Source organism: Teleopsis dalmanni, chromosome 1 (assembly GCF_002237135.1).
Source record: "Teleopsis dalmanni isolate 2A chromosome 1, ASM223713v2, whole genome shotgun sequence".
NCBI lineage: Eukaryota > Metazoa > Arthropoda > Insecta > Diptera > Diopsidae > Teleopsis > Teleopsis dalmanni.
The window spans coordinates 42,602,908-42,667,922 of NC_051846.1; the positions used below are offsets into that span (position 1 = coordinate 42,602,908).

Genomic DNA, 65,015 nt, shown 5'->3' on the forward strand with positions numbered 1-65,015 from the left:
GTAATTTTAAAAAAACTGTAGTACTTTTTGACCAAATATTTTGAAGTTTTGACAGCACTTTTGATAGTTCTTTAACAAATTCTCTTATATATCTTTAAAAAGGTAAAAATCATTGACATTGATTCTTAGCTTCAGCCTTATATAGTCTTAAATATATTAGCAGTAATATCTGAGTATATCTAATTGAAATATATAAACTATTAAATAGAAAATATGGTTGAACATATAAGCAACTCTTCATGAGAGATGTATGGATAGTGAATTATTATATATTTGGCGATTTTTTACAAGCAATGTACCCGTAATCATATCATTAGCATTGATCTGAAATGCTTTTATATAAAAGGGATAAATTAAATATATAACTTTTGTTAATTCTACAATAACTATTATTTTGTTAAATGCAGCAAACATCACAGTAGTGCATAATAGTAATCATTAAGACCAAAAGTTGGCCTCAACATCAGTATTGACAAAACGTTGAAATCCCTGTGCAAGACGTCACACAGTTTGTATACCCTGAAAGTATTTTAACTACCGACAGTGGTGCTAATCGAATTCGTAAAGCGAGATGTACGTTTGTCAGCTTAAACAAAGTTTGGAGCGTTCTAAAAACAAAAATAAAAATATTTAATGTTAGGTTAAAACCGTACTGCCGGTTTGTAACAGTCGTCATCACAAACAGTCGACAACTGTCGGAAACATGGTTTGTAAAAGTCGTTATCACAAGCAATCTAAAAAATTTTGTCAATGGATGCTTGAGACAAATTTTAAAAATATGATAGTCTAGAACGATTAGCAACGAGTAACTGTGGGCTATAATAGAAGAAAAGCCAATTGATAAACAAATCTTTATACGAAAGTATGGGTGATTGGACCACACTTCAGGCATACCGCTCTGGAATGGAATTTACAAGGAAAAAGAAATCGCAGTTGACCAAAGACTACATGGTCAACTAAGACTAAAAGAAAAACTAAGAGCTATAGTGCGCAATAGAAATATAATTGTAAATCTTGTGATTAGACTAGGTTTTTGAATTTATATTTTGGCACATATTAATAATAATGTAAAAACTGATTGTCAGAACAAAAACTAGAATTCCTCAGAAAATACAATACTTAAGCTTAAAAGAAGATTAACAGTAAGCACTTATTTTTAAAACCCATAAAACTTACATTTGACGTAGTGTTGTTGGAGACCCCAATTGAAACATATTTTTGAAAAGTATTGAACGAATTAATGGTTGAAATATAATTAATTTTTTTATATTTATATTCAACATGAACTATGGGTCTAAATTGGCCGGATACAAACACAGCATAAAAATGAACCTTTGAAATATGCATCTAGAAAAATTGCATATTTGAACACAATAGAAGTCTAATATATTTTATAGGCCCCTACATAATGTTCGAATACGTTTGCATATAACGACCGTGAACGCCACTGTGCGAAGTAAATAAAGTGTAAAATCTTTTCTTTTTTCCATTACTCTTTCCCGTGTGTTTTTTAGGACGGTTCAAAATCTCCTTAAGAATTATTCAATTAGGAAATTTTTCTCTTTAAGAGACATAATATTAGATATTCTGCAATTAAACGCGTTTGTGCAAGTACAACCTGAGGTCCTTAGTTCCTTAGCTCTATCGAACTTAGTTTCTTCTATTGATCGTCGGTGAAATCATGTTCCATTTAAAACCAACAAAACTATACTTTACTTTACTTTACAAAGCTTTACTATCATTTACTTTCACTGCGGCTTGGATTTCATTTTATTGATTTTCTACTGAAATATAATGCCATCTCTGTTTTATTTTATTTTTCCATCTGAGATAAAAGCGTCTCCAAAATCTTGAGCTGCAAATGTTATAGTTTGCGCATGCTTAGAAGCAATTAAATCAGCGGTGATTAGACAAAATGTGGGTACATTGCTCCTACCAGTTTGGAATTTATGACAGTTTTAAATAGTTCATGCAAACAATGACTAACATTTTCTATTTAATATAAAATCAATTTTTCTCTTCATTTTACTCATTACAATTAATGACAAGGATTTTATCGATTAATTATCCTAAAAATCAGTGTGAAGTTCAATAAATACAATATATTTTATTTCCCATCCATCAAGCTCTCGGCAGTGTAATCGGAAACGCATTAGGACGTACATTAAATTCTAACACTCAAGATTGATTAAATTCTTAAACACTTGATTTTCCATGTACATTATATTTATTTTTGTTTTAATTATTTTGTCACAAGCCTCAACGTATTAAAATGCTGATACTTACATTTCCCAAGCCTTATAATTTTCTACATTTATATTTCTAACACCAACTAGTACAGAAATACGAAATAAAAAATACTCATAGCAATTAAACCGTAAATCATAAAAAAGTAACTGAAAGTACCGGCAGCGCAAGACATTAGAAATATAAAATAATTTCTTTGGTCATTTGTGAAAATTCACACGCTAACCTGCCAGCCATGGCTGGTCATTATGGTTATTACTGCGACAGCTTATCAAGATATGAGTATGAATGCAAAAATACATCAACAGAAATGTCCATTAGAAAGGAGAAAAAAGGACTTGAATACCAATGAGTCGGATATAAAATATATAGCTCAGCGCATAGCGCAAAACATATGCAATGTCTCATGGAATTATCCAGTACACATTTGTAATGCAATAAGAGAATTATTTTTCCCACAGAATAATTATTTACAACAATATTCAACAGATAATATCATATAACAGAACAATTACTTACTACAATAATCATTTAGACTATGCACTTAGCACAAAATACACGCCTATAATTTACAATTTACGCACTAAATGATTCATTAAAAAATGGAAATAATATAAAACTATAATATATCCTATAATATTATTTTTTTAATAATAATAGAATCATTACTGGTATATAAAATTAATTTTCTAAATATTATTCAAAATTTATTACTGCAAATAATTAAGTATGCCAGTTTAAAAAGATTGCACTTAAACCAGTGGTGTAACTACATTTTTTAGGCACACAAGCAAATTCTAACTAAGGGGTTCCTACTAACATCTTTTTATACCCTTTACACGAGAAAGTGTAAAAAGGGTATATTAAGCTTGTCAAAATTTTTATAACGCAGTAAAGGAAACGTCAAAAATACCAAAAAGTATGTATCAATATATCTATATATACTTTTTCAGTTCAAACTACTCTCTCAGCTTTTGAACTCTTCGAATAAAACTTTACGGGAGCGGACGCTATTCACCATCTGATTTGATTGAAATTAACCTACTAATTCTTATAGATGTATGTATATTTATATTTCCTGACAAATTTTTCCAATCCCGAAATCCAGAATACCATTGTTTTGTCTGAATAGAAAATAACCAGCACGGCTTACAACATACTGAATCCAATAACTTTGAATAGCATAACCAAAGTCGTGGCACTGTTCCATATTTTGTTTTTAAATTATAGTATGAAGCTCTGAAACTTTTATTTTCTTGAATAGGATCCTTCGGCAATGGCCCTTGTAATCTCTCATCGGAGATTACAATTATTATATAGCAAGTCTATCAATATAACATACCATGAAGAACTCATGTTCTTTTAAGCGTCTTCCATTATTCCACTTTCGAATGACTCAAGTCATTTAAGTGTATTTTTGGAAACCTTAAAATTAGCAACGCAGCTATGGAATAAGGCCGGTTTCACTATTTCTTTATAAAAATCATTTTTGATTATAAAAAATAATATTTTGAGTTTAGACTCAAAGGCGGTTTGAAAGCTGGCGAAGGTGATGAAAAGCTGGCGAAGGCGAAAATATTTTTTTTGAATATAAGACTCAAGTATTTCAGAAGAGCCCAGTATTTTAACAACTAACCCGAGAATTTTCAGCACCTAGATGTTGAATCTTGATTATATTTCTTAGTACAGTTTTTAGTAAAAAATAAAGTTTTGAGTTTTATCTCGGTAAAAAAATTATCTGTATATAAAATATATCCATTAATTTTTTTTATTCATTATTTTTTATTTTTTTATTATTAATTATTATTTTGATTACCTCATTATAGTCCTTTATACAATTTCGTTAATGGTATTTCTTTTAATAATTAACTAAAAGATAAACTAAAAAATTTCTTTGATGAAAAAATTTTTATTTATTAACAGTAAATAGTTTTAAGTGTCATGTTTATTAAAAATTCAACTCAACGAACCTTCGGAAACCTATGTGTCGGATATATGTCCGGTTAAATGCTATGTACATAAAACATATCAGTGAAAACGGATAATTTTTCACTATAATTTTTCAATATAAATAATAACAATACAGTTTAATGTCTTAGTATCTAAAAGTCAATAAATCAACTATACTGAATATGCTTAATATTTTCTAACCAATCTACAATTAATTCTAGTACAAATATTATCACTTTCAAATTAATTCAGTTCACTGTTTTTGCTTGTAAATTTAAAATGTAATATAAGTTGTTTAATAAACAATAAGAATAATCTCTATTAATTTTAATTAATATTAATTAAATATCATCAAATATTTTAACAAAGAAACACAGCCAAACAAAATTATAAAATTATTTTTTTTTTTAAAAACATTATTGAGATTTATTTTTAGTTTGTATTTGTATTTTTAACTCAAAACTTTAATAAATTTTTGATTGAGTGCGGCAAATTGCCATGAAATTGTCTGTTCAAATTGATTAATAAACAATTTAGCAACAAATTTGTTGTTAATTTTTTTTTAACAATTGCGAATTAACACACAAGAAATCTAAAATTCTTGAACATTTCATGACGAAGTACTTGAGTCTCTTGAACTCTTGCTTTCGTAATCACTTTTCTTCACAAATGTTTTGTACATTGAAATTTTTGAAAATATTTCTAGAGATCTTATACATAATAATTGCTTAAACATTTTTTAAATACCAGAACTGTTTTGACAAGTCACGCCTTTGATAAAATTTGACTAATAGCAATGTTTGAAAAGTACTTAATGTCTTAAAAATTCAACGTCGATGTATAAAATTAATTTGATTTCCAAAAAAAAAACTTTATTAATTACGAAATCATTTATTTTTAATCAAAATAGTAATACAATCAAAAAGTATTGCACTAAACACATAATTATAATTTTTAAAATATGATAAAAATCATATTTTATCAGATTTTATTCTTTTTAAATTCTGATTGAACTATCTCTCTAATAGATAGTTTATATTATATTAAACATATTGAAATATTGGCTTTTATAGAATAGGATAATTCCTAAATAAAGTTTTTATAATAGCTTGTAATAGCCATAATATAATATCATACTGGATAGAAATAAGAAACATGGCCCTATGAAAAGAGCAAGTAAGACTTCTGAATTAAAAAATTTTACAAAAAATATAAGTTATTTCACAAACTATCAGTATTTTGATATACCCAGCAATATCAGTATTTTGATATATAACAGTACAATATTAGATATAGAAATAATGATATGTAGAAATTAGCAGAGCATACCTATTCAGAATAAGAAAACAGAATATAAACAATAAAACTTAAGACTATGTTAAAGAAATCGTTTTATTAAAAATATAAAAGTGCAATGATTAGACTTTATTAAGTTCTATGGTAGTCCGGACAAGGCGGATTTTTGATCAAATATGCACTATATTACATCAACCATATACTTCGACATTAAAGTTTTTACTTATTACACGAACAAGAAAGATTGGGACTGAATATGTGTTACAAATATATCCACAGTCATCAACTACATGTATGGCTCTCTTTGAGCCATACATGAGAGAGAAATACAGGTGTGAGAAATACAGTACTTGCATTTAATGTATTCTAAATATTTGCTAAGATATGTGATCGAAAAGATGCCAGGCATTTATTTGAGTATTGTAATCAAATTTTGGCCCTCAGAAATATATATTGGAAATGATATAGTCATAAATATTAAAGCAAACTAACTGGCTGATAAGATGGCTAGATAGGCTCCGAAATAAACTTAAATGAATCTAACACCTCAATACAAACAAAGACATGTTGAACTGCTTACGAATATTAACTGTTTCAGCATTGCAATGACGAATAATGTTTGGATTTAACATCTTATGAGTTTCAGTAAACCTGCAGTGCTTATTATCGAACTAATGGGGAACTGCACAATATTTCATTCCGAGTGTAAGTGTTAAACCGTAGTGATTATCAAAACTTAAAAATATTGTTAATATTTGTTAAAATTAAGTCAACAGTACAGTATTGGAAAATTTTATGATATATTCAATAGTAAGAATGGGTGACATTCTAACTTTAACCATGTTTAACCGCATGTTGTCGATTATTCTTAACAAAGTGTATAAAATCCTAAGAAAAGAACATCCATTGAATGTGCAAATCTTTCAGTTTGCCGATGACATTGTCTTTATTTATTGGAATGGAATTTCAATTATTAAGTTTTTAATTTAATGGAAATTCCACAAAAAAAAAATTTCATGTCTGTTAAAAAATGCAATCATCTTAAAATTTTTGTATCAGCGTTAACACATTGCAACGTATCTTAAACTTTAAATATCTGCAGACAATAAACATTCAATAACATTTGATTCAATAGCATATGAAAGCGGAAAGCAAAGAATTCGGTAATATGTATTGAATGTAGTGATGTCTGGATCGGACATATAATTAAAATGAACTATTAAAAAATGCAACCGGAAGTTATGAATAAACATAAAAATACCCAAGACAAGGTCATTACATTAAATCAGATTTAAACTAAATGACCATTAAAAGCTGAAAAGTCTCCGTAAGAGAAGGACGTAAATGACTGCAATTTTCATACAGGCCAACAGGCACTATGAACTACGGAACCAAATAATGATGATAAATACTGACATCGTTGTAAATCAACCATATACCATCTAGTATATATCTAATTTATTTTTTAACCTCTTTGTTACAAAACATATCATCAAAATACATTGCAGCTTAAGAAATATTTTAATTAAGTTAAATATATTTTAAAAGTTTATTCCAAATATTTATTAATTTTTTAAATAAAATAATTTAAAAGATTCGAAAAGATTCAACAAGTTCTTAATTAACATAGTATTTTGCAAGCAATAAAAAATTAAATAATTTAAACTTATTATTTACTTAAATAACTTAATTTATTAAATATAGTATTAAATAACATCTACATAAAATGCTAATTTGCTGGTTTTATTTAATAAAATATAATTATATATTTAAATGTGTTATTTAAAACTTTTTTAAATAATAATGAATTTTTTATTTGTACCGTTTGATATTTAAAAAAAAAACATAGTATTACCAATGCCTCTTCATCCCTACACATATTCATCACGCCCTCTTAAAGCGTTTTTTTATGTAATTTAACAAAATTCAAAGTTGAGTTATCATAACTATTTTCTGTTAAAAGTAGTGCAAATTTAATTAAAAATTTAATTTGATATAATAATAAGGTCAACATAAATAAATTGATAAATTATCATTGATAATACCCACAAAAACATTTTTTTTAAATCATTTCAATTATCATAACAAAACAACGTTAGATGTGTTTATATATATACAAACATAATACTGCTTGTATTATGTAGAATTAACTCACAATGATAATTAACTAAAAAATATTTATATTTATAATAAATATATATGATAAATATCATATTGTAGTTTTTTCCACTTATTTGAGAAGATAAGTAAATATTCAATATAAATACGATTACTCTACAGTTATATTTTCATATACTTAAATTTATACATGCAGTAGGCATACTATATATCACAATATCTGAAAGATATTATAAAAATATAAAGCAAATGCTTTGCAAATTCATTGTATTTATCACTATAGAAATTGAGACTTAAATATTAATTGCTTCCATGTGTACCATATATATGTATATATGTGGGCATATGCGCAACACTGCGTTATCGGTGCTGACTGGTCTTTGCGTATCATGTGTAGGAAGACATGTTATGAGACTTAGTCTACTCTCGAATAACGTTTCTCGAGATTGTGGCTCCACCTCATGCATCAGACTCCATCATTGCCCAAGAGATTCATAATCTGCAGAAGCTGTTTTCTTACTGACTTAATAAAGCAGTTATCCTGTAAAATTAAGGACTTCGCCATTTACATATAGTTATCAGGTTGGTTCACTTTCACTAAAATGGAGAAATTCTGTTTTTTCTCTTAAAAGGATCGCACTATCACAACATCTCATTATTTATGCTCAACTAAATTTTGGTCCCCACTACTGCCGATCCTAACCAATATTTATGAAATCACCGTGATTATTCTTTTCAAAACAGGTCCCAACTATTTAATTCAGGACATTGGACACAATCTTTCCTTCTGGTTTTTAAAAATCTCATTAAAGCTAATCAAAATAAAAGCAACTTTTAATTGCCTGAAAATACTCTGGACTTAAGTTTTTATATATTGTGAGAATATTAAAAATATTATCGGTTTTCGCAACCGACAACTTCAGGGCTTTATCCCTTATGTATTTTTTGACCAGATCTATTCTAAGGTCTCTTAGCATCTCATTCGTGCTGATGTACCATGGGACTTTGAAGAGTCTTCGAAGAGTCGAACTTTGAGCAACTTGTAGTTTCTGTGTAGTAAAATCTACACATCTGTCTAGTAAAGTAATACTCTTCCAGCACTTCCTATATTATTTACACTTTTCAAAAATTTCAAAAGAATATGAAAAATTTGCTTTTGAATATGAAGCTTTTGTGAACCGTATTAAATTATAAGAAAACTATTATTTTTTAATGAATTAAAGTTTTAACTGACCATATAACTACTTCGAGTATGGCCAAATACCCATAATCGTTGGAATTTTTGAACGTATTTCCTAAATTTAATTATTTATTAATAATTTTTTTGACTACAATATCAAGTGTTAAACTTGTACCCTGCCACATTTGAAGCTCAGAGTCAGTGTTAATTACCCAACTGACCGAATACTGTGCCTGTTCTAAATATTTTATTGAGATATTGTTGCACTATCTAAAAATTTGTTCGATAAATTTTTAAAATTGAACTTTATTATTTTCTATACTGTGAAGATATTACCTTCACAGTATCAGCAATAAGATTAAAAAGATTAATATACTAAATAAAAACATAAAATCCGATTCCCAACCAAAAATTTATCTTCCTATGACGTATATCCCTGGGTTTTCGGATAATTTTAGCAAATCTAAGTGCTATAATGATGACACGCACACATTGGCTTTTAAAGCAAGAAACACGCTTAAAAATAAATTTTTTAATAAAACAAAAACTCCAATGGACAAATTAGATGAGCATGATGTCGTATACAAAATTCCATGTGGAGGTGACGGGTCTAACATATGCCAGCAGTTATATATTGGTACAACAAAAAACAAACTCAGGACGAGAATCGCTGGTCACAGACACGACATAAAGAGCAGAATAACTCCCGTTGACCAAAAGACAGTATTACCAACCCATTGCTCTATGATGAACCATACTCCAAATTTTGAAGAAGTACAGATCATCAACAAAGAGCCTAATTATAGACGTAGGTTAATGCTTGAAATGTTACATATCATTGAAGTTCCGGACAATCAGAGACTAAACTACAAAAAAGACACATAGGGTCTTGCACAAATTTACAGGTCTCTGATTAACCATAGAAAAATTTAATATATATTTATACCTTTAAAAAATTTTTAATTTATCCTCCATTGTTACTCATTTAAAAAATATTTTCGTTTTTTTGATTTTAATTTTAAATTTTATTGTTTTGTTTTTTTTCAAATAAATAGGGGTATTCAGGCAACTGATTCGTTGCTTAGTTGATTCAAAAACTTCATATAAAAAAAATTTAGCATTTTGATGTTAATCAGTTGCTTGAACGACCAAAAATGAGTAATCTGATTAGTTTGTTGTGTGAAAATGCCTTGGCAGCACTCGCATCAACAGCAAAAGTGAAACATACATGTGTTTGCAAAATTGTTTACACACAATTCAAACAGCTGAGAGATACAGCTAACAAATTTCTATACTAAAGTTCATTTTAAGTTATTATTACGACACTTGGTACTGGTAGCACTATTAATCAAATTTGTACTAATCTGAGAATCACCGAAATAGTTGATTCTCTGCTTAGTTTAATTTTTGTGTGCAAATTTTTGTTGTAATCAACTACTAAGCAACTAATCAGTTGCCTGAATACCCCTAATGTTTTGCTTTTGTTTAAATAAATTTAAATGTTAAAAATGTCAAACATTGAAAGAGACAACAATGTTTGTCATTTTTTGTTCTTTGTTTTGATTATATGTTTATATGCTTATTTACATATATTTAAATAGGTAATTTCTTTATATACAATGAAGATGGATACGAAGTAGACCGAAATATTTGTAATTAAAACATTTTTTGTGTAAAAATTAAATAAATTAAACATTTAACACAGTTTAAAAAGTGTAATTTTTTATATATTTTAAAAAACATTTTTATAAACCTATGTGTTGAATAAACGACCTAAGCCCGGTAAAAATATAAAAAACTAACTAAATAAAAACACAAATAAATTATTTTAATTATTTATTGTATTAACGATTACCATTTCATTAGCATAACTCAAGGATAAATGTCACATACGTATAAAGAAAAATTAGGACACTTTAATTTTACTTATCACTTTACAAGTAATTAAAAGCGCATTCCATGCAAGTGGTGCTGCACTATCATTGACATCACATACTGGTGCTTCGAGATGAGTGCACCAGACTTTAGTCAAGTGTTAAAATGCTTGATTGCACCACAACAATTAAACCACAGTACACAATTAACATTGCAATTAATTGTGGTAAATTAATGGCGAATTTGATAAATGCAACAATGATGTATGATGTATGACCGAAATGGAATTGCACAACTTAACCTCAACCTTAACATAATTGAAAGGATATTTTGTTGCAAAATGTCGCAACGCTGTTGTTTATCTTGCTTTTATTATTATTATTTTTGCATTAATACTCGTAGAGCTATGATTGTTTCTGTTGATGTCGTCGTTGTGTTGTTGTTGTTATGTTGTTGTGTTGTTGTGTTGTTGTCGTTGTTGTTCCTTTGTATCTCGTGTCAGTCACATAAGTGACAGCGCGTGAGAATTTATACACTACAGGACACGCAACGATTTAGTCTGCACAAATGACAATGGAATTGCTGATGAAAAAGGGCGGCACACGGACAAGGAAAGGACAATTTTTTTATAACCAGCAAGCAACATTTGTGCGTGACTGTAATATTTATAGCTACTCATACCATAATCATATATATACCATATATATATACGTATTGTACGTATATAATAAAAGTTGAAATTGAAAAGTTAAAATCTTACAGGCGGTCGTAAAGACCACAAAACATGTACAACATGTCAAGCTCATAAGAAGGGGTACACACTAAATAATAGTACACATTAAAAGCTTAGCGTATCTATTTCGCACTCAAAATGCCATTAACACGAAATATTTCAAAAATTTTGAATAATTTTTAATTTCCTCTCCACTCCGTTCTGAGTGGGGTCTATTGAAATTATATGAGAGAGCAGAAATCATATACAATAATAAATGATAAATCGAAAACAATGTTTGAATATCATTATTTCTTATGACAAATTGTTTGTCTGTCCGACCAACACACGTTTGGGAATTTCACCCTTAATTGAGTTCCATTTTAATTACACAGAGTCACTACTTCACTTACTACAATGTCGCAAAAAAAAAAAAAAATTGGTTACACGTAAAGTTTAGTTCTTTATTTCAGCGAACTTAATACTTTTTATTACAATCGTCTGAGCTGGCAATACCGTTTAAAATCATGTTGATCCCGAAGTGCAAGAGCGAGAATCCTTGGTACCGGCAACGTGACGGTTCAATGTTTAACATTTGACATACGTGCGCGCGTCTCCAAATGTCAATGTTTGCGACGCGTGTGCAATTTGTCTACATTTTTACGGTTCGCATTCACTTGCTTTTATTTCCTGTTTTTATTTTACTGCTGTTATATTTCCTCTGCTGCTTTACTGTAGCAACTTTTCTCGCAAAAATAATAATAAAAATTATATTGAATGTCTGACTTACGAGTCGTGCACGGTGCACGGGGTTTCCTTATTTAAGTAATGGTGTTTGGCTTGTAATGCCAACGGAGTACACGTGACTTTATTTAAATAAGGAAATCATGCGTGCCGGTGTTATTAGGCCTGTCATGCCTAAGAAAATTAACCAATTTGTCTCTATTTCTGGTCTGACAGCAGCTTTTATAAACATATATGAATTAAGTAGGAAACGCACTAAATATGTAGGAGGTAATATAAATTTTTTTATTATATATACTAAAGTTGTGGTTAAGAAGAGATTTAATTTGTTTGAGGTTAGCAAGTCCGTTGCTTATATATTTGAATCGAAACGTATATGGAGAAAAAAATTCTATTGCATTAATGATAATAATTTAAAAAGTTAAATAGAATATTACAAAGGCTATGATTATATAAACTAAAATTAAATTAATTTGTGATAAAAAAAAAAATTTTTTTTATTTAACAATATGTCTGTATTGAAACGCTTTTATTTAAAGCCTAACAAAAAGTTTTAGAATTTATCCTTTAAATAGAATGATTTGTTTCACTGAAAATAGTTTGAAATGATACAAGAAAAATTTTTCAAAATTTTTAAAGTGTAGTAGAGTATAGTTGCGATATCGTCTATATTACAAAACATCCTGTATTGCAATAAATTTTGAATATATTTTGATTTTAGTATAAAGATTTTAAAAACTATATTATATAAACAATTTTAATAGTCACTTCCATCCGAAAAATTAGTACGTTAAATTACAACTTATATTCACAAAATATTGATCTCGCCCGTGCGAATAGTGGGGTAACATTAGCATGACTTTCTCAGTATTTCGCTCCTAGATTAAGTTTTACACATAAGAAAGAATATATACAACAAATAATGCCTCTATAATCAGAATAGTGTTGAATTTTAACAATTAAAAATAAAAATATGATTAATTATTCTACAGCTGGTTGTTAATAAAATTTTCACAGTAAATATACAGAACTTCAGAAAAAAGTACGAACATACAAGTGAAATACCACTTTGGATCAGTTGGCTATTGAACGCTGACTATGAGCTTCAATTTTGGCAGGGCATGAGTTCAATCCCCGCTTCTTGTAGACTTAAAAAAATTATTTACAAATAATTAAATACAAGAAATAATTCTAAGACCACTGAGTATTGGTATTTAGCAATACTCGAAACTGCTGTATAGTCAGCCAAAAATTTAATTAATTAAAATAATAAAAAATAAATTGTTGTTGTTGTGATTTCACTATTGTTCGAAAAATCACTTTATAATCTAAAATTAATTTGCGATCAATTTTTTTTTTTTGTATTTAATATGTCTTTATTGTATCCCTTTTATTTAAGGCCTAATTAGAATTATTGTAATGTAATTAGTTATTATTTTATAACAATTATGTTTTTTTACAGGCTAATTGGTTAATAATTAATTAATAAACTTTTTAAAGAATTTTTGTTTGTTTTTAAAAGATTTTATTTTAACCGATATTTCGGCTATAATCTATAGTCATCATCAGGGTACTATATTTTTCAATACATATCACAAAGAAACAACTATAAAATACATTAATAACGAAACATGAATTATATATTTATATATAGAAAACAATTAAACAATACTATGACAATAAATATAAAAATACCATTATAAAATCCAATATACCAATACCAATATAAAATACACGATGTATTTATTCTCTTCTAGAGTTCACTAGGAACTCCGCGTATTCTCTTTTTTACTAGAAGTTTGGAGGATGTATACCATTTCCAAGAAAAACCATTTTGTTGATTATTTTCTTGGTGCAACACCTTTACATTACCAAGGTTCGGCTTATGCTTTGAGCCGGATCTTTATTATTTTATATAAACATACTACTATCAATTATAAAATGAATTGTAAATTATTTTAAGTGGCTGTTAAGTAATACTTTATTACTTTATACATTATTATTTTCTATTTTGACACACTGAGTGATCATACAAGCCTCATATTATATTTTACATATTATATACTATATGTTATATCTATTGCTATATGCTATATCTATTGTAATGCATAATATATAATAATTTCAACACTTATTTAAATAAACATTTATTATTCTATTTTCATAAAATGTCTCATATATTTTACAATAATATTTTCATTCTTTTAATATAAATGTGTTATACTTAGCACATTTATAAAAGCAAGCCTAAACTTAATCTTAAGTCTATATAAAAAAAAAATTTATAACATGTTTGGCCTTATGACCTTCCTTCGTTTCTTCCTTTGCCTATTTTTGCAATATGCCCAGGCATATAACTTAGATTATGTCTATTGTATCAACTCACTTTCTGCTTGATTAATGAATATTTAAGACATTCGCTTGAAAAATTATACCAAACGTGCCTTCTTAAAGTTCATATACGCTAATAGCACAATTTACTAAAGCATGAAAAAATTATAAGAACCCAATGGTAGCAGATATTTAATGAGGGTGACAGGGTGGTAGCGATAATGGCGTTGGACGCATGCAACAGTGTACCAAAAACAAAAAGACAAACGACCTTATCCCTTCATACGAGTGATTTACTCACTTGCCTGCTCACAGAACGGTTGATATTCATTAACGTGGAATATGGTAGCAAAAGGATAATTTAAAAGAGATGTCTGAGGGTCGTTTGTGCCAACAACCAGGAAAAGCCTGAATTCCAAAGTAACTTGCAGCTTGGTTTTTGTTATTCTTCTCATTACAGTAACAGCGACTTTTGACGTCGTCGCTGCCGTACCACTGCAAAATGTTGTCAATTGAAAACGTGCCAACAATTTGCAACGACGATTAATCGTCTTTTACAACAGGACCGTGTTGCATGCATATCGTAAAGTACTTGTAGAGCGCATTTACCGCTTTTACATTGTCCTTCTGCTCTACTCTACTCTGCTCTGCTCTGTTCTGCCCTGTTCTGTAATGCCGGAGGTGTAATACTTTCTTATGCATGGCATCGCTTCTTAATGCTCTGCAAATTTTATTTTATTTTTTATTTTTAAGTAATTTGTACACGCTTAATTTGTTGACTTTTATTGTTATTTATTTTGATATTCAAGGATATTTAACGCAAATCCTGTTGTTCACTCAGCATTGTTTATTGTAAAGGAATTCATGTACCAGTTTGTTGCAACTAATTTATATTTTATTTATTTTTAAGCACTTTTTAATGTCTTAGTTAAAATTTAAAGAACAATTTGCTTACTTGTACGTTATGCTATGGTCTACTTTATATCACCAAGAACTATAAAATTAGAACAATCAAAAAGACGAGTTACTAAAAATTTTGTGGATCATTAAAAGGACATAATAGACTATAAAAACTTTTGCAATGAACTCTCATTGGTGTGCTCGGAAATATTAGTAGCTTCTTAATTAAAGGGAGTAGCAAAATTAAACCAAAATAAAGTCAGTTCTAAAGTTTAATAAAACTTCCGAATGTAATAGAAAATATATATTAAAAAATACAATTCAAATAAATTTTTAAGATATAACTTTTATTAAACCTTTACTTGCTATATTATTTTGTTCTTAAATTTAAATTAATATTTTCATATTCAACTGCATATCCACAAAATTAAAAATAAAAATAAATAAAAGCAATTGCTTGGACCGACATCCTTGGCAACTAGTAAATACTTTTTATCGTTTCCTTGGCAATACTTGTTTATATTCTATATTTGCCGACTTCACTCTAATAAACAAAGTAACTTAAATATATTTCTAAAACAAAATAAAATTTTCATAACAATATTAAAATTTATTTGATTTTTATATATTTTAACATTTACATACCATTTGTTGTAACAAAAAAAGTGAATAAATTCAATTTTATTGAAACTTTGCATTGATAATTGTATATGTTCAAACATGAAGAACGCAAAACTTGTAACAAAAAAAAGGACATGCAAAGAATGTGTGTGTCCTAAAGTGAAAAAAGTGAAAAAGCCGGATCCAAACTTAAGCTTCTTCCACAAAAGAACTAAATCACCACCAAAAAGACATATAATTGATTGTCCATTTTATACCTTTGATTATGAATATGATGACCTACCATTAGATCCAGTGAAGACATTTCTGCGGGAAAAAATTTGTAAGAATTCAATTTTTTTTTTGTTTTTGACATAAAAATACATTAATAGTTAATAATTACAATTAAGAATTATTTAAAATTTGCACGAAAATATTTAAACAATAATATACTTTCCTATATATATTCTTTTCTATACTTCCTATATATGAGATGCAGTCGAGAAGTGTAACAAAAAGTGTATCTTTTTGGAGTGAATCTTTTTGGAGTGTATCTTAGTGGGACAGTCAGTTATGCAATTTTTAACTATTAAGCAAAGCTTAGAAGGCGTATTTGCTTATAGAGTTAGTTACGTCTTTGCCGATTTTGTGTGTGATAAAACTTCCTTTTTTTTGGTTTTTTTTTATTAAAAATGAAATTAATTGTATGCCGCAAAATTAATTTAAACTACGTTTGAAATATTGTATCCTAATCGTAAGTTTATGGTACAAATAACTTGAGGAAGATTGGAAAGATATTACAAATGACGCTAAATCTAGGCAGCATAACACTGGACATGTTCATGATAAAAATATTTAAGAAAATGGTTTGTGCTTGTTAGTAAATAATGACTTTTCCTGAGATTACTGAAAAAGTTAAAATATCACACAACTTTTCCGAACATTTCCGTTTACGAATATTTTGGCCCCGAAAAGAATATTCAAAACACATCTTCCTAGAATTTGGCACTCAACCAACAGTTATCTCTAATAGTAGAACCATTATCACCCATTTCTATGATATTCTATGATTTTTTTATATTTTTCAAAGCACAACTCTTCTTGTTAAAAAAATAACATATAAAAACAAAATTAAAAAAATTTTTTTTAAAATTTAACATTTTTGCCACTTTTTGATCACATCTCATATATCCTTATCTCTGAAGTTTTTTAATATATAATGTGTCAATTTATTGTCTTCTCCTTACTAACTTACATTTTTATTGCAGCCCATATGCGAACTGATAAAATTGTTGGAAACTGCAATCAAGAGTTGGAATTTATTGAATTTGATGATATGATTTGCAGTTACATATCAGATTGTGAAATACCCAAAGATGTTAAAATACTTTCAGCAAAAGATATTTTAATGCCCGAAGCATTCGAAATGCTTATGGATAAAAAGGATCATAAATACTCATTTGACAGTAGAGGTAAATTAAAAGCTTTATCGAAATAAGTTTAATGAATTATTTGACAATAACTTAATAATGTGAAATACAAACATAATGTTGATGATTTTTAAACTGTCCTTTATTTTTATAACCAATATCTTTCTTATACTTTCAGATTGTAATCAATTTCCGTGGCTTGATATGCCGCCCGGTTAGTAAAATATTCTCTTAATATTTCATTATTAATATTAATGAATTATTTATTACCAGAAAAACCAAGTGAAGAGCTAGTTTTCGAAGTTACCAGTGAATTGTTGAATATATATAAAGAGCGACGTGTACGTATATTTCATAGAAGCGCAAATACACGTTCACAACTTTATACAAATCTTTTGAAAAGGGATTATGCGCCTCCCTCAGATCTTATAGGTAAAAAATATACATTTTTGTATAATATATACATATGTAATTAATACTAATAATATAATAAAACTATTAAAATAATTTAAGGAGCTTTTAAAAGTCCTTGTGCGAGAGATATAAATATTCACAGTATTACAAAGCAAAAAAAATCCATAACTGGGTTAACGTTTACTCCAGAAGATCATTACACCCTACGTTCTGCTGAAGGTAAATAAAGAGTTTTAAAAACTGATTATAAAATAATAATATTTGATTACACAATCTAAATATATTTTCATAGAATGCCGAAATGAATTAGTACGCATTGGAAAAGTAATCGATGAATTAATCGAACCATATTTGAAAAGTGCAGAAGAACGTAGAAGAAAGCCATTAGAAGTACCGGACGATGAAAGCATTCCAACTAGCCAATTCTCAATATTCTCATATGATAAGGAACCAAAACCATTAAAATGTGTGGATTCATTCAATCAAAAACCTGGTCCTACTTGTTTACAAAAAATAACAGCTAAACGTTATGCAAAAAGTAAACGAGAATCAATAAAGCGCAAATGCCACAAGCCACAAAGCCAAGAAACTTCTATAATAGATTCCTTTGAAACTGAAACACTATTTGAAGAAGAAGTTCTTTTTGAAGAAGAAATGCCATACGAAGATGTAGATTTCTTTCCAAGTGATAGTCTAACAACATCTTTAGAGGAATCCATTAAAAGTGAATCAACACGTGCAATATGTTCTACTAAAGCTAAGAAATATACAAAAAGTTTTTTAAGAGCTGAAAAGAAAGCTGTTGCGATAACGAAAAAAATTTGTGAAAGAGTATGTAACTCGCGTTAAATACTTTTGATAAGTTTTTATTTTTTAATATTGTTATTTATCTGTAGTTAAAAGGTGGAACAAGCAGTACGGTAGTTCGCAGACCGGCAAAATTTAAGACAGTTGGAGAATATATGCAGCATCTTAAAGAAACGGACTACGAGTAAGAATTTTATAAATGTTTTGTTTTAACATATTTTGAAAATGTGCTTTCATAAAACTATCAAATTTTCCAAATAATTAATAGAAATCAATAACACTCACTTAACTTAAACTTTGTATTCTAATATTACTTAGATTTTCCGACTACTACGATTTCCGACAACTTAATTATTAATAGCTGCTATATATTTTTTTGAACTCAAGGCAATCCACATTAGCAATTTCCAAATCAGTCATTTATATTCTTTTTTGTTATATTCTATTTAAATTGTTTTATATATTTTACAATTTTTTTTTACAGATAACAATCATAGGAATAATTAACACCTATTAAGATGTATTGAGTAGTCATATTCAATTTATTATACATATAATACTACAATAATAATACAATAATACTACAATACTTTTATTATATATTAATGCAAATACAACAGACGAAAATTCTGATACTTTTGCAACCCTTCCTACTATCTAATTATTGCCCACATTGTCTACAGTTCATTAAAGCTCATTAAAGTGCGACATCTGCAATATTACAGTATTGGCACCACTTACAATCCGTTTAGGTTACATATAGTAGCTTATGTTCTTATCAATTTCAGTACAACTGTTCCTTTTAGCAGAGTTTATTTGTTTAAATTCGTGAGAGATTTTAGTGCAAATACTTATTCTTTTTATGTGTTTTCAAAGTGAGTCTGAGGGCCAGATATATCGCTGGATATTTTAAAGACGCACACTGTTGTACTTGCACAGATTGTTGCACACATCAATGAAGCTTAACCATAACATACCTGCAGATATTAAAGTATTTAATCTAGAGTTTTGCTGTTTCAGTAATTACTGCAGCAATAATTACTTAAACTTTAAGAGAACACAGTAATATTAAACCCTATCAACGAAAATTTGTTGAATTTTGATTAATGATACAGTGAAGCATCAAATGTATTCATAAGTATAATAATTCAATTGGTGCGCTGCTCCATGTCGTCTTTATTCAGTATCGAAATGAATTGTTTTTAAAGTACTTTTTCAAATATTTTCGAAAATGTTACGAGCTGGCTTATTTTCCAGTTTATTTAGCTTTAGCGTCGTTATTACTTCTGAACATCTTCACTGAGATATCATTTATTTATGTTAAACTATTTTAATATATATTAACTAAATATATAATTTAAATAAAACCCATTATGTAAAGTAATCATTAATAGACTAAACTAATCAAGCTAATAGATTTTGCATTTTTTTTTTTTCAAGAACATTTAAATATAATGTAGGACTATTACCAATGGAGCCATTAGATCAAAAAGAAATAATATATCGAAAATACGTGAAGGAAGTTTGTGAAGCCGAAGCTAAATTCACACCATTAATTCGTAGAAGATATTCTAGTTTACTAAAATATGTAAGTTAACAGTAAATTATCTTAATTTTAATATAAGTTATTACTTTTTCCTCTTATTTTACAACTAAAACTTTATTAATTTTTAAAAACAATGAGTTGAAATTTTTACTCATATAATTATATTTTTCAATTAATATATTAATTTTTAAAATATACTCTTGCAATGAAGGAAATGCTTAATAGGACCAATGTATAGATTTAAGTTATCATCTGTTTACACTTGACGGCTTGCAAATAAAAAAAAACTAATTCTAAGTAAAAAGATAACAAAATTAAAGAAAATTTCATTATGGATATTATGTTTTATATTTTAAACTTAATGCATATCTGTTGGCTTTAATGGTAATGTCATATTTCAATTACTCATTGATTATGTAAAACTTTAATATTTAAATAAATTGGTTATTCTAAGAGAGAATCGAAACTATAAATTTTATGAAAATCGTGATTATGCGGAGTACCACGATGTTAGTAAGAAAACGTTTCTTTCAAATACATCAATCTTATTTAAATAAATTTTTATACCTAAAACTTTTCGTTTAATTAAAATGTCAAATATTATCATACTAAACTAATTAACTTGCTAATTTCTCAATTTTATGCAAGTTTTCTATTATATTAGTAGTTTTAACTGAACTTCTATAATTTTTTCTGAATAAGGCCGTTAATACAGAATTATAGTTCGAATAAAAAATCTGTGAAGACGACTCTTTATACCAATTAAATTTGAAATTCTGGCTATACGGAAACTTGAAAAAAACAATTTTAAAATCAGTACACTAAAAAAAATCCTTTTTCGTTATTGATTCACCTGATATTCATATTCTTAATAGTCATTCTAATGCATTTTAAGCCACCTCAAAACGATTTGAAGTGCGCATAAACTGATGCAAATTAACCGCACTTTATGTAGATTAATTTTGCCTCATTTTAAGAGTTAAGATTTATATCATTTTCTACTTGTTGGTACTCTTCTGCTATATAAACATAAAAAGGCTCTAAAATGCCTTTCTGAATTTAAACTGCAGGCAACTCAACTTAACGAGCTGACCAAATAATAAAATGCGAAGTTCATTAGATATTTTATGAGGCAATATAAAAAATACCCGTTTATTGAGCATTTAAATATTTAAATAGGCTTAAAATTAAAACATAAAGCTAAATAACAATAAAGGTTAGATATATATAAGCAACTCATTTAATATGCTTTGTGATATGCTATGTTACACTGCAAAGTCGTTAAAAGCAACATCTGTTATAAATAGCAAAGAGCATACTTTATAAAAAATTAAATAATGTGAAAACAATTGGATAAGAAATATAAAAAGTAATATTTATTACAAATAAATGAAAATTTATATATTTGAAAATATTTGGGAAATTTCAATTAAGTTTTTTAATCGAATATAGATCTTAAAGTCACAATGCTATATCCTTTCATATTAATAATAATAATCATAAGTAAAACTAATAAATTCAAAAATTTTTTGTTATAAATATAACCTAAATAAATATATACTTTCAGTTGTGTGTGCGAAAACTTGATATTTATCCATCGAAGTTAATTAAAAAAGTTATACCAAAAATCAATAAAAAAAATTCAGTATTAATGAACGCTTACAAATTTATCCTGAAGGAGGAGGTAAGTTTACTACTGCACCTAATATTCTTACTTTACTTTATACCTAAAACAATAAGTGGAACTAAATTAAGTCAGATTACTATTAAGAGAATGAAACTATTTTAAATAGAAAGGGATAAATAGTAATAAAATTATCTTAAAGACTTTATTATAAATTAATTGCAAATTTTGACCACTTCAGTTAGTGTGAAACACTCATAATTTTTTTTTTTAAATACATTTTTTTAAAATATATTTTTAAAAATATTTTTTGTTCAGCCATAATATTTTTATTAGTGAATGTCAGGGCTTGAAGTTTAACACAAACTCACGTTTTAAACAGCTGAGCTAATGACATTAATGTCATATATATCCTAATATATATAAAGTTTAAATATCAAATAGTTTTCCACTGGTTTCTTCAAATTAATATAATCATAGAAATTATGCTTAACAGTGTCCTTAAATAATTCTTTAGATTTAACTAAATAAAATAATAACCATTTTTGATGTGATATCCTTTTCGTATCACTAACATCTACGAAAGGAAAACTTGATTTCATCTAACTATATTTCTATCTAACTATAAAATATCTGTTATTTGCAAAACTTATATTATATTCTTACTTATTATTGATTTTGATTTCATTGAACGTTATTTGTATTTGTATTATATTTTATTGATTTTTATTTCGTCGTCTAAAATATTTGTGAACTTACTGATGCTCTGCGGCGTTGAGTCTTCTGCATGGGACTAGAAATATGTAAACCCTTTCATGTTTGCAACTCTACTAGGATATTTCAAGTGGGAATATACACCATCCCTAATACTGGATTCACACGAGAGTTTTATTTGTAATTTTTACTGTCATCTCAAATTAGTCTTGATTTCGATTGCAAAACAAGTTAAAATCAAGATGATTTGTATGAGTATCAATATTTTTGCTTTTTGGTTTCAGATGTCAGTTTAAAATTTTTGACAACTACAATTATAATCAAAACTTTCGCGTAAATCCAGTATAAAGCCTGGTTTCTTTTATTTACACAAGTTGGCAGGCAGTTTTCAAAGCTATTTCTCCGGTTCATGTTTTATCAAGAATATAGGAATACAACTCTTTAACTTACAAGGCAGCTATTCCAAAGTAATTCTAATTTGGATTCCCGTCAATAGGAATATAGTGGAAAAATATACTTTATTATATTTAAGTGAAATTTAGTGGCTCTTCGATAGAACCTCCTGTATCAATTCCTGTTCCTGCTGATCACAAATGAGTATTGGTTATGATCACTTTTTACAACAGTACAACAAGTATTATTTTTATCTGACTTTAATAGCCAGGTCTACAATGGCTTACAAATCTAAATGTCAAATTTATGCTTTACTCACAAAAATAAAATTTGTTAGTATATTATTAGTATTTACAGAACACTTGGCTACATGGTGATATAAAACAAGACTAGGTCTGCTATTCGAAACTACTATGTGTCGTATTCGTCAGCGCTGGTGAAGGAGACATCAGATATCTATTGTATCACTGTCCACGCTTATACTAGTGATATTCTTCGGATATAAATAATCATTAAGTACACTTGAATGATATTTTAAAATATACAAACCATGCTAATTATTAATGATAATTAAAAATATTTTGAATGGGTTATAAATATACACAAATTAAAGAAAAATATACGAAAAAAACTAGCATAAAACTTCTCTGCACATTGCCGATATCGAAAATCCTAAAAAGTAATAAATGGTGGTTAAAATAGTAAATTTAAAGATCACTACTGGAAATTTAAACTTTTTAAATTAACAAATAAATAATCATTTATATTGTTTATAATGATTTATAGTCTAGCCTGTAACTAGGATTACACAGATGCCAGGTTTAACATATGAACGCGCCTTTCTCTAACGCTTTCCCGATTAACTCTAAAAAAAATCGTTCGTATACTTGACATCTTAATATACCCACCTATTTTTAATGCTTGTAAACTTCTATCCCAAATTCAGAGAACCTCTGGAGTTCTAAACAACTTCAAATTCATATTTTATTATAGACTGCATTTTTTCAAAACAGTTCATAAAACTGTTAAATATACAGTAGGTAATTACAAAGTTTATTTATTTATAAAAATTTAATGCAATTTGATATTAGAATTTAAAATAAAAATATTGACACCAATTTTCTATTAATAAACTTTGGCGAAACTTAAGTAACATCCTATGTATACAGCCGTAAATTAAGCTACAAAGTTTTTGTTCACATACTCGTATAAGTTAATATAACATAGCGCACCAGAGGAATATATAATTATTGTTACTTCCGTGCCATACACTAATACTGAATGTTTAGTTAAGCAAGTTTTTACATTAACCTGAACGTGCTTAATTTCATTCCAGAAATATTGGCCAAATATATTTCCTGAAGTAATATTACTGGATTATCTCTTCAGCGGAGATCGTCAAGTACCGAGTGAAATGGCTGTATTAACGATATCATGTTTACTTGATTTACAAGAAGATTTTCGAATGGCTGTGAAAAGAGCATTTCTGCGTTATTTATTAAAGTAAGATAAAAACTAGAATAAAAGTTAATATTATTAATTTATTAAATATTTTTTAAAGATGTTTTTTTTTCGAACAGTAGTAAAATACAACAACAAAAATTTTATTTTTATATTATTTTAATTAATTGAATTTTTAGCTGACCATACAGCTGTTTCGAGTATTGCCAAATACCCATCAGCAGTGGTCTTAGAAATAATTCTTGTATTTAATTATTCGTAAATAATTATTTTTTGAGACTGCAAGTACCAGGAATCGAACTCGGGTCCTGCCAAATGTGAAGCTCAGAATCAGCGCGTCTTAACCAACTGATCCAAAGCCGTACTTGACTTTTTTGTTCGCAAATTTTTCTGGAGTTTCTGTTACTATTACTATGAAAGTTTTTTATTAACAATTTTACTTGCTGTGTTTATATTAGAACAAAATCATAAACCAGCTGTAGAATAATTGAATTAATTAATTAATTATAATTTTATTTTCAATTGTTAAATTTCAATACTATTCTGTTCGTAAATATTTTTTAAAAATTATAATTATATTAAAATGTATTATATTACCTATTGCTTCATATTCATTCTAATATTTTCCCCATTTAATTGTAAATTCAGATCACCGTTGGAGCGTAGGCGCTTACAGTTAGAGCCTGAACCACCAGATTTTCCAACGATGACGATTCGTGCCCCTGTACCATGGAAAAGCTCTATTTATATAGCCCGTAGCCGATTAAATCAACATCTAATGATAACTCACCCAGTATTAATTGCACTTAATATCATATGGCATGAAATGTAAGCTTAATAATATGTTTTATTTAATAAATTCTATACAATTTTGCAATTTAACGAAACTAGCAATCCCCCCTTATGAAGTTATTCTATTTTAGTTTACCTTATTTTACTTATTCTGTAAATACCGGCACTTTGTCAATGCTACTGTTGTTATTATACTAAATAAATTTGAGCAATATTTTTTTAGTTATAACGATATGTTTGTTCTGAATCTAAGTCACTTATTTTGCCAAGAAACGTCTTTTCCAACTGACGAAATACAACGGTATATAGGTGCTCGTTGTGCCGATATAAGAGAAGTAGATATATTAATGTTATTAGTTAAGATTTATATATAAATGCTGTTACTTAATTCAAGGTGCTAGTAAACGATTGGTTACCACGTTGTGCTGATATGATAGATGTTATGCGAAAGTTTTGGAAGGATATGGTTCCTTTAAATGTTAAATTTGAAGGTCGTATAGGTATATTTTTCAATTGTATTCATGCGTATATGTCGCGCCAATTAGAAGGATTGATCACACGTAATGTTACACATTTATACAAGATATTGCTGTATTACACGGTAAGCAATAATGACTGTTGTTAAAAAATATTTATTTTAATTACTTTTAATTTTAAGGATGGTAATGATATCGAAAAATATAATATGTATGATCGCAAACTACGCCGTAAACCACTCATGACTTTAATTGCGTCAGTTGTTGGTGCTCACTTTATAAAACCCGAGAAGTCAGAGGATCACAGCGGCACATCTATATACCAATATGATCCTGATGATGATGCAAACCTGTTCTATGTGCGGCCAAGCCTTGGTGCTCTGGAACCGGTAATTTTTAAAAATTTTATTTATTAATATGACACCAAAACTAGTGTGTCCACATGTCTACGGTTGATGAAATACATTTATATATAAGATATAGTATACAAAATGCTGCAAAATAGCACACAGTTGCACTTTTATTTTACTTACTAAGTAAGCAATTAAATGATATGCAATTTTGTTAATTAAATAAATATTATTTATTATGAAAGGTGACCGAATTGGATAAGTTATCAGAGTTTCTGTTAGAAAATACGGGTAGATTGTACATATATCCTTGCATGGATGCACTTCCAGACTTATTTGTTGAACTATTTAAAACAATTTTGAAAGTTGGATATGATATACCACGTTTGGAATATGTAATGTCGGAAAGTAAGTAAAATCGATTATTTTCGCAATAGTTGTAGTGAACATTTTATTCATAGTAATTAGATAAATTCGTTTGCTTATATTAAAATTATAAAAAATGTACTGAATTACCACATTCAACTAACAAAAAAATTAACAAAAGCGACGTATGCAATATATGCAAAGGACTAATAAAATCTTGTTACAACTAGATATTGTTCTTTAAGTTGACAATATAATGCAAAAATAATTATTACATCAAAAATAAAATATAGATAAAATTGTTTATCGTGAATCAGGGCAGTTAAAGGGTCCATTTGGATAATAACGGATCGAAATTAAAATTAATGGAGTGACATATTGATTGAGACCAAGATAGGAAATGAGTTGTCTTGACGATGATAATGATGTTCATGATCAAATAAATCCACTTTTTAAAGGAATTGTACACAATTGTTAAAGCATTGTAAAATAATCTGAAGTGTGTAAAGTAATAAAATATAACTGTTTGAGATTTGGCACAATAACCAGGCGATATGGCATCACCCATTTAGTAGTTTTTGACAGAAGCAGGAAAACTGGAAAACAACTGAAGAATAAAGCTAATAGATATATAGATATATAGATAGATTACGGTCTATCTAGTACTAATAGGTGTATGTCAGCTTAAGACTAATATATAATTCAAATATATCCTAATAACAAGATATTAAACTATTTTGATATATATTGAATCAGGAAGAGGTGCTTGAGAACTGTTGGATTATATGTATACAAACATAAAATGAAAATATACAATTGTTCTTGAATTAATTAATCACTAATTATAATTAATTAATTTTTTAATGAGAGCACAACAATCTTATTAATATTTAGATATCAAATAAATTATTTCTATTATTTTTCGGTTTATAATCCAAAAATCTCCTCGAAATAAATATTTGATTACGAGCACTTTTATTGATGTTTTTGCCAATAATTATTAATATTTAATTTATGTAATTTTATTTATATCATCTATGTTGTATGTAATGTAGATATTACATATCAATAAAATTCGTAATTATTTAGTTTTAATTTTCATTACAGAATGAAAAACATATACATAAATACATTCATGAAATTGTATGTATATATATATACTGTATGAGTATATATCATACAGTATATATATACATAAAATTTCATGCATGTATTTATTTTTTACATATAATTTTTCATTCGTTATTACTTTCTCTTTTAAATGCCAATACATTTTGACATTTTTATTTCCGCTTTATTTGCTATGAGTTTCCTTTTTATGTTAATTAATTTTTTCTGACTATGTGTATATACTTTTTTTGTAATTTCCTTTATATTATTCGGAAAATTAAAATTATTGTATTACATTTTCATTTTATTTTCAAAAAATATAAAAAAAAAGTATTATATTTTTATTGTTTTAATTTCCAGAACCTGAAACATATGGCACGTTGAACTGTGTACCTGATAATCATGTTGATATGGAGATTCTTTACAATAATGTTAGAACGATAGTTCGAAATAATATGCGCGGTCCAAAAGTTTATCTTATGCCAATTTACAAGTATTACTATCCACTGTTTAATAATATGCTCTATGAGATGACTGAGAAACTTTTTACACAAACCTTTGTACCAGATCTAAAGGTAAATAATATTTACAATATAACTAAATTCATAAAAATCAGATTTACTATATCTGATAATTACATAATTATTAAAAGTAATTTTAAGAAAGTAATACTCAGTATATGTTTTTAATTTTTAATCTACAGTAACTGTTTTTTAAAATCACAAAATATGATAACAATATGAACTGATGTTAGTGTGTCGATTTATTTTTCCCTGGAGATCTTTAGTAACTATCTTCACTTCAGCTAGATTATAGTTGATGAGCTTCGCATACTACTTATAAATTGTGACCGTGTTAATACTGGTAGATTAATTGCAGTTTTTTAATACAACGTATTATTTTAACAGTTATTATCGAAGTTGTGATACCAAAAGCAATAGGTATTTAGAAGGATGTGTTTTAGCTCTTTTTCGTACTGCTTAACGGTTAAAGTGTATACTCTAACCGTTATGACTTTACTATTTTCTAAGCTAGCTTCTTGCTAGGAATTTGGTTTAAAAATGGCTGCTCGCTCACTGCAATCAACCAATTAACATGTTTTAAAGATATATAATAAAATATAAATTTAAGATTATGTATATGAACTAATCTGCCAAAATGTTAATTATCATTTCTGTCACTTTGGCTTCTACAGTTTTATATTAAAACTCACCATTTTAAATTTGACAAAATTTAAAATTGACAAAAATGTTAAAAAATTTATTATACAAACATTTGTTAATATAATTATTTAGTTAATTTAAAGCGAATTAATTTTCTGATCTCTTATCTCAATTTTAGTATAATTAAAATGGTTAAAAAAGTCTACATTTCGAAATAAATAACGAAAATATGTATGTAAGCGAAATGGAAGGCAGTATTTCATTCACTTATGAATGAAGGATAATCATTTCAGGAGTAAAAATTTATGTACCTTCTATTTCTTAGTAAAAATTTTGCTGCGGGTAAAATTATTTTAATTATTTTATTTTGATTTGATTAAAAGCAATGATGTGGAGAATTAACATTAAATTTCATTACGCAACTACATGAGACTGACAGGCAGTTAAATATAAAATCTGATAGACACAAAATTGAAAATAAGCGGACAGACAGGAAATTATACGCGAACACACATGTACCTCAAAAAATAAAGGCAATAGTATCTGATTGACTGATGCAACATTGAAGCAATTGCCTTGCTAGTACCCTTCAAGTATGACATAAACGCGGTTAATTGTAATATAATATTAGTAGCTAATAGGTCGGTCTGCAATTTTTCATATTTTTTTTTAATACGAAACGAATAAGCTCAAAGACATAAAATAATTTACTTTTTATCATACTTGTATCTGTCATCATTTTTCTTAGAAATAATATCAAATATGGCAGATACCTTTGATAGGTATAATGTATTTGTGTATATTAAAACACATATACCTACATATATAAAGATTAGTATAATGCGGTTAATTCATAAAATGGAAATATAACTCTGATCAAGTTTCCTTTATATAACCTTACATAATGAATATAAAAAATAATCGTTTACGAATATAAAAATCAATAAAAATATTTAAGTGCATAGTAACATTGAATTTAATAATAATAATAATACAATCACTATTAAAAATAATGCCTTTCATTTAATTTTAGGGTTTCAAAATGTTTTGTTATTTTTTTAAAGCTTATATCTTTTTTCTGGTACTAGACTGGCAGTTCGTTTCTTGTTTATTGTTATATATATATATTAGAACTATGATTAAAAATTTAAAATTGAAATATATTTGTTTTTATATTTTTATTCTAATATTAATTAGAAATTTTGATATTAAAGCGATAGAAACATTGAAAAAACTTGTAAATTTTTTAAACCAACCAACAAAAATAAATGATAGAGTAGTTAGTTTTATTTCTTGAGCAGAATGATTAATATTACTTCTATATTATTGCAATATTACTTTCAAAACACGAGCATACATATTTAAATACATATAACTACGTATATAAATGATAATATATAATATAATATAAAATGTATCTAACTTTTATTATAATGAATTTAATGAATTAAAAAAAATTAAAAAAAAAAGAAATAGCAGATCTTTGGCATCATTCTCTACTTGTTGTTGTGAAGATCCCCCTTGAAACAATCCAGATTAAAGCTACTGCAACTTACAGTTGATATCTTATTTAAATATTTATTCACTAGATCAAATCACAAAAATTGTCTGAAACCAACATAAATTAAAATTTAGTTAATATAATTATTATAAGAAGCAAAATCACAACATGATCTATTCCATTAAGAATAAGCTTACCCAGTGGCGGAGCTAGACCAACTCTGGACGTCGGCGACATTAGAATGGCGAGGCCCCCTTTATAACCCAGTTGTAAAAGTAAATTAGTTACATTCACTAATATGACAAAGCATGATAGAAAATTTTATTGCTAATCAAATTAAAATAAACACAAATTAAAATAAATAAATTTTCCTTTTTTGTAGCTTTACTCAATTTTTTTTTAAAATTATATCATAATTTGCGCCAGCTGCTACTTTCGCTTCAGTTTATGGAATTTCGAATGAAGTTTATCATCATCTCTTGGATCATCATACTTTTCTAGTACGTCTTAATCAATTTTAAATTTGAAAAGCTTCTTTCCGTCGAAGCTATACTGACTGGAACTGTGAACATGAATCTGGTTACTATATAAACATTTGGAAATATTTCGAATATGGTTAATGCCATTATCGAACCAAATTGTTCAAAATATTTATGAAGTGCTTAGAATCCACAGTCGGCAACTTTTTGCGAGGCCCCTGTGGGCGCGAGGCCGTCGGCGGTCGCCGACATCGCTGACGCCTAGCGACGCCACTGAGCTTACCTATAAGCTATTCTAAACATATTAGGATTATTAATAAAGTTAACAATTTTAGTTTAAGTTGCGATACTTTGTTCGGTTAATAAAAGCCCTTTTTCTGTCAATTGCAAATATGACCAGATAAAACTGTCGAATGTTTCATTCTGCATTTCACAGAATCTGAAATGTTATTAGAAACAGTTCAGATGCCAGCGATCAATCTGTTTTACATCTATATTGACAAGGAAAGCAATTTTGTTAACTAAATGAAGTCTGTGGATTTCCTCAGGTCTGTGAGATCAAATCATTATGAACTTAATTATGATGTCAACTCGCTTTTCTTTGTAAAACTCGCATTTACAAAGAAAATGTTTAATTTATTAGTTTTTTGAACAGCTCTCCAAACTTTAAATTATGATGCAAATCTACTTATTTAATCACATTAAATAAACCTGTATATTATTTTCCTTTTACTGCTTTACTATCGGTGTTTGTATTATTTATTTATATTTTATATTTTATTTTGCGTTTATATTAATGTTATTAATATTTATTTATTGTACATAGTTATTGCACATATACATACTTATTTTGTTGATTTTAATTATCAATTTTTTTTCCTAGAATATTACAGATTTTATGGCAAAACTTTATCAAATTGAGGTCACAGTTTACTATTTGAGAGACTTTATACCATTAAATCTATTTATGCTTGACAATCGTCATGTAAAAGAATCTATTAGAATGATGGTTAAGAAAATATATAGTTTCGTAATAAACTATTACAAAGCAATCAACTTAAACCAAAATCGAGCGTAAGTTAATATTATTTATTATAAATATAGTATTTATTTTAAAACTTAAAATTAAATACATATTTAATATTTTTATTAAAAAAAATTACAGCATATGTGATGCTCTTGAAGAAATGTCTATGAAAGCAGGTGAACGTCCAGAAGAAACTGCGGAAGTTGTAGCGCTACAAAACTATTTAGCTGAATGTCGTGAGGAACGTATATTCGCTATTAAAGATGACCTTAAAACCGTCGTGCAACGCGTAATTTTTCTTTTGACACATTCGACTTTAAACAGTAAGTAACACATGTTACTTCAATTCGAGAATGATGTATAATTTATTAAAAATAATACATAAACTTTTGATCAGGATCATTGTCATAGAATTCTCGTACTTATAATAAAATAGATAGATAGATAGATTTTGAAGGAGTTGGGAACTATGTTACCACGTCACTGCATGCTTTGAGGATTATTTTGACAAACCTACTTTAATTCTATAGCCGCGTAGCAGTTGAAAATGTCATTATGTCCCATAAAGTGATATTGCCTATTTCCGTTATAGGTGGATAAGCAATTGATAAGTACCAATGTCTGAATCTGGCAAGACTATCACAGTGACATAAAATGTGTTTGGCACAGTCTGCAGCTATCATCCCTTGTAATACCTAGATTCGATAGATGTTTTTTGACAACGCAATGTCTAGTGAAAAACCCTTTGACAACCCTGACATGGTTTCTATAGCTTATCTGCAGGCAATTGCATCATCCTAATCAGTCTGAGCTGCTTTTTTCAGCCATTTATTAATTTTAAGTTTGAAAAAGCTCCATGAAAGACCACAGTATGATTTTGGCCCAATACAATATAAGGACGCCCCTTTTCTGGTTAATTCGTGTCCCTCAAATACGCTGTCTCCTGAGCTCCATATTAAGTGAACCCTATTTCTTTCAGCAAGATCTTTGAGAAGTTGAAGGCATTCCCACAGTAGTTTTGAATTCACTCGACGTGAGTAAAGTGCTAGATGTGCTAATTTGCTTTTAGAGAATATATATATATTTTTTCTCGTGGTGGATGTCCCTTTACATTTCTTTAGACATAGTTCAATTGCGTGTATTTTGGCCTAAAACACTGAGTTTTCTTGACTTATACTTGCACATATAATAAAGTATACACAATACATATATTCAGACACCTTCTCAAATCAAATCAACACATGTCACTGTCTTCAACACACTTTAGGTACTTGCAGCATTTCCATACATTGTCATAATTCAAAGATTTACAATAATACAGACAAATTCTAATTAATGTTCTAACCTCAGCGTTGCTAAATATGCAAACAATATTAAAATTTATTTCGAAACCTCAAATTCACCAATATTTCATTGTTTATTCCTTAATACCAAACAGAGGACGAGATTCATTTGAATTCACGCACATTTGTTTTGCCCGGCGAGCTAGAGGAAGTTTTGGATTTGAGTGCAGCGCGTTTGCTTGTGGTGCGTGATAAACTCGAAATGGCATTACGGTAAGTTTTGTCATAAAATTTTGGTAACGTGCAATGATTTCGGCTCCTGTGTATCCGCCATGTGCCATCAAATATAGCAATTCTATTTTCCATCAAATAAACGAATTCTCATATACATTGCTCCTTATACACACATACATGACTCCTTCATCTTTGAGCTACAATTTAATCCACGTATTTTTACTTTCAGCGAAAAGCGTAAGCTGTTTGAAAAACTGCTTGCATATGAAAAACGACGCATGGATGGTTTCCGTTTGAAGGAAATACGAGAATCTTTCACACTAGACGAATTGAAGGAACGCGTTGATACTGCGGATGAGTTGTTCGAATTGATTGAGGTAATTTTTAGAAAATTAGTTATATACTAAGTATTGTTATGAAAATAGAAGAAATAAGTAAGAAGGCAGAAGTTAAGAACTTGTTCTGCTGTTAACTTTGATTTTGAGTAGTTTGTGTAACTTGAGTAGTTTTCGGAAGATTATGTTGAAGTTATTCGAGGGAAACAAAGTTATTTAGTTTGCTTTTCCCCCTTCTTATTTCATTATGCGTTATAATTTGAAGTAAGCTCTAAAAAGGATTAAAAGATTTCAATAAAATTTATTAAATATTTGTTAAATATTTTGTCAAATTAATTAAACTGAACATTTATTTATAGTAGAGATTGTTCATTTTGTTGTTAAAGGAGTTTTTCTAATAGATTGACGATAGATCTAAGACAACCAATAGACATTAAGCGAATATAAAAAACTAATAACCTTTTCAAACAAAACCCTGTTTTTGGCCAACTTCTTAGAGATTTAGATTAAAAACTTTGGAGACTAAGCAATCCCTTTGTGGTAATCTGGTATCGCAATCTTTCTAATGTGACATAATTCCGTCAACTTAATTTGGAGAACTACTGTTCTCCAAGTAGAGTAGGCGCCACTCATAACAAAACACAAAAATACGAATTATGGAACTCGATTAATTTAACATAATTTCTTATAATTTAATTTAATATTCTTAAAAAAATACATCGTCTTATTAATAATAATATAATAAAGAAAGTAATTTGAAAAAATACGTGCCATTAATATATGTGAACATTATTATTAATAAACATTATTAGCTAAAACAAATAATAAGTATAACTTTTCTTTATTTATTGATATATTCTGCACTTTTTAGAAATTCAGTCGTGAAGCAAAAGCTATTAATACTGAAGAAATGCTTCTACAAATTGATGTATCCCCATTCCCGCTGTTAACTGAAATAATTGAGAAAATGGAACCTATAGAAAAATTATGGAAAACAGCCTATGAATTTGAAAAAGATTATGTATTATGGTAAGTACTCAAATAGGTTTCTATTTAAATTGAACCGAACTAAATTTAACCGAATTTCAATTAAATGAATTAATTTAATAAAATTATTTTAAACTAAAAATAATTAAATTAATAAGTTCGAAAAATAAATAGCTTTAGGAAATATTTATATTTAAACCATATTAACTTTAATAGGATGAACGGTCCATTTGTATGTTTGGATGCTGATGTTATACAAGATGAAGTTGAGAATATGTACAAGGTAATAATTTATATTTCATTTCGTATATAAACACATTTTTTAATTTTTAATACATTTGCAGATAATATACAAATTAACGCGTCAATTTGCCCAAAATCCTACAGCAAAACGAGTTGCGGAGACTATGCGCTTAAAAATCGAAAGATTCCGTGTTTACCTGCCAGTACTTGATGCAATTTGTCGTAGTGGCTTATTGCCACGACATTGGGAACAAATTTCCAATTTTTTGGGAAGAGAAGTAAATCCCACGCTTTATCCTACACTTGCAGATATGATAAGTGTCAATATAATGAGTATATTGCCACAACTAGAAGAAGTCTCCAATGCAGCTGGCAAAGAATTTGAACTTAACAGCACATTAGATAATATGCAAAAAGACTGGACAGATGTTATGTTTGAAGTTGTGCAATATCGTGACTCTGATACAAATATACTATCTGCTCTAGATGACATACAGACTCAATTGGATGATCATATAATGCGCACACAAGCAATGAAACGTTCACCATTCATTGTTGCATTGGGAAGCAAAGCTGATGATTGGGAAGAACGTTTACTATTAATACAGAATATTCTTGATCAATGGACACAAGTCCAAGTGACTTGGATGTACTTGGAACCAATTTTCAGTTCAGAAGATATTATGAGGCAAATGCCAACAGAGGGTCGCAACTTTAAAGCTGTAAATATATGTCAAGAAACTTAACTATTATTCAAAATAATTATATATTTTTATATAAAATTATATGTCTTTTTTCTGAAAGGTTGATAAATTATGGCGAAAAATTATGAAATATACATGTCAAGATTTGCATGTTATGGCAGCTACAGAATATCCTAATATGCTAGAGTTGTTGACAAAAGCGGTAGCTGATTTAGAAACTGTAACAAAAGGTTTGAATACTTATTTGGAGCAAAAGCGTTTATTCTTTGCAAGATTCTTTTTCTTGTCTAATGATGAATTACTGGAAATTTTATCGGAGACAAAAGATCCACAACGTGTACAACCACATTTGAAGAAATGTTTCGAAGGAGTAAGTAAACAAATTTTATAAAATATTGTAAGAAATGTAAAATCGTTTTAAATGCATATATTTTGAGAAGTGGATTTTTGGCCTAAGAAACTAACAAATTTGTTTGGGCGAAGGAAAACCATTTAATATGATCGATTTAGTTAATTGAAGCAGCTAAAGTTAACTCAATGGTTAACATATTTTTGTACGCAAATAGAGTTAAAAATTATAGTAATTCAAAAACGTTGTTTTTTAATACTTCTGACATTTTTGCTAAAAATCTTATTTATTCGAAATAATTTTAAAAAAAATTTTTTTGTCTTTTGTACATCAACAAAAACAAATTATTTAACAAATTATTTTATCAACTAATTTTTCTATTATCCGTTTTCTTACTTCTTACCTCTTAAGCGAGATATATTATTAGTATTTTATTATTTTAAAAAAACCTTTATGAAAATCATATTATAGTAAATCATATTATAGGAAGTAATGTACCGAAATAAAAAGTGTTTAAAAAATAGTAAATAATTTTTTAAAACAAGCTTTAAGTTACAAGCTTTTTGAATTGTTTATATATAGATTGCTACTCTTACATTCGATGAGAATGGTATAATCACTGAACTGGTTTCCGAAGAAATGGAACGTGTTTCACTAGTGCGTAAAATTAATCCAGCTCTTGCTAATGTAAGTAAAATTGTTCCAAAAATTTATTACTTTATAATTTACTCAATAAAAATTAAAGGTAATATTATATATTATATTTATATGTATGTGTATATTTATATACATATTATTAATAATATTTTATTATTTATAAGCGTAGGGTTTAGTGGAAATGTGGTTAAAAGAAGTCGAAGGTGCTATGTTGGACAGTGTTCTTAATCAATTAAAGAAAGCTTGGGAAGATTATTATCAAGGTGATCGTGTTGGATGGGTGACATCATGGCCTGGACAAGTTGTACAAGGCATATCATGTATGGCTTGGACTTACGAGGTAAATACTCGTGTATAATATATAAAAATATGTAAATATCCTAAGATTCTAAGCTTTGATTTGTATTTCACAACTATCAGTACATTTTTAAAAGAAATATTTCAAACCTTTTTTAACAAGCTAAATTTGGAAATGCAAAACGCTTTAATATTTTAGATAAATTTTCTGCGATATAAACTATCTACATTTTTTTTTTATTTTGACAGGTAGAGGAAGCCATAGAAAAGAAGTCACTACCAGCATATGTTGTAAAAAGTACTGCACAAATTGGTGATCTCGTACGATTAGTGCGTTTAGATTTAAAGAGTGGACTTCGTATAACTGTTGAGGCTCTTATTGTTCTAGATGTACATGGTGTGTATATACAAAAGAACTTATATGCATTAAACCAATTCAATCAAATCTTACATGTTTTTAGCTCGAGATGTTGTAAAGGCCATCAGTGACTTAAATGTATTATCAATACATGAATTTGATTGGATATCTCAGCTCCGATATTATTGGCATGAAAATGAGAGTATGTAACTTTAGTTAACTTGATATAATAACACAATATAATGATTATATATTGTTTTTATTGTAACAATACATATCCAAATCGTTTTGTTCGATAGAGACTAAAAGAACACTAAATATACACTACTTTCGGGAAAAGATCGTTAAAAAGATCACTAACTTCGAGGAAAAGAACACAACGCGAACATTTTATAATGTACTTTTTATAGCATACTCTTCGTTTAGAGTTTTTAACAAATATACAAAACTACACTATGTTTTGTACTTTACTGTTTGTTTTCGCTCACTGATTTTAAACATTTTAGAGTAACTTATTTAATAAATTACTAATTTTAATTTGCTAATTACAGCATAAGCTCTCTTTTGCAATATATAATCAAATTTAAACAATTACCTCTTAATATATTTTTCCAATTTAAATTGACCATAATAATTTTTCTAAGCTTTACTATATGTATAATATTATATATAACACTTCATATATATCTTTTGAAATTATTAAATGTTTTGATGCGTTTTTTTTTTAACATAGAAAAAGAAGAATACGTCTGTGTCAGTATGGTTGTAACAGATGTTAAATATGGTTTGGAATACCTTGGCAATTTACCGCGTTTGGTTGTTACTCCATTGACCGATCGTTGTTATAGGTAAATATTGAACAAATAAAAATATATGATATTTTAATATTTTAAATCGGAACAACACCTACGTAAATAGTCGTAATGCTTAAAATAAAAAATTTTATGGTAAGTGTTTGGAATTTACCTACATCACGCCTTTCCTACAAAATAAACAAGCAGAATTAAATCCATTAAAATTGAATTTTCAGAAATGCATGTTTATAGACATATTCGGCATAAATCTGCCGAATATAGTTAAAACCGAAAAATACAACACATAAAAACCTACAAAAATGGAAACCTTTTTAATGGCTTTTCAGATAATACTTTTCTTTTTTATTATTAAACAAATAAATCAATGTCTGACATTGCACAAACACTCAAGGCACGAAATGTGCAATGCACAGGATACAAGTATGAGTTCGTGTAAAAGGAAACTGAAACCGAAAAATGTTGGCAAAAATAAAACGGAAAAAAGAACAAATGTCATATATTTTTTGTTTTCAAATTTTAAAAAAATACAAATATATTTGCACAAGAGAAAAAAAATTAAAATGACGTCCACACTATAAATGCTTACTTTTAGGCTTTGAGCGGAATTATACCTTTTTGCCAATTTACTTGCTCCGTTTTATTGTGATTTCATTTGTTACAGATGCTTTTCTATTATTTTTGTTTATTTTGAATTAAAAATTTTTTTCTTTATAGAACTTTGATGGGTGCGCTAAAACTATGTTTAGGAGGTGCACCAGAGGGTCCAGCTGGCACTGGTAAAACCGAAACATGCAAAGATTTAGCCAAAGCCGTCGCTAAGAAATGCGTAGTTTTCAACTGTTCCGATGGCTTAGACTACAAGGCTTTAGGAAAGTTCTTTAAGGTAATTGAAAATAAAAAACCAATGGTTTTATACTTGATAATATTTTATATATTTGTCATATTATAAGCGTCAGTACGTTTTGTTTTGAATGTTTTAAATATTTTAATACTTATTTAAACTCGTCTTTGACGATATTTTAAGCGGCGCACTACCTTATAGCGATATCCATCATCAGCAAGTGCAGCTGATTCTTGTGGTTCTACCACAATTTGTGCTTCCTCCAGAGGTGCACTAGCAACTGGTGGTAGATACTCATTGGAAGGTAACTCATTGACATCACGACGTTGACGATATTTTACTCGACGTACTACCTTATAGCGATATCCATCATCAGCAAGTGCAGCTGATTCTTGTGGTTCTACCACAATTTGTGCTTCCTCAAGAGGTGCACTTGCAACTGGTGGTAGATATTCATTGGAAGGTAACTCATTGACATCACGACGTTGACGATATTTTACTCGACGTACAACCTTATAACGATAGCCATCATCAGCAAGTGCAGCTGATTCTTGTGGTTCTACCACAATTTGTGCTTCCTTAAGAGGTGCACTTGCAACTGGTGGTAGATATTCATTGGATGGTAGCTCATTGACATCACGACGTTGACGATATTTTACTCGACGTACAACCTTATAACGATATCCATCAACAGCAAGTGCAGCTGATTCTTGTGGTTCTACCACAATTTGTGCTTCCTCAAGAGGTGCACTTACAACTGGTGGTAGATATTCATTGGAAGGTAACTCATTGACATCGCGACGTTGACGATATTTTACTCGACGTACAACCTTATAACGATATCCATCATCAGCAAGTGCAGCTGATTCTTGTGGTTCTACCACAATTTGTGCTTCCTCAAGAGGTGCACTTGCAACTGGTGGTAGATATTCATTGGAAGGTAACTCATTGACATCGCGACGTTGACGATATTTTACGCGACGTACAACCTTATAACGATATCCATCATCAGCAAGTGCAGCTGATTCTTGTGGTTCTAACACTATTTGTGCTTCCTCAACAGGAGCAACTGCAACTGGTGGTAGATATTCATTTGATGGTGTATCAATGGCAAAAGCCGTTGCTACAGCTAAGCACATTAATGCTGCTATAAGAAATTTCTGCAGTTTAATAGAAAACAAATTAATTATTACTTTAATTAAAAAACAAATTATTGTAAAAATAATGTGATTATTTATTAAAACCAACCATTTTTCTTCTCGATTTGTTAGCAACCTAACACAACTTAACTTCAGAAACAACAAGTTCAGAATAAATTCTCTTCATATTAATTTTTTATTTATAGTAAATTTTTGTGGAGTTCGGGTGAGAACGATTTTGTCTTACCCATATTCTCATTAATGAAAAGACAAGTTCATACTTATTCTTTTTTCATGTCTTTATCAGACTTTGTTTTATTTTTCAATATATATTGTATTTCTACTATGAATGGTTAGTTAACGAGTTAATTGAGTAGCTTCAATACTTCAAAGATTTCAGAACTTGATAGTAAAAATTGATTGGCCATTTCACCATTAATATTAATTAACTTTAGTTCAGTCTTAAAAATTAGTTTAGATTTTGTTTCTAACTTTTGTTTAGATTTTTATTTTTAACTTTTGTTTATTTTTTTCAAGAGAAAATCATGTTATCATGCTCTCTTTGGAGATGATAGATTCTATCAACAACATCGTTTACTTTTACCAACTTATGGTAACTCCAGCATATTACATTGCCAAAAACTGGGGTCATTAACCAATAAATTTGATATTTTATAAAAAAAAATTTTATTTTTGCAATTTTTATTTAAATTTTGTGCCAATAAATTTGTAAGAGTTTGAATTTTAAGTGGGAGCTGTCACATTTACTATCAACGCGTGGCAAATTTTGCATAATATTAATATTTAATATTTTAGTTGTTCTATGTGTTTTTATAATTGTAATTTATGCAAATTGCTTACAAATATTGAACGATCTTATAAGAAGGACCTTCATAATTAAGAGAAATATAAATATAATAATACTTTAATAATTGCAATTACAGTAAATGCGGCTCACAAAAAGATATGTACTCCAAAACATTTTTATTCAAATTAAAGACCTGAATATTATTTTAATTACTTTCATTATGATAAAATATTGAAAGTGAAATATACATATTTCGAATACAATTGGAAAAATAAATCGAATTTTATAAAACACCTAATTAATGAGTTCGGTTAATGCTAAACAGAGGATTCTTTGTTGTTTAATAAAAAAACTTCAAATAATTTAACTTTTTTATTTTTATTAATTTAATTATTAAACTCGAATTTAGTATAGATAATAAATGGTACTATCTATACCATATTATTGTTTCTTGATATGGAAAACAATCAAATAAAATCCATATTTATTAATATTATTGTTCATGGAACTGCTCATATCAATAAATTAATAATCATTTAATAAAAATGAAATGAAGGTATATTGCGTTAAAAAAATTAAAATTAATATTGATACAAATTTTTTTTAAACCTATTATAGTGTGCCAAAGGTATAGGCATTGTTGTGGAAAAAATATCAAATGCAATCTTTAAATTTTTTTTTAAGTTTTTTAACTTCTCGTAGTATAAATGTTATAAAAGAGCATCCAGATGCAATTCGCTTGTAGATTCTCATAAATTAAATATCATGTAAGCAACTACATTCGACCATATTGTTCGGTTTTGAAATTTATTTTCCTTTCGTTTGAAAATTCCTTTTATTTTTCATATTCTTTATTCATTTATTTATGCCTTTTTATTTATTCACTTTTGAAGGGATTGGCACAATCTGGCGCTTGGGCATGCTTCGATGAATTCAATCGAATCGAATTGGAAGTATTGTCTGTAGTAGCGCAGCAAATTTTAACCATACAACGGGCGATCGGAAGAAAAGTTGTGAAATTCTTCTTTGAAGATACAATGTTGCGTTTGGATCCAACTTGTTCCATATTCATAACCATGAATCCAGGGTAAGTACTATATGTGTATGTATAGAATGTATGTAAATGGGATGTTATTTGTGCGAGGATGCATATTAATTTCCTTTATGAATACGATTTGTTAAAACTAAGAAAAACTAGTAAATTCTAATGAATTTATGAAATTTTTTAAAATTCCTGTTTTTTGTTAGCAAACCAAGATAAGATAAACTATTTAATTAACACTTTTTCTTTTAAAATTCTTGAAACGACAAACTTCAATATACAAATCACAAATACATGTCTTTGTAGTTTAGTTAATAAAAAATTTTTTTTCTTAGTTAAAGACAGGAATTTTTCTAGATGTTTTCATATTTTTTGTAAATAAATCTTACTTTTTTATGTTTTTTAGCTACACTCTTCTTCTTTTTGACAAAAGTTATCACAAACGCATTTATCACTAACGCATTTCTACAAGCTATATGTGGCACATTAAAATACATATTTTTTCATATTGATGTCTATACAAAACAATGATCTTATATACATTTTTCCAGTATATATTTCCGTTTACAGTCATTTAAGTTTTGTATCTCATGGTCTTCGCATATTTTTCTGTACCCTTTCATTCATTTATCGAACTGTAGTGTATTTGGTTGCGTTTTACTGCGTTCTAACCATGGAGTATGCCTTAGACTTTGGTCGCATTTGCAATTCCCAGCAAAATTATTGTTGTTATTGGGTTATTTGAGATTTCTGAAACGAATATTTATGACTTTGAAATGCATGTAGAACATCTGTGACAAACATATTGAGTAGTATTATTAAAGCAAACAAAGTAACAGACTACTACTTGGCTTATTCTGTACATTTTTGCATGTTTTATCATTCTAGTAAAAGGAATGTAAACTCAATTTGTCATTGTGTAGCAGCTTAAGGGGATTCCTTATATTTTTACAATTGAATTGTTATTTATGATAGCCCACTTCGGTTTTTGTGGTTGATTATGTGCAATAAGTAAATGCATGCTATAAAGATTTGTTAGGCATTTGTGACGAATTTCAAGCCATTTAAATGCACTTCTTAAAAATTGATTAGCAATTTAAGATTTAAAAATTAAATCTGTATTTAAAAACATACATGAGTAAGACAGTATAAGATAATAAATTAATTAAATGAATTTAAATTAAAAACTGAAGACTTTTACTTTAGCTATCAACGTATCAGGGGATATAGAGTTGTGATAACACAACTCTTCTATAAATTGCAGAAAGTTCATTACTCGTAAAATTGACTCTCAGTACAACGATACATATAATGTCAAGACCTTTCATTATTTTCATTGCAATTTATATACAAAATTTGTTTTAAACTGAAATTATATTTAAATTGTCTTTTTTTTACAAAAATTTCATCAATCATTATTTAGTTGGTTTGTTATATCGTTAACATATTCGTTAACCTAAAGTCATCTCTGTTTTTTTATATCCTCTCTGCAGTTTTCCGCCGTTGCGTAAAGTATTTAATAAAATTTACCTAATTAAAAAATTATGTCCGTTAATTATGTTTTGACACTGTATTTTATTACACTGCATTTAACAAACAAATAGATATTTGTTTATCAACTTATTATTATTATTATTTTCAAAAAAACAGGATAAAAACATCGCATTTGAAATATTGCTTTTGTGTATGTCGAGATGCTCAAATCTAATATTAGTAACCACCGTATATCTAACAGTAACAAACCAAAAATCTTTCTTACCAGGTAATTATGAGGGTCTCACTATGGGCAATAAATGCCTTCAAGTGAAAGAATTTATATATATATCAATTCTACCACTATCAGAAGAAAAGGGTGAAGCATTCCCATATTAGTACGAAATGTAATATTTTTACCCACCTTTGTTTTATTCTTTCTGAGGTTTTTATTATTTATATACGGTATCACAATGGGCCAATAGGCCTAAGTGGATCTACTAGGGATCACCGGTATAACCTAACCTAACCTAACCTTGTTTTATTCTTATGGTGGGAGTTGGTTTCATACGATTAACTTCTTTTTTTAACTTTTATTGTGATGTAAACATATATTTGACTAATATAAAATAATTTTTGCTTAACTCAAACTACAACAAGTTCTTTTTTCATGGTAAACATTTAATACTAAATCGTTTAGTACATATATATTATATATATAATACATAATTTTATATATAGTACATATTTCTGTACAACATTAATCAGCTGAATGAATTACAATTTGTATGAAATTACAATAACAACTACAACACACAGAAAAGCATTATTTTATTTTTCTGTTTTTAAAAATAAAACGCCCGACTTATCAATTATATTTTGCTTTCAAAAATAATAGTAATTTTTGATTTTTATGTTTTTACAATAATTATTATTATACATTATTATTTTTATAATAAAATATTATAGAAATTATAATTTAGTTTTCATTATAATTACAACCAAAAAATATTAATTATTTTAAAATAAAAAGTAGTGTGTATGAGTTAATTACTCCTGAATAAGTAAAAGGCACATAATAATAATTGTTTTTAAAAAACAATATAAAGCAAATTTAATTATTATTATTTGATTTTTATTTTTGAACGCTTATATATATAAAATATACATAATATTAGAGATGAAAGTTGTTAAAATGACAACTATATGTTATAATTAAAAAAAAATTTAGACCACTTCCATTTTCCTTGAAAATTTTTTAAATAATCATTATTTTTCATGGACCCTGATTACAAACATTACGAGTTTATGTTTTTTTCATTAAAATTTTTCAAATTCTTATTTTATCTCTGCGACTTTTTTTCATCATAACTGATTATAAACGTTTTATTTATCAATATCGGAATACTATTTAACAGATCCGATATGATTGTGATATCGTGATTTATATACACGATTGGAAATACATAAATTAGAAAATATACATTATATAAAGAATATTATTAAGGGACTAAAAAAAAAATTTTTAAAAATACAAATTCTTTAATGCAAAACAATATATATATAATTTTTATATAATTTAAATCCTAAAACAAGCAATTTGATTAAATCGTTTTTAGGATTACTAAGTAATTTAATTGTTTTGTAAGAATTGAATTTTTGAAAATGGAATTAAAATTTATGAGTATTGTTTGGTTTCTATTCAAAACATCTTTTACATATTACTTTTTTTTTTTAAACTTATAACAAAATGTAATTAAATCATATTAGAAGTTTTTTAGACTTTTAAAGTGTAAATTGAGAATCTATATTTTTTTACAATTTTAACAAACCGTAAAACATCTGTCCAAATATATGGTCAAAAAGGAAAACTTTTATATTTTTCTTTCTGTTCTTCAACATTGATTTGCTAAATACACGCACATACAACTTTTTATGTATTTATTGTTCTTAATATTTTTTTCTTAACTTTTTTCATACAGTTATGCTGGACGCACAGAACTTCCTGATAACTTAAAGGTACTCTTCCGCACAGTGGCCATGATGGTGCCTGACTATGCTATGATTGGGGAAATCACTTTATATTCGAACGGTTTCGATGATGCACGAATGCTGGCACAAAAAATTGTCCACACATATAAATTGTGTTCTGAGCAACTTTCATCACAATCTCACTATGATTATGGTATGTACCAGTATTTTTTTGCCAAATTTTTTTTTTTGTTACCAACGTCCTTTTAGCTGTATTACCTACAGTCGTTCCAAGTTAAAAAAATTTTTACAGAAGACTAAAAATTATATGACCATTATTTTGAACGATTTTTAAAGGAAAAATATACTTTAAAGTCACAACTATGTTTCCTAATAGATACAAGTTCACACAAATATTTGCTTCAGAAGTTCAACTAAATACAATTTTTGGTCCTTATTTTTTTTTCGTTGTTTTTTTATTTTATTTTATTATATTTTATTTTTATTAATAATGTTTTTTATTTGTATTTTACTGAGTTTATATCTTCATTGTGCTTTTAAATCAAACTGATTTTAGATGTACAATGTATCTACTGACATAGAAATAAAATTCGTGCTTTTTGTATTTGTATTAAAATAAAAAGCAAATGATTTATTCGTTAGTCTATATATTTTTGTGCTAAAAATGTAACATTTTTTAGATAGAAAATACTTTAAATTACGCGCGTTTAAATAAAAGTCGAATTACGGAACCATTAATCTTCGTAGCGTTCACTTTCACTCTGAAGAAATATATTCAACTTAGTATTAATTTAATTCAGAAATACACATTAAAAGTTACGAGTGCATTTAAATTGATGAAGAAAATTTTTCGAAATTGCAGTAGCAGATACTCGTACGTACATAAATAAAGCAAGAATATTTTCATGGATTTACAACTATAGCTATTTTTTAAAATTTTTTTGTTTTAATCTGTAAAAATCTAATTTATTGTTTCCATAAAAATATTAGAAAATAAATTTATAAGTGCAATAATAAATTGCAAAAAAGTTTTGTACATACAATGTAAACAAATAGGTAAATACTTTCCATTTGAACTTGAACTATAAAATCCAAAATTATCTAAAAATAATGAATTTAGTACTTAATTTTTTTATTCTTATAACAAATTTTGTTTTTTGTAATTTATACAAATCTAATTTATTGACTCTATGCAAATATTAGAAAATAAATTTTTAAACTGCAATAACGAATTATCATAAAGTTTGGTACACACACTACATATAAGCAATTAAGTAGAAACACTTCATTTACGCTTGAATTGTAAAAAGAAGCATAGGAAAATAATAAATCTAGTACTTAACTTTTTGTTTTTATAATTAATTTTTTTATTTTTTTTGACACTAAGGCTGTTAAAAAATAAACTGAAATTTTTTGTTTCATTATACTTTTAGTATTTTTAGGAATGCACTTTTTTCTCATTCTGTTTCTCTTTTAAATTATTTTCGTACTTATTTTAATTATTTATTATATTTTATAATCTACCCTCTTTCCCGCACATCAAAGCGGCTTAATATTCCAGCAATTCTTTAAAATCTAATTTTACTCTTTAAGACATATAGAGATTATAAATAAACCAATAAGTTAAAAATCTTTATGCAAAAGTGTGTGATATTAAATAATGTGGTCCATATATTTCAGGAATACTGGTTATATCATAAATTATTGATATATATATTTAATAATTATCATACTTTAATTATTTATCAAACTCATATCATGAGTCTGTCCATAATTTATAAAATTTAAGTACGAGATTTGAACATTAGTTTTAGCCTTTACTTGCCTCAGATATCATATTCATTAATTGTTACGTATAAAGATTTGTTAATATCATAAACTTATATACAATTTTTCACTTCAATAGTAAAAGTTTTCGTAACTTTTAATACACAATATTAAGTTCTACATCATTGAAGCGAAAGCTATGTCATGTATGACATTTTATCATGGTTTAAAACTTTAAGAGACTTCCTTTGATATCCAAAACCAAAGCATACGTTTCACTTTTATTAATGAAGGACTCATATTATCATGTAAAGTTTGTTTAAGTATTGTAATTTTGCAATATTCACATTTGTTAAGTATTGAATTCTCAATACTAAATTAGAAATATTTACAAATGAACCAAAAGGACTAAACAAACATGAAGTCTCTCCATTTGCAGCGCGAACATCTTCCGTCCATTTGTACTGCAATTCCAGCAAAGTTGGCAAAACAAACGTGTCACTTGATATATTGGATTTTATATTATGAATTTTGTGCAATATTAGCCAATAGAGCGTATACTGTGTACTTCATAAAAGAATTTTATCTTGTGTTTCCCCAACTTTGACGTTTTATATACTGTATTTTCGATCAGAAGTATCTCATTGCGAGTTTAGATTGAAAAACTTTTGAAAATATTTTTCCTTTCGTTGGTGAAGCATACAAGTATATTATGACATACTTACTTATACTCGTAAGTGTATATAGTAGTTTACAAAAATATACAAAAATATATTCAGATATACGAACACTTTGGTTGTATTTAATGCTAGTATTTTTATATCTACTTATTTTCTGTTTATTTTCTGTTTCGATAACAGATGTAATGAAACTTTTTTCAAATATTTCATTTACTACAAATATTTCCTGTTGAGTTCTGGTTATAAAAAATTTATGTTGGTAAAGTACTTCAAATATTTCGAAGTTTAACTGGTATCTTAATTTTATTATAGCAACTAATATACACTTAACAACAGTGTCAAAGGTGTATATAATAACACCTTCAAAAGTTTGGTATATTTAATAGTCATATATTAAAGAGTGATTATTAAAAAACGCAATTACAAAAATTAAATTAATCTTTTTTTTATGCAGTTTCGAATGTTGAAAATGAATGAGTTTAACTCAACACAAAAAATAATTATTCATTTATTTAGGAGTCTCAGAGTTGCACACAATGTCTTAAGGGTTGGTCTAAACACACACTTCAAGAAATCTTTATAAGACCCTTTGTAAGTCTGTCTGAGGAATACAACTTCAATAACTCCTTAGATTTTCAAAAAACCGTTGGTATTAAACTCCATGTGGTATCGCTGGATATCAATGAGCTTATGTGTGGCTTACAATCAGCTAGATTAACCTAACCATCTAACATATTTATCACACTATTTGTTGTTTTTGAATACCTCAATTACATTTAGTTTATTTATTTGCACATAAAATTAAATTACAAAATAAATTTTTAAATTATTGTATAAAAGGTATGAGAGCTGTGAAATCCGTGCTGTTAGCATCTGCTTCTTTGCGCCGCTTATATCCCGATTTACCCGAAGCTCAGATTGTGTTACGTGCTATTGTAGATGTTAATTTACCAAAATTCTTGGAGCAGGATGTTTCCTTGTTTATTGGTATTTATATGGATCTTTTTCCAGGCATTGAGCTACCAATGGTAAGTGCATATAAAATATATTTAAAATTTAAGATATGGGATGTACTAAAATAATTGATGTATATATAAAAATTAAAGAAACTTTCAAAATACCTATTAAAAAGCAATATAAATACTTTATAACTAATGTTTTATTAACAATAGATATAATTATATTAAAAATACCAAATAAGATTCCAAATTATATCCCTAGAAATTTAGTAATAATTTCTATTTATAAAACTTAATAAACAAACATTTTATTTCTGCATTTCAGCCCCAACGTGAAGATATACTTAAATGGTTAAATAAAAATCTTGCTGCTCAAAATCTTCAGGCCACGCCCTGGTATGTGGAAAAGATTTTACAGATTTACGAAATGTTACTGGTTCGACATGGTTTAATGATGGTTGGCGCAGCTATGGGCGGTAAAACCACAGCTTATCAGGTAACATTATCAGATTTACTTAAAAACTGGAAATCAGTTATTTAAGAATACTAATTGTAATGTCTCATGCTGATTATTTAAAAGGAACCATACATATGTATAGAAATCTGCATTGTTCTTAAGTTTTGACAAATTGAAATGTGTATACAGAGGCTTTCTGGAAATTTTCCATAATTTTAATGCGGTTAGCTGGCACTTTGTTATCAGTTAAACGTATAACCAAAAGTTTACAAAATTAAATAATTTTTATAAAATAAATATTACTATATAAATTAACAGAGAACACCAAATAAATATGATTGTTAGTAATAAAATACTTAAAAGGCTTAATATAAAAAATACGCTTTTAAAGCATTATTTTTTGTTCCTTAAAACCCGCCTACTCCAGCAAAATAATAATTTTACAAAAGAAAGCAATAATTTGCATATAAAACGCAATATCTGAGATGTTTTCTTTTGAATAAAGGTAAAGTAAAAGCGGTGACAAGCGCAACTGCTTATCCTGGCATCCTTTTAAATTTTTTTGAATAATTTGTGCCTGCTAGTCTATAACACTAACAAAAAGAAATGAATGAAATATTAAAAAGGCTTTGATATGTAAAAAAGTTGCGCCTTATTTGCGGTGGGCGTATAGTGCACCTTTTTTGTTATAAAGTAATAAAACTCACACAGGGTTTGATTAGAAAAAAAATCAATTTTCCCAAAAACGTTGACATATGTGAAATAAAAAAATTTAAAAAGATAAATCCAATTCAATTCAATAAAAAATAACATATTTGTATGTGTGTAATTTTTAGATATTAGGAACTACTTTGCGTCATGTCAGTTTGGATGAGAATGCAACACTTAAGGAATTTCCTGTTAATTTCCGTATAATTAATCCAAAAGCAATTACAATGGGTCAACTATATGGGCGTTTCGATCCAATATCACATGAATGGTCGGATGGTGTACTTGCCAAAACATTTCGTGAGCAAGCAATTGGTTCACGTCAGGAACGTCATTGGGTTGTATTCGATGGTCCAGTTGATGCTGTTTGGATAGAAAATCTAAACACTGTATTGGACGACAACAAAAAATTATGTCTGATGTCCGGTGAAATTATGCAAATGACTAAAACAATGAACATGATGTTTGAGCCTGCCGATTTAGAGCAGGCATCACCTGCAACAGTTTCACGTGTTGGCATGATTTATATGGAACCATCACAATTAGGTTGGCAAGCTTTCCACAAAAGCTTCACCAATGTGCTTGTAAGAAATATTGGCTTGAATGAAATATATATGCAATTATTCGAGGATTTAGTCGATTGGTTAATTCCTGCCACATTGTTTATATTACCAGACTGTAAACAGATGTTGGAAACTTCACCTATATATCAATATCGGGTATTTCAACCATATTCGTTTGTTAACGAATATATTTAGAATAATATTTAATTACATTTTCAGATGTTTTCAATTTTTTTCCTATATTTTTTGGAGAAAAATAAGCAATATACACAAACGTGGTTTCAACAAACGTTTCTGTTTTGTGTATCCTGGGGCTATTGTTCATTATTAACTGGTATGTACTAAAAAATATATTACTTTATAGTTAAAATGAAAGTATGAGCAAATAAAAATTGTATATTAATAGCAAGGCCATATATTTTAGGCAAAATCTCATAGTAAACATCTCTTCATAGTTGTAGTAAAATAAGAGAGAAATATTTACAGTATAAACATTTTTTAAAAAATAAAAATATAATATAAAAAAAAATTATTTAAAAACAATGCGAAGAATTTTGAAATAATTGAGAACAAAACTGCAATTAATTTCCTTTTGCCATTATTGCATGATTATTTTATATTCCCTAAAAATATTTTTCTAAATTGTTTTCCTAAATGCCTTATATAAATTACTTTTTTAATTAATATTTATTTTGAAACAATTTCAATTATATTATAATTATTTAAATTTAATGTAACGCCTGCGTGTAATAATGTAGATTTTTCAGTTATATCAGACATTCAATAATTAATTATATTAATTAATTGTGAACTTAACTATTTAATGCACAAAAATTTTAAATTGATTTTATATAAAAACATAAATAAATAACATGGAGATATTTCTATTACTCTTTAACCATATCAAATTTTTCGAAACAATTTGTAGTTGATGGACAAAAGCACTTCGACTTACTTATTCGAAAAGTACTGTACGGTTCAAATGATGACTTTCCCCGTCCAAAGTACTTTACACTTAACCGTGGCCAAATATTTCCGGAAAAACTTTCATTTTTGGATTATCGATTTGATGAAGTAGAAACATGGTGGACTTGGCAAAAATCTGATGATTCCGGACAAGCAATAACATTTCCAGAAGGAAAACAAATAAGTGAACTCATTGTACCAACAAAAGAATCTGGTTTTATCACATATTGGCAAGATATTTGTATGACAAAATCAATACCAATGATGGTTATTGGTCCAACTGGCACTGGAAAAAGCGCCATCATTACCAGCAATTTGGTAGCATTACCTAAAAATATGAACCTTGTCAATATAGTTAACTTCTCTGCCAGAACCAGTGCCCAACTAGTAAGTACACATTTAAGGTTTGTTTCACAAAAATTAAATATTAAATATATAATACAATTGTTATATACATTATTATTATAAGTTAACTAAATATACACAGTTAAATAACAAAACAATACAAGTTGCTCCGTTTTGATCTGTTAAGAGCCTAACGTCAATATCATGATACAAACAACATATTCTCTATTTATATACATAATATATTGCAACCAAGAGCCCGTGTGTTCTTGGTCTAAATATCAAAATATCCAGTTCCATTCAAACTATATGAAATATAATATCTGCACAGTCTAGACACGTGATAAGAACGCTATATATTGCCATCAGAATAAGTTCCATTGATATTCGATTATATGTCATTCAGTACAGTTATAAATACCAACGGCAAAAAAATACAGACATGCTGTATATACCCTGATTAATTATGAAAGATTGGCTGGTATTTTTTTCACTGCGTTACTATATAGTAACTTGTCATATAGAATTCGTTTTAAATGCTTCAAAAATCCATTTAAAGTTGGAACATAAAAGTGATAATGACACAGTGAGCTTTTTGATAATCATATGCAAAGTATTATATGCTCCACACATGAGCTGATGCTCATGAACTTATTGAATGATATTCAACAGAATTATAACCTTTCATTTTCTATACTATAGTTCGATAAACCGTCTTTCTTTAGGAATAGAATAAAAATTTGTTGTTCTAGTTGTTTGAAACCGTGTCTGACTTCTACATTTTCGGCGGTGATAGTATACAGTCTACGTGCTAAAACGTTAATGCCAGAATTAAAGAATTTAAAAGCAATAATATCAGGTTCACAGATCTTTTGTAATTTTACAAACGCATGAACTACTGCTATATAAATTAACTTAATTACTGTTATTTTTTAAAATTTAGTACTAATATTTGGAGAAAAGATCTCTTGCATTCTAAAAACATGTTTTGACATATTATCTCTAGTGTTGATTTTTGAGAAACTGATACTGAAAGAATCTTCCAATGTAATTAATTACAAATGGTTTTTTGTAATATATTCGATATCTTAGTATTTTCTTCATGATATAAGAAATATCATTGCCAGCAAGAGAAGTAAGTTTATAAGTATACTTTAAACAAAAAACTAAATCCTATTAGATTAAATTATTAGGTTAAATTGCGTACACTGCATTCCGCATTTCTTTATCTCTTTTATATATCCTGATAAAATGAATTTATCTAACGTTTTATGTAATGCTAAAGTAGGTTAATAATATTAATCGTTTTCTATTTTACAAAAAAGTTTAATCTCAAAATGATATAAGAAAAGGTTATTCAACCTATTCATTATTTTTTATGTGGATTTTATGGGTTAATTAAATTTTTTGAATCAATAAATATGTAAATTACTTTGAAACAATCATTATAATCAAATTAATTATCTCAGCGTGTTTTTATAATATTATTTCGTATGCAAATTTTAATGAATTTATTGGGTGACAAATTTGTTTTGCATAATTAAAAGTATTTTATGTATACATTTATAGATTATTTACATTTTTTGTTTAAGCTTATATGGTAATACATAATATGGTCGATTATAAACATAATCCAAAGATTTAATACAAACAATTGTTAAATTCTGTTCTCGAATTACCGAAATTTAGATATTTCGGTAATATGGAAAATTTTTGGAATATATTTTAGTTTATCGAAAATATGCTGTATATTTTTTTAAACTATTAAATATGTTTTAATTATTAATTAGAAAACGAACGACTTAGTTTATCCAAAAGTTAATATGAGCGTGCGAATACTTTTATAGATTTTATTTTATAAAACTCTTCAGAATATCTAAATTTTATTAAATTAATAAAATTGATGTCCACTGACAGGTTGCTTTATTCATACCTCATGATATTTAAAATGTCTCTAAATTGAACATAGGTACACCATATTCAATGTACTTTTACTAAGTTCTTAGTTGTAAAATCAATTGTAAACATAACTGAAATATAGGTATCATATGGAAGACACTACGTGCTTCATTTGCACAACACAAAATTCTAGAATTCTGCAAGCAACATATAGCAACCTTGCCTTTTGTCTTTAATTAAGATGAGACCAATTCTTGGGTATGTTAGACTCTTAACTGCATTCAATGCATTTATGTCATAAGCATTTTAAGTTTTATATATATCATAATATTGTAATAATCCGAGTAGCTGTAACCTTTATGTATTATAAAAGCATAAAATGGACGCCTGAATATAGATAGAAAAATCTAATGGTTCTAGAAATTATTTTTGTTGCATAAATTGTACTCAATTCTTCGTGTAAAAAAGCAGATTTCAATTAAAATAAATAATTATTAAGTAATTAACTGTACTAACTATTTTATAAATATGCGCTTACCATACAAATTAATATATTATAACATTATATAATATTACACAAATTAGTACATTAAACAATAAAAATAAGATTAAAATTTTAATAATAACCATATTATATCTTTTAATAATACCAAATAAATCTATAATGTTTCGTGTTAATATATTAGTCAATTTTTTAAAGGTACAAGAAACAATAATGTCAAAATTGGATCGACGTCGAAAGGGTGTATATGGACCTTCATTGGGCAAAAAGGTATAGTTAACTAACATTAAATTTAATGTGACTTACTTAATATTAAACAAAAATGTATGCCATTATTATTTGTATTTTTCAGTGCATTGTTTTTTGTGATGATGTTGCTATGCCATCCAGAGACACCTACGGATCCCAACCACCCATTGAACTCTTACGGCAATGGTTAGATCATGGATATTGGTCAGATTTAGTAGATACGACGAAAATTGAATTAGTGGATATGGTATGATTAGTAATTAATTAAAATTTTTTTATTTCGAGTATTAATACGTGTATATTGTAAACGATACGAAGTCAAACATTCCCTAAAAAAATTTTATTTGGACTTAACCAACGCATTGATTTTGTTTGGAAAATAATTTTGATATAATTACATCAAAAATTTTTCCAAATAAGAAAAAAAATTAAAAATCAATTCAAAATTTTTATTTTTTTTTGCCGAAAATGATGCGTCTTATAACGAAAAGATACTACTTAAAAACTAAAAGGATTCGAATATAAATAAAAAGACAACAACAAAATTTTTTATTAATTTATTGAAATTTGGCTGATCATATAACAATGTCTCGAGTATTGCCACATACTCATTATCAGTGGTCTTAAAAAAAATTTGCTTTCTTTTTATTAGTTTATAGTCTGTATATAATTTGTTTGGACTGCAAGTGTCACGCATAAAATTTAAGACATTCGGATTTTTAATGATATGCTCGATCTCTAAATTTACGTATATATACAGTAAGAGCTTTGTTCAAGGAACATTTTCATTAAGGGGCACTGCTGTTAACTATGTAGTAGTATTGCTGGTATCCAATATTAATATTTCATGAAATGAAAATATTCTTTTAAATGGACACTATTCTTAACCGGATAAAATTACTGTTTCATATTACTGATCCCGCCAAAGAAAATTTGACTGTCTATCCTTATTTGCACTTATATTTGTTTTTATTGTATTCACTTATATTAGTAAATATTTTAGTACAAATTAATTTCGGAAGAATTGAAATTTGTTATATAAATATAAAAGTTTATAAAACATTCTCCTACTGGTTACCGACCTTATTCTATTGTACCTTTACAAAAACTACAGTCTATTAATTTAGATTTGGTTGTTGCTACCATAATAGCAGCTACTTTTTAATGGGGCGGAACTGGAGTCTACTAGTAAACAATAATTTTTATGTTTGAATAAAACAAATATTAAATTAAATAGTGCAAAGTAAATAGTACTGAACTAAACTGTACCCTTAAAATTGTTTGAAACTTTGACATTAAAATGTTTTGAATCAATATATATAATTACTATTAAATATTAAATGATATTTTTAAATGTCTAACATGAACGTAATTTGTTTCGTACAACCTTTTCATTAACAATTGTAACTAATAATTAAATTAAATTTTAATTAAATGAAATTTAATACAATATATATATATATATATGTAATGTAACGTATTTATTATATTAATGCTTCTAATGTTGATAAAATTTTTATTAAAAAATTTTAAATTTATTTCCTTGCAATAGACCTTTTTAGGAGCGATGGGTATGGTCGGTGGTAGCAACTTTATATTTCCACGTTTTTATCGTCATACATTCGCAATTGCGGTAGACACATTCGAAGATGCAACAATAATAAGAATATTTACAACAATAGGCAATTGGCATTTCGCCAAAGATTATCCAGATAAAGTAGCAATACTTGCCAGAGTAAGTTCATATATTAAAAATCATTGGTATTGTATGTATGTATATATATATGTATATACACGTATACCATTTTGATACTTTTTTATTCGGAAAATAACTCACATTTAAATGTATTTATTAAAACAAAATGAAGTTGACAAATTAATACAGTTTGCTTAATAACTCAATTTGTATGCACTTTATATCATTTTTATTATTTCTTTTTTATTTTATTTATCATGCATTTGTGCTTTTGTCCTTTTTTTCTAGGGATTGGCAGAAGCGATGACCAACGTTTATCGAGAGGCTATTAGAGTTTTCCTGCCAACTCCAGCAAAATCTCATTATACATTTTCACTACGTGACATCACTCGTGTCTTCCAGGGTATTGTCAAAGTGCCAGCGAAACGTTTGCCTGATGTTGAGAAGTTAGGACGATTGTGGGTTCATGAAACTTATCGTGTATTTTATGACCGGTAAGTTTATATTGGCTTTTTTACTTAATTTTATAGGCTTTGTAATTGTGCATTCACTTTTACAACTTCAACATTTAAAACAACTGAATTATTGTGTATAAAATTTTATTAACTGAAAGAAAGTATTAACTTTTTTGTGGAGTTTATTAAATATTTTAAAACTGCTTCATAAAAAACTATTAAAAAAAAATTTAAAAGACATGGTGACGTTTTCATAAAATTATTTGCATTTTAAGATACATAGTTATCCATTAAAATAACCAAAAGTGTGATCACTTGAACTATGCAAATTTAATATATTAATAAATTGTAAACGTTATTAATGAATTTTATTTATTTAATGTATTAGTTTTATACATAAAACTACAAAAATTTGATTCTGAAAGACAAATTTTCAGTCACCTTTTAAAGTAAATCTCTATTAATATTACTAATGAATGAATGAGTAAACAAATGATTTAACATAGATAGGATTGGAGTAGATTGGGTTGGAGTAAGTTGTGGGTTGGAGGTGGTTTGGAGTAGCGGCCTTGTTTCCAAAAAGCCGAGTTGAGCTCAAATAATAGCCCATTGTGGTACCACTGGAATGGCATTGATACGTACATAGAGTAAAATCAGTATACAATCAACGCCGAAAAAGGTAACGACTCCTCCATAAAGTAAAGAAAAACCAGCCTGACAGTTCTATAAACTTTTCTAGGTCCCTAGCATCGGTCAGGTCGGTGAGAAAAGCGGTTCCGAAGATTTTTAATATTCTTCTAGCTAAAAAAGGGCACTGACACATGAGATGGAGCACGGTATCCTCCTCATCTTCAGAGCCACAGCCTCGACAAAAGTCATTGTAGGGGAGACCATGTCTCATAGCATGTCTTCCTATTTCGCAGTGACCCGTCAGCACAGATACCGTGGTGTTGAGCATCTTTCGTCTTAGTTGAAGCAGCTGACTAGTTCGTTAATGATTTAACATAACTTGACGCAAAAAAAAGAATGTAGTTATATTGATAGCCAGTGCACTTTGGTATATCAGAAGATTACACGATCATTGATAGATTCTCTCCATAAATTGATTCAATCAGTAGAAATATGATCAACAGAAATTGCACTATCTTGAAAAACCAATCTAGAAACGGAAATCATCAAATTCATCTCGAATTGTAGTTATTGACATTAACTACAATGTAACTTTATTGGTATATAGGTTTTCTTAACTTTGAATGTGATGTTTTTGCTTACATACGAATGAATTGTTTCGCATATTGAAATCAGTTTTTATAACATTTTTCACAGGTATTATTCAATTTTTAGGATTCATAACTGTGCACAAATAATTAACGTCTGAAATAAATCTAGTGTGTCCTCACGCAAAATTAAGCGGGGGCCTCAAAACTAATTCAAAATTAATTTCAAAAAATCATTACATTGTGTCTAATATCATGAACACCTTCATTGCTAAAGACGATTTTATTACAAAATTTTGCATCTTTTAGTCGCTTTAAAGCTTTATATATAAAGTTTCTATGCAATAATTAGTTAATTAAATTCTTATGTTAATTAAATATTATATACCTTAAAATAAACAATATTTCATGTGATGCCTTTAAAACTTCTAAGTTTAGAAAAACGATGTCTTATTGATTCATGATTTTAAACCACACCTTAGAGGATGTTTGATATATACCACGAAAAGCAAATTTTTATAAAGAATATTTATATATTATGCAATTTATAAATAAATTTATTAGTTTCTATGGGGCATGCATATGAGGTCTTGCGAGATCAAGATCTGCCAATCAAATTTTTGTAGCCGGAAACCTTACTGTGGATTTAAGTTGGTCTTTCAACTAGGGTTTCCTAATTGATAAAGTCATGGTTTTCAGCCGGGAAAGTCGCCTACTAGCGTTACTTACAGTCCAAGTTGCTGATGTGATATTTAACTGGTCACCATTGACTGCGTTATCACCTTAACGAATGGTCTGTCCGAAGAGATAGATTGTCGACTTTCCTTAGAAGCAGAAGAGACTTATAGTCACATTCTATGTGACTGCCTAGACTTGATATGGGCCAGAAGGAGGTCACTAGGTCGAGAACTACCCTCCTCTTCTGACATTAGGAGGACCTGAACGGCCGACATTCTAACCTTCATTCGAAGGCGGAATGTCTTCTGTTCGGTTAGGGCCTGTTTAGCGTAAAAGATTGAAATATCCCAATTTTATTTTATTACAAATTGTATTTATCTAAAACTAATTTCAATTATAATGCAATAATATTATACAATAATAGAAACTGATTTATATATAAGACATGTATATAAATACTTATTAAGCCGTGTTTGTGTGACTTTCTTTGAGGCACATTGTTTCTCTTCACATCTGTAAGAGTAGGAGTTTATATCCAATATATACGTAAGAGGATTAGGATGATTTAAGAATCTTTGATTTAATGATTTTCAATAATTTTGAATGTTTGTTTGTCAGATAAGGTGGACTGTTTATTATAGTTTTTGATTTTTTAATTTTTACATTGAAATCTTTGCAAAAATTTTTCATTAAATATTACTACAAGTTTGTTGGGTGTGAAACTGTATCTTTCTTTAAAAAGTCATTTTTCATGCAAAAGTGAAAACATATGACAATTATTGGCATTACCGTAAAAAAATTTTGTTACTATAACATTTAAAATATAGATATGTGGTACTAGTTAGATCAACATATATGCATTTTTATTGAAATTTACTGAATAATTGACTAATTCTATAACTTAAAATTCTTCTTTGAAAAATTCATTCAACTATGCAACAATGCATGTTGAATATTTTGAGTATCTGTTGCAGACATGGTTCTAGTTATTTTGTAATATAAACTTACTTTTTGATTCAAACTTTAAAGAAATGGTTTGAATGGTTTGAAGAACTCAGTTTGAATGGCAAGTTATCATGAAAGTATTACTCAAAGAACTGAAATGTTTCAGATAAACGCCTTTCACTGTAAACTGAATGCTCACTTACATTTATTCAAATTATTGATTTTCAACGAAAATTTCAAAGGATCAATTTAAATATGTGTGTATTCAATTATTTTACACATCATTTCACAAAAATTTTATTACTTTGCATTGCACCACATATTGCAGTTTGCCGTTTGCAGTTTGCAGTTTGCAGTACATGCACAATATATTCCAACCAACCAATAAAAATGTACAATAACATAAATTTCCTGTAAAAGTACCACTAAACACATCCTGTTTATGCATCGGTAAGCGCACACAAAATAATTTGGTATCATAACAATTTGGTCACAAATGCTAGCATATCTCATATTTGCATACGAAATTATTTCCATTTCCTCTTTTTCCAGTTTGATTGAGCAACGAGATCGTGACCGCCTTTTGGATATAGTATTAGGTGCCTGTAAGAATTATTTGCGTTTCAATTTGGAATCCGCTTTTGCTGAACGTATGGAGGATATGTCAGCAAAATTGACGGATAACGATTTAAGAAATTTATTCTATGGTAATTACATCGAACCAGATGCAAATCCTCGCATATATGATGAAGTTGAAAACTACAATAAATTGGAGAAGCTAATGACGTACTATTTGCATGAGTATAATGACTTTTCAAGCACACCAATGGATTTAGTACTATTCCGTTTTGCTATTGAACACATATCAAGGTATTATAAAACTAAAAAAAATAACAAAATTTTTAATATAATGTCTTAAATGTCCTAGAGTGTCTCGTGTTTTGCAAATGCCGCGTGGTAATATTTTGATGGTTGGTATGGGTGGTTCTGGTAGGCGCAGTTCCTGTAGACTTGCTTCAAGCATTGCTGAGTGCAAATTAATGACTGTACAAGTCACGAAAACTTATACGCAACAAGACTGGAGAGATGACTTAAAGAAAATTTTAATGACTTCTAGTTTCAATCGAAATCATACCGTTTTTCTATTTTCGGATGCACAGGTAAATATTTCAATAATTTACTTAAATATATATATAAATTTTTTTGTGAAAAAACAGCTGCATGGATTATAATCTGTATATAGGGTTTATTACAATCTGTATATATCATGTATATAGGGTATTTTTTAAGAAATTTAGAATACGATGCAAAGATACACAAACTCAATAAACGAGATATATATTTTGAAATATAATTTTATGGCATATAAAGAAAACCGATTTCGCCAATTAGTCATTACAAAAACATCTTAAACACTTCATGTTGGAGACCCAGTTGTGCGTAAATCTTCGGAATATTTAATACTTCATTTTATGAATAACGCGCTCAATATTTTCTTCTAAAATAGGAATTTATGTTGACTTGCCCACGTTGGCCACTCGCTTCTATACTTTCCCAAACAAAGATAAACAGTATTAAATCTCACGATATTAAACGCCAAGTAACAACTACATTATTGGAAATTCAAATCTGTCGTATAATAAATCTTCAAAGTTAAACAAGTAGCACAACAGTGTTAAGAGCAAAAATCATCCAAAAAGATATTCCCGATATATTAAAAAATAAATCATTTTACATGGTACTTTTCCGTATGGCACTGATATTGGCAAATTGATTTCTTTTTTATAAAATTATTTCGTCCTAATTTTGCATTCATTACCATTAATACTTCCGCAAAAAATTTTTTTCTGGCAGTAAATCACCCGATCCATGCTAAGTAGATATGAAGGGAGCACAATAGACCCGATGGTCGCAGTTTCACATTTCCTTACAATTATAAATAAATAGTATTAAGTAGACAACAGTACATTGCTGAAGACAGAAATTCAGAGTGATTAAAAGTGAAAGCTTAACACCACTGGGATTCCTAATATAGTATTAAATTTTTGCTATATATTACTATATACTTTCCCGTGGCAATAATTTTACACCTACAGTCGGCTGCCAAAAGTGAAACTCACTCATTTTACTACTAATAATATTCCAAACAGTAATGGGATGGTGTCCTTAGTGTCTGACCACTTCACACACACCCATGTATTCCATTATACTCATGTCACAAATTACTGCAATTAAGATAAGACCACAAAATGATTGTTAACCATTACAGCCCCATACTTAACAATTCTCGCCAGATTTTATGATTTTTAAAGACAATATAGTTATCGAGCACACGTTTTAATAACGATTTATCAACCAACTTATAACACATAGCACAGTCTCGTTTAAACCAAAATTGGTCCAGAGAACATTCACTAATACAATAAAAATTAATCATTGGTCAAGTCACTGGTACAAGCAACACTTCCGATTGTCTTCTTTTTAATAATGTATGGTCTAACAATGTTCCTAGCCCATAAACACCACCAAACAGTATATTTTTTAAGGTACACCATAGCCAATGGAACGCGTTTGAATATTCTTCACTCTAATTGGTAATTTTTGTTAACATATCTGTTGAAAAACAAAGATTTACCAAAAGTGAAACTTATAGCACCATAGTGTTATGTAAAACTTTTTTACTGAAAATTTATTTGGGATGCTTATATATATAATTTGTACATCCTCCTTGAGTGATATCTCAACATAAATGTTAATAGAATTATAATGGAAGCTGATAGATTAGTTATCAAGGAGTTAAGTGCCATTTTATATAAAATAATATGTACTAAAAATAAGCACCGACGAATTATGTTTTATAAGAATTATGTTTTCTTCGCCAAAAATCACTCAATAAATAAACTGCTTAAGTTCTATTAGCACATTGATTTCGTGCCATATTAATTAATTCACTTATTTTATTAACTCATTAGTCTGAAATTAAATTATAAGCATTCAATATTATTAATGTTTATTATGAATCTGTCAATTCGTATGATAATAAATGAAGTTATCAATGAATTTTCCCAAATGGGTTGATGCTGTCGATTTTTGTTAGAAAATTCTTGACTTTTCTGACCTAATTTGGGCAAATTTGCTATAAGGAATATGATATGAATGAATATTAGTAATACTATTAACATAACACACAAGTAAATTTAATTAAACACCTACTTTGGACTACCACAAAATAACAAGAGAATCAAGTCCTACATGTGTAAGTTCCCTTCACGAACAAATTTTCATTGTTTACTTAAGGAAGTCATAATTAAGTTTCTTTCATTGGCATTTACTACAGTTACTATACAACATTATGATTGCAAATATCAGATATGCACGTATATACAACCTAATAAACTTAATAATCTATTCACATACGTATATTTTAAGCGTACATTTAAAGAGCGTACCCTTACAATACTAATATTATTAAATTTATTGACAATAACGAATTTAAGGCTCCAATTTAATTTATGGAACAATATAAATTAATTTTACACTGCATTTCATATGCAAATAAATTAAGCAAAGGAAATAATTTATAACTTTTGAGAACTTATTGTAAATAAACATGTAGACAAGATGTTAACAAGATATTTCAATCGAGTTACATATAATGCATCATGCATATGCATAAGAATATGACCAGGCTACAGATATACGTACAAAGAGGAGCGATGATTGTGCTTCCATTTAAAAGCAATTTAGCAATTAACAAATAAATTTTATGCAAATATTAAAAATTATAATGAATTTGTCCTTTCCGGAGTGTAGCTCAAGTCTACAGTTAACTTTAGCTTTGCCTTCAGCAGTCAATAATAATAATTAATTTTATCAGTGAACTAACTTATAGAATTTCTTTGATTATACATCCTGCCCAAATAATATTACACTGTTGCACATAACACCTGTGTATTACAGACTAGATGTGAATTCAAGTACAAAGATATGTTACTGTGTCGTTTGTTTGATATCTGGAAGGGGACAAATGTACTTATTATGGATTAGTATTCTACGATGTTCATGCACAAGTGACCGATATGCATATTAGCATCATACAAGTAAGCCATCTAAGGCTTGTATTTGCGCACATATACATCATTTCATACATCATTTCAGTTTTAATTTGATTTTAATTAATTTTACTCACTAAATTTTGCAAATGTTCCATTTAATGTTTATTGTATTAGTACACAGGCAACACCTACTATATGAGCTGGTTAAGAAAACCATTTCCATTTATTGCAGTTAAACATCATACACAGATGCAATTCTTAGTTCTAAAGGCTCTCATTATCAGGACTTCTTAATAATTAATTCAAATTCCAATATATGGAAACTTCTCAATATTATTGATATACGTATGAATTGAATACATTACTGCGATATATAAAATAATAATTAAATTATTGAACTGACGGATGTTGTAGCACATAAATCCTAACTTTGGACATAATAAATTGATACCTGTGACATGCAATTAGATTTATGTTATTTTTAATATTGGTAATGCATCCTTTGATGCAGTCTTATACAATGATACTATCATCCAATATGTGCATATTTGTTACATTGATCCATTGATACGATTATATAGAATAGAATATATAGAATAGTTTTGGCGAAGATGTCAAGACGATAATGTTATTCACACACAAATAAAGTTGTCAGGTTGTGTAGTTCAAAATTTTTATCAATATTTAATTTATTTATAATAATTTAAATGAAAAGATATAAAGAAATATAAATTAATTAATTATTTTATCTAAATATTAAATAATATCTCCATGGGCTATACTTTGCAAAAAATTAAAGCAACTTATGGAAATGATAATTTATAAATTACTTCTTTTGTTTTCAGTAGTATACATTGACTTATTTATTTTAAATAATTTATTAAAATATAAACATTACATCAAGAGAGAAAAAAAGATAGAAGCTAACTACCTGAATATTAACTGGTTAAAGTTTAGAAGTCTGCACTTCAAATGATAAATACTGCATTAATTCCTGTTGACTTTTATTTTCAATCTTTTATAGTTTTATATGTACTAAAACCTAAACGTTTCTAATTATTAAACTAATACAAATCCATACATAAGAGGTCTGTCAATTAATGAAAAATCCGTCATACACTTTTGTACAAGTGCGAGAATTTGTTATTTGAAACTTTTTAAAAACATGTATAGATCTCTAAACCTCGAAGATAATACCTTTATAATGTAAAATGTCGAAATGAATAAACCAAATTATTATCTTTTTTGTCACTCTCCTCCATAAGCTTAAGACACTACAGTTAAATAAATCATTTAATGAAAGCAAATTGATACCATGGCAAGCGAAAGACCATGTAATGGCAAGCGACAACATCGCCCGCTGACAGCGGACGATGCTGTATAATGGGCCTTAAAATCATGGTTTCAAGGCCAGTATATCGTTAAATAACAATACCCAAGCACAGTGATGGCTAATCACTAGATTTTAGCACCGTGAAATATATTATATATGTAAAATTATACTTAACTCTACTATTTTCTGTATTGATGGCTAAACCAAGTACTTATCCACAAAATGTAGATAAATAAATAAATAAATAAATAAACATAAAAAAAAACTCAATAAAAAATAATTCAATAAAAATAATAAATAATTAATATATAATTAAATAATTAAATATTACTGATTTCACCGTTTCTTAAGTGGTTTTCAATAATTTTAAGCCATATT

General features: G+C 27.8%; 1 protein-coding gene across 1 annotated transcript; it reads left to right on the plus strand.

Annotated features, from left to right (window-relative positions):
* Positions 1-16,018: 16,018 nt before the first annotated feature.
* Positions 16,019-60,409, plus strand: LOC119673353 (dynein heavy chain 3, axonemal; the record flags this gene model as incomplete). Its single annotated transcript, XM_038084617.1, is given in 43 exon segments — positions 16,019-16,296; positions 17,222-17,425; positions 17,562-17,597; positions 17,657-17,815; positions 17,897-18,016; positions 18,090-18,628; positions 18,694-18,788; positions 20,045-20,192; positions 21,718-21,834; positions 24,218-24,384; positions 24,991-25,170; positions 25,358-25,469; positions 25,529-25,735; positions 25,793-25,999; positions 26,206-26,368; positions 27,797-28,011; positions 31,463-31,653; positions 31,745-31,929; positions 33,045-33,162; positions 33,353-33,500; positions 34,330-34,487; positions 34,662-34,728; positions 34,790-35,410; positions 35,493-35,762; positions 36,324-36,428; positions 36,568-36,738; positions 36,945-37,092; positions 37,157-37,255; positions 37,787-37,901; positions 38,583-38,751; positions 41,550-41,743; positions 45,154-45,356; positions 48,451-48,638; positions 48,895-49,065; positions 49,863-50,453; positions 50,517-50,631; positions 51,226-51,650; positions 54,208-54,279; positions 54,362-54,505; positions 55,811-55,993; positions 56,243-56,448; positions 59,802-60,119; positions 60,178-60,409. Coding segments are annotated over 43 exon segments (8,499 nt in total), but the record flags the coding sequence as incomplete, so codon positions are not given.
* Positions 60,410-65,015: the final 4,606 nt, after the last annotated feature.